Genomic DNA, 72,089 nt, shown 5'->3' on the forward strand with positions numbered 1-72,089 from the left:
TGAATTCCCGCAAAGCCAGGTGGGCATTCTTCTTCGCCCGTTTTAACTTCGAATTGCACTTCTGTCCTGCGAGGAATGTTAAGGCAGATGTCCTGTCTCGATTTTGTAGTATTATCTAAAACAGTAATGCTATTCATATTTACATGCCTTAGCACTACAGAGTGCAACTTTATTTTTTTGTTATGTACAATTATGTACAAAGATGGCTATTCTTAGTTTGCACCTGTTCAAACCAGTTTTCTGATTTGGAAGTGCCAGTCAGTCTTTTCTTATTTGTATATTTGCTCTCTGATCGAGCACTCAGCCACAATCACTGTAAGGTAACATCACACATTGGGTAGCGCCATGATCACCGTAATGTAAAATCACACATTGGATAGCGCCATGATCACCGTAAGGTAACATCACACATTGGGTAGATCCTCGATCACCGTAAGATAAAATCACACATCGGCTAGCGCCACGATCACCGTAAGGTAACATCACACATTGGCTAGCGCCACGATCACCGTAAGGTAACATCACACATTGGCTAGCGTCACTATCACCGTAAGGTAACATCATACATTGGGTAGCACCATGATCACCGTAAGATAACATCACACATCGGCTAGCGCCACGATCACCGTAAGGTAACATCACACATCGGCTAGCGCCACGATCACCGTAAGGTAACATCACACATTGGCTAGCGTCACTATCACCGTAAGGTAACATCATACATTGGGTAGCACCATGATCACCGTAATATAAAATCACACATTGGATAGCACCATGATCACTGTAAGGTAACATCACACATTGGGTAGAGCCTTGATCACCGTAAGATAACATCACACATTGGCTAGCGCCACAATCACCGTAAAGTAACATCACACATTGGCTAGCGCCACAATCACCATAAAGTAACATCACACATTGGCTAGCGCCACAATCACCGTAAAGTAACATCACACATTGGCTAGCGCCACAATCACCGTAAAGTAACATCACACATTGGCTAGCGCCACAATCACCGTAAAGTAACATCACACATTGGCTAGCGCCATGATCACCTAATGTAACATCACTAGTGATGAGCGAGTCTACTCGTTGCTCGGGTTTTCCCCGAGCACGCTCGGGTGGTCTCCGAGTATTTGTTAATGCTTGGAGATTTAGTTTTTGTCCACCAGCTGCATGATTTATGGCTGCTAGCCAGCCTGAGTACATGTGGGGGTTGCCTGGTTGCTAGGAAATCCCACATGTATTCAAGCAGTCTGGTAACCATAAATCATGCAGCTGAGGCAACAAATACTAAATCTCTGAGCACTAACAAATACTCGGAGACCACCCGAGCGTGCTCGGGAAAACTCGAGCAACGAGTATACTCGCTCATCACTATACATCACACATCGGCTAGCGCCCTGATCACAGTAAGGTAACATCACACAATGGCTAGCGCCACGATCACCGTAAGGTAGCATCACACATTGGGTAGAGCTGTAAGGAGGAAGAGCGAGCGGCGGGTGCCTGCATTATACCTGGTCCACAACTGCTGAGGTTACGTCCCATGTTGCCCGGGAGAAAGTATAGGGGACGGGACAGGCCCCGTTACTCAGAGAGAGGGGGTATGGCTAAGCCAGGCAGTGAGGAGAAAGTGTGCGAAGTAGAAGGCAGTTTCCTGCCATCAGGGAGAGTGCAGCAGTGTGTGCAGCACACTCTGCACCCAGCGCAGCAGAGCCAAGACGTGCCACGATCAGGCTTATCTGAACGCTCCAGCGGGACAGTGACCGAGAAAAGTGCCGGGCGCCCGGATAAACGTCGGGCAGCGCTGGTACGGAGATGTATGGGCCAGTCACAGGACACTGAGGTGAGGTTCACTGTGCTGACTCAGCATCAGCTCACTCTTGATACAGGGACACCTGCAGCTTCGCTCACTTTGGCTGCACAGGTTTATAGACTAGGGGTTCAGCGGGTAAAACCGGAGACCGCCCGCTGCCACCAGAAGCCGGACCGTTGACAGAGGACCCCATCTCAGGACTCTACACCGGCCGTTGCTGGTACTACAACCCCCATCAGACTGTACATCAAGGAGGACCAGCGGGAGTCACGATAAGTGCTGTTTAACCCTCAGACTGTCACATTAAAGGGAACCTGTCACCTGAATTTGGCGGGACCGGTTTTCGGTCATATGGGCGGAGTTTTCGGGGTTTGATTCACCCATCCCTTACCCGCTGGCTGCATGCTGGCTGCAATATTGAAGTTCATTCTCTGTCCTCCGTAGTACATGCCTGCACAAGGCAACGTGTACTACGGAGGACAGAGAATGAACTTCAATCCAATATTGCAGCCAGCGGGTAAGGGAAGGGCGAATCAAACACCCGAAAACTCCACCCATATGACCGAAAACCGGTCCCGCCAAATTCAGGTGACAGGTTCCCTTTAATCCTTGTTCTCCCTTTTGTTCTTGTTTACCGATTACTAACTCCCTATGAGGAGATTCCTTTTATCTTTACTGCTTAACCCCTTTACCCCCAAGGGTGGTTTGCACGTTAATGACCAGGCCAATTTTTACAATTCTGACCACTGTCCCTTTATGAGGTTATAACTCCGAAACGCTTCAACGGATCCTGGTGATTCTGACATTGTTTTCTCGTGACATATTGTACTTCATGATAGTGGTAAAATTTCTTTGATAGTACCTGCGTTTATTTGTGAAAAAAACGGAAATTTGGCGAAAATTTTGAAAATTTCGCAATTTTCAAACTTTGAATTTTTATGCAATTAAATCACAGAGATATGTCACACAAAATACTTAATAAGTAACATTTCCCACATGTCTCCTTTACATCAGCATAATTTTGGAACCAATTTTTTTTTTTTGTTAGGGAGTTATAAGGGTTAAAAGTTGACCAGCAATTTCTCATTTTTACAACACCATTTTTTTTTAGGGACCACGTCTCATTTGAAGTCATTTTGAGGGGTCTATATGATAGAAAATGCCCAAGTGTGACACCATTCTAAAAACTGCACCCCTCAAGGTGCTCAAAACCACATTCAAGAAGTTTATTAACCCTTCAGGTGTTTAATAGGAATTTTTGGAATGTTTAAATAAAAATGAACATTTAACTTTTTTACACAAAAAATTTACTTCAGCTCCAATTTGTTTTATTTTACCAAGGGTAACAGGAGAAATTGGACCCAAAAAGTTGTTGTCCAATTTGTCCTGAGTACGCTGATACCCCATATGTGGCAGTAAACCACTGTTTGGGCGCATGGGAGAGCTCGGAAGGGAAGGAGCGCTATTTGACTTTTCAATGCAAAATTGACAGGAATTGAGATGGGACGCCATGTTGCGTTTGGAGAGGCACTGATGTGCCTAAACATTGAAACCCCCCACAAGTGACACCATTTTGGAAAGTAGACCCCCTAAGGAACTTATCTGGATGTGTGGTGAGCACTTTGACCCACCAAGTGCTTCACAGAAGTTTATAATGCAGAACCATAAAAATAAAAAATCATATTTTTTCACAAAAATTATATTTTTATCCCCAATTTTTTATTTTTCCAAGGGTAAGAGAAGAAATTGGACCTCAAAAGTTGTTGTCCAATTTGTCCTGAGTACGCTGATACCCCATATGTGGCAGTAAACCACTGTTTGGGCGCATGGGAGAGCTCGGAAGGGAAGGAGCGCAGTTTGACTTTTCAATGCAAAATTGACAGAAATTGAGATGGGACGCCATGTTGCGTTTGGAGAGCCACTGATGTGCCTAAACATTGAAACCCCCCACAAGTGACACCATTTTGGAAAGTAGACCCCCTAAGGAACTTATCTAGAGGTGTGGTGAGCACTTTGACCCACCAAGTGCTTCACAGAAGTTTATAATGCAGAACCGTAAAAATAAAAAATCATATTTTTTCACAAAAATTATATTTTTGCCCCCAATTTTTTATTTTTCCAAGGGTAAGAGAAGAAATTGGACCTCAAAAGTTGTTGTCCAATTTGTCCCGAGTACGCTGATACCCCATATGTGGCAGTAAACCACTGTTTGGGCGCATGGGAGAGCTCGGAAGGGAAGGAGCGCCGTTTGACTTTTCAATGCAAAATTGACAGGAATTGAGATGGGACGCCATGTTGCGTTTGGAGAGCCACTGATGTGCCTAAACATTGAAACCCCCCACAAGTGACACCATTTTGGAAAGTAGACCCCCTAAGGAACTTATCTGGATGTGTGGTGAGCACTTTGACCCACCAAGGGCTTCACAGAAGTTTATAATGCAGAGCCATAAAAATAAAACAAAATTTTTTTCCCACAAAAATTATTTTTTAGCCCCCAGTTTTGTATTTTCCCTAGGGTAACAGGAGAAATTGGACCCCAAAAGTTGTTGTCCAATTTGTCCTGAGTACGCTGATACCCCATATGTGGGGGGGAACCACCGTTTGGGCGCATGGGAGGGTTCGGAAGGGAAGGAGCGCCATTTGGAATGCAGACTTAGATGGAATGGTCTGCAGGCGTCACATTGCGTTTGCAGAGCCCCTAATGTACCTAAACAGTAGAAACCCCCCACAAGTGACACCATTTTGGAAAGTAGACCCCCTAAGGAACTCATCTTGATGTGTTGTGAGAGCTTTGAACCCCCAAGTATTTCACTACAGTTTATAACGCAGAGCCATGCAAATAAAAAATATTTTTTTTTCCACAAAAATTATATTTTAGCCCCCAGTTTTGTATTTTTCCAAGGTTAGCAGGAGAAATTGGACCCTAAATGTTGTTGTCCAATTTGTCCTGAGTACGCTGATACCCGATATGTGGGGGGGAACCACCGTTTGGGCGCATGGGAGGGCTCGGAAGGGAAGGAGCATCATTTGGAATGCAGACTTAGATGGATTGGTCTGCAGGCGTCACATTGCGTTTGCAGAGCCCCTAATGTACCTAAACAGTAGAAACCCCCCACAAGTGACCCCATATTGGAAACTAGACCCCTCAATGAACTTATCTAGATGTGTTGTGAGAACTTTGAACCCCCAAGTGTTTCACTACAGTTTATAACGCAGAGCCGTGAAAATAAAAAATCTTTTTGTTTTCCCACAAAAATTATTTTTTAGCCCCCAGTTTTGTATTTTCCCAAGGGTAACAGGAGAAATTGGTCCACAAAAGTTGTTGTCCAATTTGTCCTGAGTACGCTGATACCCCATATGTTGGGGTAAACCCCTGTTTGGGCACACAGGAGAGCTCGGAAGGGAAGGAGCACTGTTTTACTTTTTCAACGCAGAATTGGCTGGAATTGAGATCGGACGCCATGTCGTGTTTGGAGAGCCCCTGATGTGCCGAAACAGTGGAAACCCCCCAATTATAACTGAAAACCTAATCTAAACACACCCCTAACCCTAATTCCAACGGTAACCCTAACCACACCTCTAACCCTGACACACCCCTAACCCTAATCCCAACCCTATTCCCAACTGTAAATGTAATCTAAACCCTAACCCTAACTTTAGCCCCAACCCTAACTGTAGCCCCAACCCTAACCCTAGCCCTAACCCTAGCCCTAACCCTAGCCCTAACCCTAGCCCTAACCCTAACCCTAACCCTAGCCCTAGCCCTAACCCTAGCCCTAACCCTAGCCCTAGCCCTAACCCTAGCCCTAACCCTAGCCCTAATGGGAAAATGGAAATAAATACATTTTTTTTTATTTTTCCCTAACTAAGGGGGTGATGAAGGGGGGTTTGATTTACTTTTATAGCGAGTTTTTTAGCGGATTTTTATGATTGGCAGCCGTCACACACTGAAAGACCCTTTTTATTGCAAAAAATATTTTTTGCAATACCACATTTTGAGAGCTATAATTTTTCCATATTTTGGTCCACAGAGTCATGTGAGGTCTTGTTTTTTGCGGGACGAGTTGACGTTTTTATTGAAAACATTTTTGGGCACGTGACTTTTTTTATCGCTTTTTATTCCGATTTTTGTGAGGAAGAATGACCAAAAGCCAGCTATTCATGAATTTCTATTGGGGGAGGCGTTTATACCGTTCCGCGTTTGGTAAAATTGATAAATCAGTTTTATTCTTCGGGTCAGTACGATTACAGCGATACCTCATTTATATCATTTTTTTATGGTTTGGTGCTTTTATACGATAAAAACTATTTTACAGAAAAAATAATTATTTTTGCATCGCTTTATTCTCAGGACTATAACTTTTTTATTTTTTTGCTGATGATGCTGTATTGCGGCTCTTTTTTTGCGGGACAATATGACGCTTTCAGCGGTACCATGGTTATTTATATCTGTCCTTTTGATCGCGTGTTATTCCACTTTTTGTTCGGCGGTATGATAATAAAGCGTTGTTTTTTGCCTCGTTTTTTTTTTTTTTTTTTCTTACGGTGTTTACTGAAGGGGTTAACTAGTGGGACAGTTTTATAGGTCGGGTCGTTACGGACGCGGCGATACTAAATATGTGTACTTTTATTGGTTTTTTTTTTTTATTTAGATGAAGAAATGTATTTATGGGAATAATATTTTTTTTTTTTTTCATTATTTTGGAATATTTTTTTTTATTTTTTTTTACACATTTGGAAAATTTTTTTTTAACTTTTTTACTTTGTCCCAGGGGGGGACATCACAGATCAGTGATCTGACAGTTTGCACAGCACTCTCTCAGATCACTGATCTGACATGCAGCGCTGCAGCCTTCACAGTGCCTGCTCTAAGCAGGCTCTGTGAAGCCACCTCCCTCCCTGCAGGACCCGGATCCGCGGCCATCTTGGATCCGGGGCTCGAGCAGGGAGGGAGGTGAGGAGACCCTCGCAGCAACGCGATCACATCGCGTTGCTGCGGGGGGCTCAGGGAAGCCCGCAGGGAGCCCCCTCCCTGCGCGGTGCTTCCCTGCACCGCCGGCACATCGCGATCATCTTTGATCGCGGTGTGCCAGGGGTTAATGTGCCGGGGGCGGTCCGTGACCGCTCCTGGCACATAGTGCCGGATGTCAGCTGCGATAAGCAGCTGACACCCGGCCGCGATCGGCCGCGCTCCCCCCGTGAGCGCGGCCGATCGGCTATGACGTACTATCCCGTCCAGGGTCAGATAAGCCCAGGGCACCTCGACGGGATAGTACGTCTAAGGTCACAGAGGGGTTAAATAATATTGTTATACCGCTTTGATCTGCGATCCCGATCCCTGCGTACTGCATCTCAGCACCTGCTTACAGAGCCATGGTCACCATTAGATTACACCACACATTGGCTAGCGCCGTGATCACCGTAAGGTAACATCACACATTGGCTAGCACCACAATCACCGTAAGGTAACATCACACATTGGCTAGCACCACAATCACCGTAAGGTAACATCACACATTGGCTAGCACCACAATCACCGTAAGGTAACATCACACGTTGGCTAGCACCACAATCACCGTAAGGTAACATTACACGTTGGCTAGCACCACGATCACCGTAAGGTAACATCACACGTTGGCTAGCACCACGATCACCGTAAGGTAACATCACAAATTGGCTAGCACCACAATCACCGTAAGGTAACATCACACGTTGGCTAGCACCACGATCACCGTAAGGTAACATCACACATTGGCTAGCACCACAATCACCGTAAGGTAACATCACACGTTGGCTAGCGCCACAATCACCGTAAGGTAACATCACACGTTGGCTAGCACCACAATCACCGTAAGGTAACATCACACATTGGCTAGCACCGCGATCACCGTAAGGTGACATCACACGTTGGCTAGCACCGCGATCACCGTAAGGTGACATCACACGTTGGCTAGCACCACAATCACCGTAAGGTAACGTGACACCCCCCTCAAGAGACAGACCCCATTGGTCCGGGGTACCCGGCCCAATCTGTCCCCTCCGGGTCCTGGTTCGACGGGCAACCCGAGTCCTTTTATCGGCTTACCCCCTCCAGGAGTACCGCTGAACTCTGTGTCTGTTGCTGCGTCCGACCCTAGTGAAGCTGATATCACCTCACGTTTTTCCGGTTGCTGTATTATATGTAATGAATACAGCCACGGATCCGGTATCCGTCTTTGCGCCTGTTCTGGGTAGTGATTAATGCTACCCGGTTCTCACAATGTCCTTTTTCTCTATCCCTCTTCTCCTCAGGCCGGTGATTTAGGCCTGGTAACAGTCACAGGGCTGTTAGAGATTCAACTGTATGACCTCTCACTATCAGCTCCTTAGCCCAACTGCCATTTCTTCTCTCAGACCAGAATGGATCAAGGGGAGTCTCTGGAGCTCCCCCTTCTGGCCGGAGGTGGTAGTGCAGTCTTGCTACTTTAGTATTTGTATTTACTGTCAGTAACTATTTTTGTGGCAAATACCCCTAGGGGTGCCACATTCCCCCTTAGTTAAGAACAGTACTCCGGGACTGTGGGACAATAACATTTTGAAATAACAATTAATATGTACAGAGTCTTAAAAAGGAAAAGTTACAAAAACCACTCAAGGAAACAAAAATAGAGTTCTGTAAAAAGTCACTTCAAATAGCGTCCATTAATACAGTTCTATCCTTGAAGGTATTAGGAAAGGCACTGTACTTAGTGTCCAGGAATTTAGTACCATTTTTCCAACGGAGTTATCAATATAAAGTCTAAAGAAAGTTCAAAAAGAGCAAAAAGCAAAGTTCAAAAAGCAGTCTTTCCGGAGCTTTGATTTAGTGCCTCCGGGCTGATAAAAAGTTCCAGAATATGCAAGAAGTTCATACAGACAAGTCTCTGTAGGCACTGGGCTTAAACGTTGCAGACTGATAACAATGACTATACTACATTTTCTGTTTAACTATATACGGCATAACATATATACAATTCACATTATGAGCTTTATAGTTGGTAATCTGCATACCTGGCCGGTAATTGACCCTGGGTACTACGCTGTGATCTACGTAATAGCGGTGTCTCTTCATGTGGTGTACTACTGTCTACTGCGGATGTAGTATCTGCCCGCTCTGCTAAAGATAATTCCACGACTATGGAGTTGGCAAGTCCACCGTGAATGGGATTACTCTGACCAGGAATCTGTTCTTCCTGGCCTGGAACCTCCTGTAGTACAGGGTCAGCCTCTTCCTGTCTTGGGACTTCTGGTATTGGGTTTGGTGTTGGGTAAAAGGCCACCATGGGAACCACTACTGCACCATGGTATGTTAGTAGGGTTTTGGGAAAGTCTCCTATACAGGTGTGATACACTTCCTCTTCTTTTTCCTTTACTGGTTGAACCTGTATGGGTTGAATAACTTCTGGTTCTGGCTGGACAACGTCTGGCTCTTTCAATGCTTCCGGACATAATTTAAGATTGTCTCTTGACACTAGTACAGATGTTAAGCCTCCGTTTTTGCTAATGAGACACATTTTAGGATTATCCACTCTTGTTGGTAAAACTGTGTAGGGTACGGCTTCCCACTGATTGTCCAGTTTATTGGTTCGACGATTTCTCTTGAGCACTTGGTCACCTGGTCTTAATGGGGTCGCTAGAGCATTCTGGTTGAAAGTTCGCTCTTGTCTTTCTCTAGTTTGCTGAAGGCTTCTTTCCACACTCTCTTGCACTTGGCGATACTGCTTTTGCCGTATGATATCCCAATTGGAGTCTTGGACTTCTGCGTCTGGTTTCAGAATTCCCATTTCTAGATCGATTGGTAATTGGCCGGGTCTTGCACGCATAAGGTAAGCTGGGGTGCAATTGGTGGAACTCACCGGGACATGATTATACAGATCCACCAAGTCAGGCAATTTCTCTGGCCATTGATTCCTTTCTGCCTCAGGTAAAGTCTTTAGTAGTTCTATTACAATATGGTTCATCTTCTCGCATAAGCCGTTTGTTTGTGGATGATAGGCCGTCGTCCGGATCTTTTTGCAACCATACATATTACAGAATTCTCTGAAGATCTCTGATTCAAAGGCTGTACCTTGGTCGGTGAGAACCTGTTCCGGATATCCATGGGGTCTACAAAAGTACGTTTGGAACGCTTTGGCTGCTGTTTTTGCTGTCAGATCTTTTACGGGTACTACTACCAAGAAGCGTGAATAATGGTCCACGATGGTCAAGGCATAGACATAGCCAGACCGGCTTGGTGTCAACTTCACGTGGTCCATGGCTACAAGTTCAAGTGGTTGTTTGGTGATCATGGGCTGCAGTGGTGCTCTTTGGTTCTTTTGATAATTTCTTCTGAGGTTGCACGGGCCACAATTTCTGCACCACTGTTCGATTGATTTTCTCATCCCGACCCAATAAAATCTTTCTCTTAGAAGTACTTCTAACTTTTTCCAACCGAAGTGACCAGCACCATTATGGTAAGCTTCGAGGACCATCTTGACATCTTGTTTAGGCACGATAATCTGCCAAACCTATTCATGTGTTTTCGGATTGGTGTACCTTCTACAGAGCTTCCCTTGATACAAGAACATTTTGCCTCTCTCTTTCCAGAGTTGATGCGTCTCTTCTGGGGCATCCTCATCGGGATATGCACTTTGCTCAGTTAACAGTTCCTTCACCAACTTCACAGCCGGATTGCTGTCTTGGGTGTCAGCCCATCTATGGTGTGCTAACGGATTTAAATTCACCTCTTGTTGTTTCTGATAGGTACTTGACTGATGATGTTTTGCCTTGGGATGATGGAAGGCTGGTAGTTCAATTTCTTCAAGCTCCCCCATTTCTTCTTCTACATCTCTCAAGTGTGGCATCCGGGATAGGGCATCGGCATTTCCATTCTTGCGACCTGCTCGATACTTGATTATGAAGTTGTAATTAGATAACCGGGCTATCCATCGCTGTTCTAACGCACCTAATTTGGCTGTGTCCAGGTGGGTCAACGGATTGTTGTCAGTATAGACAATAAATTCTGCAGCGGCCAGATAGTGTTTGAAACGCTCCGTCACAGCCCAAACTACTGCCAGTAGTTCCAATTTGAAGGAGCTATAATTTTCTGAATTTCTTTCAGTAGGCCGGAGCTTTCTACTTGCAAAGGCGATGACTTTCTCCCGACCTTCTTGCTTTTGTGACAGCACCGCTCCTAGTCCCACATTACTGGCATCGGTGTAGAGGATGAAAGGTTGATGGTAATCTGGGTATGCCAGAACCTCTTCTCCGGTTAGTGCCTTCTTTAGTTGTTCAAAGGAGTCTTCCCTTTCGTCGTTCCACTGAAAAGGAGGGTTTCGGTTTGAAGGTTTCTTCGTCTGCCCTACCAAGGTGTCTTGCAAGGGTGCTGCCAACTTGGTAAATCCTTTTATAAATCTGCGATAGTAACCCACCAATCCCAGGAATTGTCTCACTTCTTTTGCGCTGGTAGGTCTTGGCCAATCCCTTATGGCGCTTATTTTCTCGGGATCTGGTGCTACTCCCTCCGAACTCACGATGTGTCCCAGGTACTGTACCTTTGGCTTGAGAAGGTGACATTTGGATGGCTTGACTTTCATGCCATACCTGGATAAGGCTTCGAACACTTCTGCTAGGTCTATTAAGTGTTGTTCGTAAGTCTTTGAGTAGACGATCACATCATCTAGGTACAGGAGGACGGTCTCGAAGTTCTTGTGTCCGAGGCAGCATTCCATCAGCCGCTGGAAGGTACCGGATGCGTTGCAGAGTCCGAACGGCATGCGATTAAATTCACATAGACCCATTGGTGTGGTGAATGCCGTCTTTTCCTTATCTCGCTCAGCCACAGGGACTTGCCAATACCCGCTTGTTAAGTCTAAGGTGGAAAAATAATTAGCAGATTTCAAAGCAGTTAAGGACTCTTCTATCCTAGGCAAGGGGTAGGCGTCTTTATGGGTGATGTTATTAATCTTCCGGTAGTCTACGCACATTCTCATGGTTCCGTCCTTTTTTTTGACAATCACTAGAGGGGCCGCCCAGGGGCTACAGCTGTCTCTTATTACCCCGGCCTGTTTCATCTCCCTCAGCATATCTTTTGCACATTGATAGTGAGCGGGCGGTATGGGTCTATATCTTTCTTTTATTGGGGGATGGTCACTGGTGGGGATTGTGTGTTCTACCCCTTCTATCCGTCCGAAGTCCAATGGGTGTTTACTGAAGACTTGTTCATATTCTGTCACTAGCCTATACACCCCTTGTTTTTGATGGGTAGGTGTTGAATTTATGCCCACGTGTAGCTGTTGGCACCAATCCTCCATTTCTCCATCTGAGCCATTGCCTTCCACCTGACAGGTTGGTTCTAAGGGCTCAATGGTTGTGATGGCATTGTTGTCAACAGTATATAGCTTTGCCATTGTAGCATACCTTGGCAAAGTGACCTCTTCCTCTCCACAGTTCAAAAGTCGTACCGGCACTCGTCCCCGGTGTACCTCGACTATCCCTCGTGCTGTGAGTATAGTGGGCCTGCTGTCGGTGTGTACACTGGTTCTATTAAGGCTTTATAATCTCGTCCCTTAGTACCAATGGCTGCTCTACACCATACCAGCATTTCTGTTTTTGGCAAATTGCTGAAACTGCCCAATCCTGCCAGCAGAGAGTTCTCCGGAGGGAAATAAAAGTATTGATGTTAAGGCTACAGGTAGAAGTTGCAGGTGGAGAAATCGGCAGTGTGAGGGTAAGTGATCCTGTTCGTGACGCCAATTGTGACGCCCAAGAGACCGGGGTACCCAGCACCGGACCAATGGGGTCTGTCTCTTGAGGGGGGTGTCACGGGTGGCTTGACCCGGTGCTGTGGCCTCAGGCAATGCACAGTGTAAGGGGTATCGTGAGGGAACAGGCACTTACTTGATCAGCAGCAGGTTCTCCCAGCGGTGATGATCCCAATCCTGGATAGATGGCTATTGTCCAAATGAAAGGCTGAGGCACTGAAACGTTTAACCAGTTTACTTTAACAAAAAAAGGATTTACAACCAGTCCTGTCACCGGAGTCTGTATGGGAACTCTGAGTTACTTTGACCCTGCCGGAGTCTTCGCCTCTTATTGTACGCAATATCTGTGTGGCCCTGCTGCTGTATGTGAACTGGCTGCCGGCCCAATCTGTCCCCTCCGGGTCCTGGTTCGACGGGCAACCCGAGTCCTTTTATCGGCTTACCCCCTCCGGGAGTACCGCTGAACTCTGTGTCTGTTGCTGCGTCCGACCCTAGTGAAGCTGATATCACCTCACGTTTTTCCGGTTGCTGTATTATATGTAATGAATACAGCCACGGATCCGGTATCCGTCTTTGCGCCTGTTCTGGGTAGTGATTAATGCTACCCGGTTCTCACAATGTCCTTTTTCTCTATCCCTCTTCTCCTCAGGCCGGTGATTTAGGCCTGGTAACAGTCACAGGGCTGTTAGAGATTCAACTGTATGACCTCTCACTATCAGCTCCTTAGCCCAACTGCCATTTCTTCTCTCAGACCAGAATGGATCAAGGGGAGTCTCTGGAGCTCCCCCTTCTGACCGGAGGTGGTAGTGCAGTCTTGCTACTTTAGTATTTGTATTTACTGTCAGTAACTATTTTTGTGGCAAATACCCCTAGGGGTGCCACAGTAACATCACACGTTGGCTAGCACCGCGATCACCGTAAGGTGACATCACACGTTGGCTAGCACCACGATCACCGTAAGGTAACATCACACGTTGGCTAGCACCGCGATCACCGTAAGGTGACATCACACGTTGGCTAGCACCACGATCACCGTAAGGTGACATCACACGTTGGCTAGCACCACAATCACCGTAAGGTAACATCACACGTTGGCTAGCACCGCGATCACCGTAAGGTGACATCACACGTTGGCTAGCACCGCGATCACCGTAAGGTGACATCACACGTTGGCTAGCACCACAATCACCGTAAGGTGACATCACACGTTGGCTAGCACCACAATCACCGTAAGGTAACATCACACGTTGGCTAGCACCGCGATCACCGTAAGGTGACATCACACGTTGGCTAGCACCACAATCACCGTAAGGTAACATCACACGTTGGCTAGCACCACGATCACCGTTAGATTATATCACACGTTGGCTAGCACCACGATCACCGTAAGGTAACATCACACGTTGGCTAGCACCACGATCACCGTAAGGTAACATCACACGTTGGCTAGCACCACGATCACCGTTAGATTATATCACAGATTGGCTAGCAAAACGATGATGCTGACCACAGGATTAAGTGAATGTAAATTATGGCAGAATTTCTGTTCTCTTCATATTTTTCCTGATAAAGGGCTTAGAAACGATAATAAATAATATCGTCCTTCAGAGGACAAATACGATCTCCCCACGATATCCAGCAATGCTCGCGAAAAAGAAAAGGATGGTGCTTGGAACCCTACAAAGAAAAAAAAACAGAGCTGGGCTTACAAGGGGTTAAGTGCCTATACCTGCGCACACACGGCCGCGGCTCTCTCAGCCTGCTGCCAATTAGCATTTATTAGCATAAATTATGCAGATTTACACCACACTCGGAAACGTCCCCATCACTTGCCCCAGAGCTTATTTCTAGCCATGGCTACGTCGCGGCCTCGGATACTCCCACATCCCTGCAGTATCCGTAGCAACTGCATCAACGTGCGTATGACGCACACAACGGCGGCGTCTCCGAGGAAGCTCCGCCCCTTCCCCTTCAAAGGAAAATCGAAGCGTGAGGAGGGAGCTTAGTCACCAGGCGCCTCCCGCTCATTCCAGTGACGTCACGACTTTATGAGACGCTCATTGGTCCAGCTAAGGCGCAGGGAGGAGCCCATTGGTCAGGTTGGAGCGAGGTTATGACGTAGGACGTATCGCGATATCTGCCGGCGCTGTTCTTTCCTTTACTCCTCCTTTGACAGCGAGATCTTTCGAGATCTTCATTCATCTCCCTTGGTGGAGCGTAGTGCGGCTGTCTCCGCATCCCCCGTGCTGTGCGCTGCCAGGGTGTCGGGCTGCAGTCATGTCGGTGGTCGGCATCGATCTGGGCTTCCAGAGCTGCTACGTAGCGGTGGCCCGAGCTGGAGGAATCGAGACGGTGGCGAATGAGTACAGCGACCGCAGCACTCCGTGAGTATAGCCGGCGCCGCCATGCTGCTCCCAGCCGCACATGTCCGCTCCTCTCCCGCCGTGTGCGCATGTCCTGCTGCCCGGTACAGGGCGTCTGCTGCGGGGCTTCATTGTGTGACATAGGGACCGCCCCCGAGGAACCGCTAGCGACCAATCACAGTGAGGACGTGTCTGATCATCGGAGGCCTGCATTCACTCTGCACATTGTCCTGGTCCTCTGGGCTTCATGCAGAGACCCTCAATGGACAGCGATTAGGTTCAAATCAACAAATAAAGCAAGAAAAAATCCCCTCCCCCCAATAAAGAGGAAAAACCCTCCTTTACGTTTGCTGCTAATAATCGCACTTACTGCCCAATAAACACTGTGAAAATACAAAGCCCCCAAGATAGATCAATTGTTTCGTTTTCTTCTCTTTTTTTTTTGAGTGGCGTTCCTCAAAGCTCCAACGTATCCTACAGCAAACCAGCCGTCACCGGTGCGTCCGCGGAGAGAGGCTCAGGATGGCTCTTGTGGGGTTTTTCTAGAGACATGTAGTTGCTGGGATTCAGCTGGCTTCTTTTTTTTTTCTGCAAATGTTCCCTCAGTTGGTGGAACCCATTGTCCAGAGAGGGTTTTTAGACTTGGAGGAGGGTTGTGGGGACTGAGGAGGCCACTACTGTGTGACGGGGTGCCATCCAATGGCAGATCACCATGGGACGCGGAGCGGTGGGCATCCTGTGCCTACTGACCAATACTGGAGTGTGGGGCAGGGGTTGGATTCCCACAGTAAAGCTATGTTGACACATTGACATATATATTATAGCGCCATTTATTCCATGGCGCTTTACATGTGAGGAGGGGTATACATAATAAAAACAAGTTCAACAATCTCAAACAATACAAGTCATAACTGGTACAGGAGGAGAGAGGACCCTGACCGTGAAGGTATATATATATATAACTATGGAGTGCTGCTATATATAAGTTTAAAGTGAAAAGTGAATGGCTTGATAAAGGCTCAGATGGAGCTGAAACGTCGCCCGGCTATGTGGGTCGATTAAACCTTCTACATTTTTCACTTAAACTATGGAGTGCTGCCTCTTTTTTGAGTGTCTGTAAACTTGCTGCAATCGCTGGACTGGTTGCTTGAGGCCCTGCACCTGAAGAGAAGTTATATATATATATATATATATATATTTTTTTTTTTTCTGCCAAGAAAGCATTTTTTCCTGCAGCAAATATGCATCGTGTGAACATAGTTCATATATACTCCTCCAGTTTCAGTGACTTGCTGCGTATTGGTAGGCACCAGTCTTAAAGGGAACCTGTCCCCAAGTTTTCCCAATATAGAGTCCAGTCCAGCCACCAGTTAGCTGTCTGTTTGTCCCCAATCCCCTCTGCTTTATTATGCCCACGTACAGTCCGGTCCGATGGGCGACTCTGGTCTTGTTTTGGCACCTCCTTTTTTTTCAATCGCGGTCCTCCTGACACCTCCTACCTCATCCATATAGTCTCCCCCTATCATGCGCTGGCGCATTTCTTCCCAGCGGCGTGCTAGTGCAGGAGCCTTGTGATCGGACATCACTGACCACATAAAGTTACAGGCGTCCGGTCCATGGCAGACGTGTGCTGCACAGCCAACACAATGATAGGGTGCCGTATATCGGATGTAATAGCACTGCCGCCAGGACCAGACAGACAGCCATGGCGGAAAGTGTGGGCACCCTTAACATTGTTCCAGAAAGTGAAGTATTTCTCCCAGAAAATGATTGCAATTCCACATAGTAACATAGTAACATAGTTAGTAAGGCCGAAAAAAGACATTTGTCCATCCAGTTCAGCCTATATTCCATCATAATAAATACCCAGATCTACGTCCTTCTACAGAACCTAATAATTGTATGATACAATATTGTTCTGCTCCAGGAAGACATCCAGGCCTCTCTTGAACCCCTCGACTGAGTTCGCCATCACCACCTCCTCAGGCAAGCAATTCCAGATTCTCACTGCCCTAACAGTAAAGAATCCTCTTCTATGTTGGTGGAAAAACCTTCTCTCCTCCAGACGCAAAGAATGCCCCCTTGTGCCCGTCACCTTCCTTGGTATAAACAGATCCTCAGCGAGATATTTGTATTGTCCCCTTATATACTTATACATGGTTATTAGATCGCCCCTCAGTCGTCTTTTTTCTAGACTAAATAATCCTAATTTCGCTAATCTATCTGGGTATTGTAGTTCTCCCATCCCCTTTATTAATTTTGTTGCCCTCCTTTGTACTCTCTCTAGTTCCATTATATCCTTCCTGAGCACCGGTGCCCAAAACTGGACACAGTACTCCATGTGCGGTCTAACTAGAGATTTGTACAGAGGCAGTATAATGCTCTCATCATGTGTATCCAGACCTCTTTTAATGCACCCCATGATCCTGTTTGCCTTGGCAGCTGCTGCCTGGCACTGGCTGCTCCAGGTAAGTTTATCATTAACTAGGATCCCCAAGTCCTTCTCCCTGTCAGATCTACCCAGTGGTTTCCCATTCAGTGTGTAATGGTGATATTGATTCCTTCTTCCCATGTGTATAACCTTACATTTATCATTGTTAAACCTCATCTGCCACCTTTCAGCCCAAGTTTCCAACTTATCCAGATCCATCTGTAGCAGAATACTATCTTCTCTTGTATTAACTGCTTTACATAGTTTTGTATCATCTGCAAATATCGATATTTTACTGTGTAAACCTTCTACCAGATCATTAATGAATATGTTGAAGAGAACAGGTCCCAATACTGACCCCTGCGGTACCCCACTGGTCACAGCGACCCAGTTAGAGACTATACCATTTATAACCACCCTCTGCTTTCTATCACTAAGCCAGTTACTAACCCATTTACACACATTTTCCCCCAGACCAAGCATTCTCATTTTGTGTACCAACCTCTTGTGCGGCACGGTATCAAACGCTTTGGAAAAATCGAGATATACCACGTCCAATGACTCACCGTGGTCCAGTCTATAGCTTACCTCTTCATAAAAACTGATTAGATTGGTTTGACATGTTTTGTTATACACGCGATTTCTCTTTTCCAAACTGCTCCAGGTCTCTCATTTAAAGGGACACTGTCACCTGAATTTGGAGGGAACAATCTTCAGCCATAGGGGCGGGGTTTTGGGGTTTTTGATTCACCCTTTCCTTACCCGCTGGCTGCAATATTGGATTGAAGTTCATGCTGTGTCCTCCGTAGTACACGCCTGCACAAGGCAATCTTGCCTTGCCCAGGTGTGTACTATGAAGGACAGAGAATGAACTTCAATCCAATATTGCAGCCAGCATGCTGCCAGCGGGTAAGGAAAGGGTGAATCAAAAACCCCAAAACCCCGCCCCTATGGCTGAAGATTGTTCCCTCCAAATTCAGGTGACAGTGTCCCTTTAAAGGCAGCCTTCTCCCAAGAGGAGTCACATACCATATTTTGCAGATTATAAGATGCACCCCAAATTTTGGGGAGGAAAATAAGAGAACGGTTTTAATAAAATAGTGGTGCTTGTATGGTAGCGTACCTGGGAGGAGGCTGTGGTGGGCAGGGTCGACTGCTGCAGAAGCTGGCGGTGGCAGGAGTGTGTTTTTGCTGGTAGGAAGGAGTGTTCAGTGGAGACAGGTGTGGGGCAATTCTGCAGGACCCATGGGCTTCGGGAAAAGGCCGTCCACTGCGTTAAAAGCCATGGAAAGTGTGGGGGCTTTGGTCTTTCACAAAATGTTGACCGAGACCCCGCACCGCTGAACACCCCTCTCCTACCAGCCTGGGTTCCAGAGCATCGCTCCATTCCTGCACCAGCTTCCCGCAGCAGCAACCCTGTGACCTCGCTCCACCGCAGCCGGTAAGCTACATTTGTATTATAAGACGTGCCCTGATTTTTTTTTTTTTTTTACCCTCCACAAATTTTGCGGAAAAAGTGCATCTTATAATAAAAAAAAAATGTGGTATATGATTCAATAGCAATTCTATATAGCTTTACTAAATATAGAACAGTGACGTAAGGTGCATTGCTTGCTGGGAAGTGAGGTAAAGGAAGTTCCAGCTCCTATAGTTCTGGCACAAAGTTATTGAAGAGAAACTGCCCAATCAAAAGTAGTTAATGGGAAGTTCTAGAACATGAGAATACAGACAGTTCCTGAACATATTAGATTAGTATGTCCACCAAAGCCAGATTTAATTTGTGAGTGATGACAGCAAGAGCAAGATTTTCTATAGTCTTTAGCAACTGACAGGGATGCTTTAAAAAAAAAAAAAAAAAAACCCCGAAGGAATAAATGCCTAATGCGTGGCGTCACAATCTACACTTTTACGTAACGGGGGCCTTTAGTCTCGCGAGACTTCAGCGCTATCTTCAATGAAGCATGGTGACCCGCTCCACTGCGCAGGCGCCAGATTCATAACACACTGCGGGGCGGGATCTGGGGCCTCGGCTACACGAAGGGGGCGTCACGACAGAGGGGGCGGTGCTCGGTGGGATGATGGACGGCTGCGAGGTGCTTGAGTCAGGGAGAAATCATACCCCCCTGACTCAATAGAGGTATGGTGCCAAATTTATAACCATGACGGCTGTGCCCTGAGCCCTCTGAACCTCCTACCTGTTGGGAGCCCCCTGCGCCCCATCTGACTAGTAGGTCCGGTATAGCATCAATGAACTGGACTACGGTTCTGCATATATGGTGGATACTATGTGCCATCGCAGTCAGGTGTGGGGACCCCTGACTGGTGTAGACATCTGAACACCTCCTAGAACTGTAGGATCGGTGGGAATACCAATCCCCTCAAATACTGTTAATGGCATTTAGGGGTTGTAGAGAGGAAGGGAATCCTCTGGGGTACTGGCCCATTGTCTTGGCAGTGGACCCCCTAACTATGCCCCCATGTCTGCCTTATTCCTCCTGTTTGCCCCAGCCAGAGGAAGTATTTTATACACTGCAATACCTAAGTATTATTGTGTATCATATGAAGGCTCAAGCTCATTTTCATTCATACCCCATAGGAGAATATTAAAGGGCCACTGTCGCCCCCTCCAGCCGTTATAAACTAAAAGAGCCACCTTGTGCAGCAGTGATGCCGCATTCTAACAAGGTGGCTCTTTTAGTTTTGTGTTCAGGTATTACTAAAATAAAGCGCTTTGAAACTTTGCAAAAATACTTCTTTGTCCACGGAGGTGGGTCCTCAATCCCCAGCTTGAACGGTACTCTGCCGTCACTCACATCTTCAGGGGCTTTCGGCGCCGCCCCCTCCGCGCTGTTTTCTCTTCAAATCCGGCGCCTGCGCTGTGTAAATCTTTGTGGGGCAGGCGCAGTAAGCCCTCTATAATCCCACCCAACCCTATTCTCAGACCCAAGTGAGTGTCCTCCAGTAAAGTCCAAGGAGATATCCATCCTATTCACGGGTGGAGTCCAGGAGGTTATCCAATATACTGTTGCATTGTAAATTTCCCATCCTGTACCCAACTCTCAATACACAAGGAAGCAAAAACATCAGTCGTGTGTACATGTTGTTCAGAAGAAAGACCCAACACACGTACAACCCCTAGCTTCAGAACAAGATGTGTCCCCTTCCTCTGGGTATATATCCTTCCCTGGCCGACACCCTAGTCTCTAGCTGTATCCTTGGCTTCCACAGAGAGCTTTGAACGAAGGGAAAGTACCACATTTGTAGATCATTTAATAAATGTAATGTAGCATAACATGCTGTTATAACCAAGTTTTACATAGTAAGGCCGAAAAAAGACATTTGTCCATCCAGTTCAGCCTATATTCCATCATAATAAATCCCCAGATCTACGTCCTTCAGTTTTGATTGCATTTGAAACTTTTTGTGTGTTAAGGTACCGTCACACTAGACGATATCGCTAGCGATCCGTGACGTTGCAGCGTCCTCGCTAGCGATATCGTCCAGTGTGACAGGCAGCAGCGATCAGGCCCCTGCTGTGCTGTCGCTGGTCGGGGAAGAAAGTCCAGAACTTTATTTGGTCGCTGGACTCCCCGCAGACATCGCTGAATCGGCGTGTGTGACACCGATTCAGCGATGTCTTCACTGGTAACCAGGGTAAACATCGGGTAACTAAGCGCAGGGCCACGCTTAGTAACCCGATGTTTACACTGGTTACCATCCTAAAAGTAAAAAAAACAAACACTACATACTTACCTACAGCCGTCTGTCCTCCAGCGCTGTGCTCTGCACTCCTCCTGTACTGGCTGTGAGCGTCGGTCAGCCGGAAAGCAGAGCGGTGACGTCACTGCTCTGCTTTCCGGCCGCTGTGCTCACACAGACAGTACAGGAGGAGTGCAGAGCACAGCGCTGGAGGACAGACAGCTGTAGGCAAGTATGTACTGTTTGTTTTTTTTACTTTTAGGATGGTAACCAGGGTAAACATCGGGTTACTAAGCGCGGCCCTGCGCTTAGTTACCCGATGTTTACCCTGGTTACCGGCATCGTTGGTCGCTGGAGAGCGGTCTGTGTGACAGCTCTCCAGCGACCAAACAGCGACGCTGCAGCGATCCGGATCGTTGTCGGTATCGCTGCAGGGTCGCTAAATGTGACGGTACCTTTATAGGAGTTTAAATAAGGCACTGGGGGCTGACATCTTGCTTTCACAGTAGCAGCATGACACTCCATGGTCATAGGAGATAACAGACCCTATCTATTATAATGGAGCTGTCACTGCTGTGAACCGGGCTGCACAATTCACAAAAGTGGGAGTGTTCTGCCGCCATATTCATGGAGCCCTCGGATCTGCTAGCAGAACCATTGCTGCTTCCAGCAGAACAGATCCTAGATTGACAGGAGTAAAATGCAGGAGAAAAGCCTGGGCAGAGTATCAGAGACTGCAAAGACATCAAGGAGGAACAGTGTACAATCAGCATTATCCCTGCAGGAACTGTGATAAATTCCTCAGTAAGATAAGGAGAGATGTAGTCTGGGTGAGAGAGACTGATGGGAGAGAGAAAGAGACAGTAACTGCTGGTGATGGCAGGTCACAGGGCAGTCACACACAAAATGGCGCTGCCCTGTGATGATACTCTTCACTCTGCCCCAGGGATACTAAACCACCCAAAAGGGGAGGGAAATGGTGATGTCAGCAGTCACTGCCCCAATTTTCCAGCTAACAGTAAAGAATGGGGTGTCTATCTCTTGAAATACAAGTTTTTCAACGGCAAGCAATCTATTAATTTTTAGGAATAAATTCTTGGATGGAAATCATTCTTTCAATGGAGGGCAATTGATTTCCTCACCAATCTTAGGCTGCCGTCACACTAGCAGTATTTGGTCAGTATTTTACATCGGTATTTGTAAGCCAAAACCAGGAGTGGAACAATTAGAGGAAAAGTATAATAGAAACATACGCACCACTAATGCATTTATCACCCACTCCTGGTTTTGGCTTACAAATACTGATGTAAAATACTGACCAAATACTGCTAGTGTGACGGCAGCCTTAGGATGGACAATTGGTGAGTCTCCTCAGCTGGCAGATCACTAACATAATAGAAAATTGTGTATTTCCAAGGTCATAAAGTATCAAATCCCATTAAAAAATCCTTAATCTCAATTATTTTATTTTAGATATGTTTGTTCTGTTTTTCTATTTTAAAGCCTATCGATCCATTCTAAATAATCATACAACCCTAATGTACCCTAGGTAGCACTGTTCTTCTGTGTCTACCTTACTGCAGAGGTCGTCACCCTGTATGATACGACAAATGGCGCCCCCTACTCAATGGCTGTCCCTTTTGAATCCCTATATGACCCTAATTATGGGTTTTAAAAGATCAAGGGATATCAGGAATAATCAATATATATTTAGATCACCATGTGACAAGAGTAGGTAAAGTGTAAATTCCTCCTATTCCAATAATCAACAGAAACATATATTGTAAGCACAGTACAAAAATGAGCACCTCAAAGATTGGAGTGCATTTATATCATAGATTTACCTTACCATTACACCTCAATCACACATACTGATGATAAACAATCTAGCTAGTATATGGTTACTTGTCCTCTGTAGGGTATCCCAGCAAATAACTAAGGATCAAAGCAGCAGGCTGTTGACATGTCCTATACTGGCTGTCCGAGCAAATCAAAGTGTCAGTGCTTTGTATATGATACAAGGTAACAAGCAGATACTTTTCTAAAATGTCTCAAGGATCGAAATAGCATGTAGTTGCACTCAAATGCATTGGCAAAGCTGACCAAAATTTGTGGGATTTGAAGCAACACCTCAGTATTGGGATGTCAGCCTTGTAGCCCATATTGTACAGTCACAGAGGAATATTATATCCTCTGAGTAATGTAGTATTGTTACAGGCCTTGCACTTCGCGCATAGAAGCCTTAGGGTATGTGTCCACAGGCCGTTTTACATCCGGACTAGCTGCGGATTGAACGCTGCGTGGAGCCGCAGCGTTCAGTCCGCAGCGTCCAGATGTTACAGCATAGTGGAGGGGATTTTATGAAATCCCATCTACACTATGCGTGGTAACACGCATCCGGCGGCCCTGCGATTCCGGACATGCGGCGCGTCTTTAGATCACAGCATGTCCGTTTACCTTGCGGCGATGCGCCTCCGCCACAAGGTAAATCACAGGGCCCTATGTGTGGGGTGTGATGATTCCGGATGTGTGCAATGAACACATCCGGCATCATCGCGTCTCCAGAAGGGGGTGGGGCTTTGGACGGAGCGAGTTTTCCGCTCCGTCCAAAGCGCCAGCCATCCTGAAGGTGGACACATACCCTTAGGGCCTATCTGGAGGACGCACCACCACCTCATTTGACAGCTCTGACTCTTATAGAGCCAGAGAGGGGTGGAGATGAAAAACGGGTAGGAAGGTGCACCTAGATGTTTGGTCACGCCCAGGGTGCACTGAGCGCCTGTCCTTGGTTTGAACAGTCATTGTTTGCTGACAGACTGCTTTAAAGGGAACCTGTCACCCCCAAAATCGAAAGTGAGCTAAGCCCACCACCATCAGGGGCTTATCTGCAGCATTCTGTAGATAAGCCCCCGATGTATCCTGAAAGATGAGTAAAAGAGGTTAGATTATACTCACCCAGAGGCGGTCCGGTCCGTTGGGCATCGCGGTCCGGGGCCTCCGGGAAAGGTCAGAGAGGCCCTGCACACTGCAGTACTTTTCTCTGCCCTCACCAGGGCAGACAAAGTACGCCGGAGCCGCAGCGTGAAGACAAGAAGAGGACGTCATCCTATGAAGATGGGAGGTCCCGAACCGGACCGCGACACCCTTCGGACCGGACCGCAGTGGGACCACCCCTGGGTGAGTATAATCTAACCTCTTCTCATCTTTCAGGTACATCGGGGGCTTATCTACAGCATTACAGAATGCTGTAGATAAGCCCCTGATGCCGGTGGGCTTAGCTCACCTTCGATTTTTGGGGGTGACGGGTTACCTTTTAAGCCCCTTTCACATAGGCAAGTCACTGTCTCCATACTGCATGTACAGTGTGGAAAAAAAGTATCTGATAGTCGGCTGATCTACCACATTTTCCCACCTACAAAGAATGGGGAGATCTGTAACTTTTATCGTAGAGACAAAATCTAAAAATAAAAAAACAGAACATCATTGTCTGATATTTACATAATTTGCATTTTATTACATCAAATAAGTATTTGATGCAATAGAAAAACAGAACTTAATATTTGGTACAGAAACCTTTGCAATTACAGAGGTCAGATGTTTTCAGTAGTGCTTGTGCAAGTTTGCACACACTGCAGCAGGGCTTTTAGCGCACTCCTTCATACAAATCTTCTCCAGATCTTTCATGTTTCATGGCTGTCTGTGGGCAACATTGAGTTTCAGCTCCCTCCAAAGATTTTCTATTGGGTTCAGGTCTGGAGAATGGCTAGGCCTCTCCAGGGCCTCGAAATGCTTCTTACTCTTTAGTTGCCCTGGCTGTTTGTTTTGGGTCATTGTCATGCTGGAAAACCCAGTCACGACCCATCTTCAATGCTCTTGCTGAGGGAAGGAGGTTATTGGCCAAAACCTCTCTATACATGACCCCACCCATCCTCACTTCAATACGATGCAGTCGTCCTGTCCCCTTTGCAGAAAAGCACTCCCAAAGTATGTTTTCCTCCACCATGCGTCATGGTTGGGATGGTGTTCTTGGGGTTGTACTCATCCTTCTTCCTCCGAACATGGCGATTGGAGTTGATACCAGTATGTTCTATTTTGGTCGTATCTGACCACACAACCTTCTCGTGTGCCTCCTCTGGATTATCTAGATGGTCATTGGCGAACTTCAAAAGGGCCCGTACATGTGCTGGCGTGAGCAGAGGGACCTTGCATGCCCTACAGGATTTTAATCCATGACTGTGTAGTGTGTTACTAAAGGTAATGTTTGAGACTATGGTCCCAGCTCTCTTCATGTCATTGACCAGGTCACTCCTGGGCTGATATCTGAACTTTCTCAGAATCCTCCTTACCACACGATGGCTCCTTTCTTCCATTTACACACAGTCTTCTCGGCACAGCGCTCCTGCGCAGGCTTACTTCTTTGCCTTGTCGAGGGCAGAGCAAAGTAGTGAAGTTTGCGTGCACCTGGGCTCTTTGATCTTTCTCGGCACCTGGGCAGTTCTGTACTTTGCTCTGCCCTTAAAGGGAACCTGTCACCCCCCAAATCGATGGTGAGGTAAGCTCACCGTCATCAGGGGCTTATCTACAGCATTCTGTAATGCTGTAAATAAGCCGCCGATGTTGCCTGAAAGAGGAGAAAAAGAGGTTAGATTATACTCACCCTGGGGCGGTCCTGCTCCGATGGGTGTCTCAGGTCCGGGAAAGCACCTCCCATCTTCATTCGATGACGTCCTATTCTGTTCTTCACGCTCCGGCGCAGACGTACTTTGTCTGCCCTGTTGAGGGCAGAGCAAAGTAGTGCAGTGCGCAGGCGCCGGAAAGGTCAGAGAGGTCCTGCGCACTGCACTACTTTGCTCTGCCCTCAACAGGGCAGACAAAGTACATCTGCGCCGGAGCCGCGGCGTGAAGACCAGAAGAGGACGTCATGGAATGAAGATAGGAGGCACCGGACCTGAGACACCCATTTGACTGGACCGCAGCGGGACCGCTCCTGGGTGAGCATAATCTAACCTCTTTTTCTCCTCTTTCAGGTTACATCGGGGGCTTATCTACAGCATTACAGAATGCTGTAGATAAGCCCCTGATGACGGTGAGCTTACCTCAGTATCGATTTTTGGGGGTGACAGGTTCCCTTTAACAGGGCAGAGAAGTAAGCCTGTGCTGGAGCGCGATGCCGAGGAGATGCGTCATCCATACAAAGCAAGCAAGAGGGCAGCATCGCAAGAAGATGGGAGGCGCCAGATTAGTGTGTGCGCGATGACGCGATTAGTGTGTGCCACCCTCTGCCTGAGCGTCAGTATGGAGGACGGGGAAGACACAGCGGCGCATGGCGGTGGATCGGAGGACAGGTGAATATAGCAAGTGCCGGGGGCCTGAGCGACGAGAGGTGAGTGTGTCATTTATTTGTTTATTTTTTTAATCGCAGCAACAGCTTATGGGGCAAATATCTCTATAGAGCATCTTATGGAGCCATGTGCAGCGTTATATGGGGCCAAATATCACTATGGAGCATTATATGGGGCAAATGTGTCTATGGAGCATCTTATGGGGCCATAATCAGCATTTGTGCAGCATTGTATGGGGCAAATGTGTCTATGGAACATCTTATGGGGTCGTAATCAACATTTGTGCAGCATTATATGGGGCATATTTTAATATGAAGCATCTTATGGGGCCCATCATAAACTGTATGGAGCATTATATGGGGCTTATTTTGTATGGAGTATTATATGGGGCCCATCATGAACTATATGGAGCATTATATGGGGCTCCGGATTCAATATGGATATTCAAAAACACTTAACCTTCTGATGTCTCAATTAATTTTACTTTTATTGGTATCTATTTTTACTTTTGACATTTACCGGTAGCTGCTGCATTTTCCACCCTAGGCTTATACTAGCATCATTAAGTTTTCCCAGTTTTTTTGTGGCAAAACTTGGTGTCTCGGGTTAGCTTATACTAGAGTATATACGGTATTTAAAAATCATACAATGTGATTTTTTTTTTTTTTATATATATATATATTTTTTTTGTTCGGTTTCCCACAGTTTCTGTACGTATGATAAATTACAGACCTCTCCATATTTTTTTGTAAGTGGGAAAACTTGCAAAATGTCAGTGTAACAAATACATGTTTTCCCCACTGTTTATACCTCACTTTTCTACGACTGGCGCTAGCCTTAATGAAAGGTTCTCTGGAGTGCAATGCACCAAATTCATTTCTGTGCACTTTTTTTTTTTTTTTTTTACTGGCCTGCACCATGGCTTAATAAACACCATCGCTTTTGCTGAATTTGACAGGTGACGGTGTAACAATGCTTTGTCCTACCATAGCTCTACCCATTATAGCAAGGGCTTCTTCAAATGCCAAGTTGCAAAATTGCTGTGCCTTTATAATATGTTCTACGCCAGAAACCTGTAAACCCTTTGCTGACTTGGCCACTTACCGTGTTCGTATTTCCTGCAGCAGGACCACAGGAGAAGGACTACATTAGACAGTGCTCATATAAAGCCATGCCTGGCCTGTGTAGTGCAGGACAGGTTATCCAGGGCGGGAGGCCATGTTTGTATGGCTAACAGAGGAGTACCTAACTGTGCTGACTGTACGCCCTAAGGCCTCATTCAGACACCCTTGTTTAAGCGCTTACGTGAAACAAATGGTACCAGTGTTTTGGATCAGTGCGTCATACATGAACACAAGCTGCAGAATATATGTAGGGGATTAGAAGGATGGGCATTTCCTACCTCGGTGTCTTTCTAATTCACCATGTGGCTGGAAGATTGCCACTCGACAAGTTAGGAATTGTTTCTCATTGTGTCATCTAATAAGCCTTTTATCCCTTAGATGTTCCATTCTGCAAGTTGCATCAACACATTCAGGAGAAGCCAGAGATGGGACAGGTCCGTGACTCACAATGATATGGCATATACCTGATAAATTGGGCAGATCTACCTTTACATCTCCAAGTCAAACCGCTAAATGATTGGAGTATTGAGAATATTTGATCTTGCATTCTGATACGACCTGTAACATTTGATTAGAGCTTGTAATTCTGATCACCACTGGTGGTCATCTAGGTCTTCCAGGTGACACGAATGCAGAGTTCCTTACAGTGTGTGGGAACCCAGCTCTGCTCCTGGCCATTTGGCCACACTTTCATCGATATAATTCTATGTACTGCCCAATGTTCCCAAATCTGTGGCAGAAGTTTTTGCCTTCTGAACATGACTCTTCACACTGGTGTCAAGGCTGCTCTAATATACAGACATTGTAGCTGACTTGTTGGGTTATCCCGTCCCTTCCGATCAGTGTTAGATTTTTGTTTCTTCTCTGCTCATTAGCCATTTATTAGATTATTTCTTGTGAGATCTGCTGTCAGCAAGCAGCAGATTTTCATGAGCATGGATTGGAGTTTGTTTTTTTTTTTTTTTTTTAATCTGACATTTACTTTTCATGCTAAGATGTAAAGGCTCTGAGAAATGCCTGTGGCCTGTGGGCAAGTGATTCATTCTACATGCCTGCCTCACCAGATGCACATGAGAAGCACAATTGGTACTGACTAAATGACCGGGCCTGTATAGAACTGTTAGAGATGAGCCAGCGTGCACAGATAAGGTGCTAACCGAGGGACTTCGGCGTGCTCAAAAAATTTGTTACAGTCCCCACGTGTGCATGTCTTCCAACCATTCGACAGCCGCAACACATGCAGGGATTGCCTAACAGTCAATTGATCAGTTTTGCAATGGCTTTGCTCCAGCCCATCTAAAATTGGAAGCATAGGTGAGCTTTTCACCAAAGATATGGCTCTCATTGAGCCATGCAAGGTTGGTTCAGTGGAGGACTTCTGGGTCTTGCATTGGCATGGATTTCCTAAGCTACAAAAGCTGAAAATTGTACATTCACACTGAAGGCATTAAAACTATGAATTAACACATGTGGAATTATATATTTAACAAAAAAGTGGGAAACAACTGAAATTCTTATATTCTAGGTTTTTCAAAGTAGCCACCTTTTGCTGTGATGACTGCTTTGCACACTCTTGGCATTCTCTTGATGAGTTTCAAGAGGTAGTCAGCGGGAATGGTCTTCCAACAATCTTGAAGTAGCTCCCAGAGATGCTTAACACTTGTTGGCCCTTTTGCCTTCACTCTGCAGTCCAGCTCACCCCAAAGCATCTCGATTGGGTTCAGGTCTGGTGACCGTGGAACCCCATCACTCTCCTTCTTGGTCAAATAGCCCTTACACCGCCTAGAGGTGTGTCATTGTCCTGTTGAAAAATAAATGATGGTCCAACTAAACGCAAACCGGATGCTGTGGTAGCCTTGCTGGTTTAGTATGCCTTCAATTTTGAATAAATCCCCAACAGTGTAACCAGCAAAGCACCCCCACACCATCACACCTCCTCCTCCATGCTTCACGGTGGGAACCCGGCATGTAGAGTACATCTGTTCACCTTTTCTGCGTCGCACAAAGACACGGTGGTTGGGACCAAAGATCTCAAATTTGGACTCATCAGACCAAAGCACAGACTTCCACTGGTCTAATGCCCATTCCTTGTGTTCTTTAGCCCAAACAAGTCTCTTCTGCTTGTTCCCTGTCCTTGGCAGTGGTTTCCTAGCAGCTATTTTACCATGAAGGCCTGCTGCACAAAGTCTCCTCTTAAGTTGTTGTAGAGATGTGTCTGCTGCTAGAACTCTTTTTGGCATTGACCTGGTCTCTAATCTGAGCTGCTGTTAACCTGCGATTTCTGAGGACTTCTGCACAGCACAACTGATGGTCCCAACCCCATTTATAAGGTAAGAAATCCCACTTATTAAACCTGATGGGGCACACCTGTGAAGTGAAAACCATTCCCGGTGACTACGTCTTGAAGCTCATCAAGAGAATGCCAAGAGTGTGCAAAGCAATCATCAAAGCAAAAGGTGGCTACTTTGAAGAACCTAGAATGTAAGACATATTTTCAGTTGTTTCACACTTTTTTGTTAAGTATGTAATTCCATATGTGTTAATTCATAGTTTTGATGCCTTCAGTGTAAATGTACAATTTTCATAGTCATGAAAATACAGAAAAATCTTTAAAAGAGGTGTGTCCAAACTTTTGGTCTGTACTGTACATGTGCCAGGATTGTGGCTTAACTTGTACCACAGCACTGTTTTTCACGCTTGAACCATTTTCATGCTTGACTGACAGTTTGGACCAGTTGCATCACTGCTGTTTATGTAAGACCACCTTGCCTCTACAGCATTGGGGCTTGTTGGATCAGTGGTTAAGTTCTGACTTCAGCAATCTGAAGCTTCAGATAATTAGGCCGGCGTCACACTACCGTGTTTTACGGATGTAAGAGAGGTGCTGAAAATACTGATTGCATACGGTACAATGCTTCTCTATGCCCCAGCTCCTATCAGCCGTATTATACTGATCCGTATTATACGGTCTTCTACGGCCGTAGCAAATCGCAGCATGCTGCGTTTGTCACCGTATTGCGCAAAAAATACGCCAATGAAAGGCTATGGGGGCGAGAAAAATATGGATTACACACGGACCAGCAGTGTGACTTGCGAGAAATACGCAGCGGTGTTGGAGAGAAAAGCCGGCAATTCAGTGCGGTGTACAGTAAAATCACACTGACAGCTTACAATAGAATAGGTAGAATAAATGTGTGTGTGTGTATATGTATGTATATATATATATATATGTATATATGTATATATGTATATATGTATATATGTATATATGTATATATGTATATATGTATATATGTATATATATATATATATTTTATATATTATTCTCATTGAGACATATATATTTCATCCAGCGCGAGATGGCAAAAGCCGGCAATTGAATTACCGGCTTATAAGCTATCTCCTTAAACCCGACATGATATGAGACATGGTTTACATACAGTAAACCATCTCATATCCCCATTTTTTTTTTTGCATATTCCACACTACTAATGTTAGTAGTGTGTATGTGCAAAATTTGGGCTGTCTAGCTATTAAATTAAAGGGTTAAATGGCGGAAGAATTGGCGTGGGCTCCCGCGCAATTTTCTCCGCCAGAGTAGTAAAGCCAGTGACTGAGGGCAGATATTAATACCCTGGAGAGGGTCCATGGTTATTGGGGGGCCCCCCTGGCTAAATACATATGCCCCCAAGCCACCCCAGAAAAGGCACATCTGGAAGATGCGCCTATTCTGGCACTTGGCCACTCTTCCCATTCCCGTTTAGCGGGGTGGGATATGGGGTAATGAAGGGTTAATGTCACCTTGCTATTGTAAGGTGACATTAAGCCAGATGATTAATAGAGAGGCGTCAATAATGACACTTATCCATTATTAATCCAATAGCATGAAATGGTTAAAAAAAAACATACACACAATATTGCAAAGTATTTTAATGAAATAAACACAGATTGTTGTAATATTTTATTCCACTCTCAATCCACCTGAAGACCCTCGACCTGTAACAAATTAAAAATAATAAACCAACAATATCTCATACCTTCCGTCGATATGTCCCACGATGTAAATCCATCTGAAGGGGTTAAATTATTTTACAGGCAGGAGCTCTGCTAATGCAGCTGTGCCTGTAAAACCCCGGGGAATGAATGGAAAGTAGGTCAATGACCTGTAATTACCTTCATTCGCGGTGATGCGCCCTCTGCTGGATGTCCTCATATGATCTTGAGGCTGGGAAAATATTCTGAAAAGTTCCCACAGTACTGTATAGTGTATGTATACAGTACATGTTTTTGTTTTTTTTGAGCACATGGATCCATTGTATATCCGTATGTCGGTTTTGCAAGCCTGCTAGAAAATCTTGCAGTACGGATTACATACGGAGGATGCCATGCGCAAAATACGCTGACACACCCTGCCTACGGAGGAGATACGGACCACTATTTTGGGGACTTTTCTGCGTATTATGGCCGTAAATTACAGACCGTATTTTTATACGCGGAGTGTGACGCCGGCCTTAGACTGCAAGGTCCTGTCCTGATCTTTATTACAGTTCACCAGAGGAAGTGGAGTAGACTGGTATATAGTAAATGTGTATTGTATTCTGTGGGTGGTGTCACACTGGTTACATAGATTTCAGAAATGGTGCTGCTAGCTGGGTTATTTCTGAAAAGAACTGCATGATGTATGAAGCGGTCTGGTAATATTCCCATTGTATCATCTGTGACATTCCTTGGATGTTGTGTGACGGTCTGTTCATCGTCAATTGCATAGCAACACTATATATTTGATCTGTTTGTCCTCATAAAATTATCACAATCTCAAGTTGCCTTAGATGCACTATTTTGTTACCCTGCTGGTTTTAGAAATGCTTTCTGCAATATTAAGATGAGACCCAGAGGAACCTAATATTACAGTTTCCATAATGTATTATTACAATTACTGCTGAGTTACATAACCCTGAATGAGCTACAGAATTCCCAAGCAGATACTCCATTATCTGTCCATACAACCACAGTAAGCTGTACACTCCATATAAGTGGCGATTATGGTAAGAGTGGGCAGAAAGAAGGCTTTAATTACGCACACAAATTGTAAGGATCAGTTTGAGTTTGCCAAAGGACATGGAATACTCCCCATATTTATGCAGGAAGGTGCTGTGGTCAAATGAGACCAAAATTTAATTTTTTGGCCAACTAGGTAAACTGGTGCCAAACCAACGCTGCTTATCACCCCAAGAACACCATCCCCACAGTGAAGCATGGTGGTAGCAGCATCAGGCTGTGTGGATGTTTTTCATCAACAGGGAATTGGAAAATGGCCCAAGTTGAGTTGAGTGGAAGACGAATGGCGCAAAATACAGGGATATTCTTGAGCAAAACCTGTTTGTCAGTGATTTCAGACTGGGACAGAGGTTTACCTTCCAAGAATAGAATGACAAAAAGCATACTGCTATTGTGACACTCGAGTGGCTTAAGGGGAAACGTGTAAATATTTTGGAGTGGCCTGTTCACAGAACATCAGTTGTTTTATACAGGATAATGTGGCGTGGTATGTTTTACTGTGGAGCTGGAGCATCAGCTATTTGATCAGTCGCATATAATATGAAATGTCCTGTGGCCAGGTGCTAGATCTCTCCAGTGCTGGTCACTCAGCTGGTGTTCAGGGAGTTACTGTAGTAGCTTGAACTTTCATATAGACCGGGTCACGCTGGAGAACATGAACTGCTTGAAAGATCAAGCTGCTGCTCGAAGTCTCACTCCAGTACGGAATCCTACATTGGTTGGGCTTATAGATGAGTCGTCCTGTCACTTCCCTTCTCCACTTTACAGATAGAAGCGTCCCGAGCTGCAAAACTTGCTGAATCACAATGCTTTTATACAAGTGTCTCTCATCTGTCCCACTCCCTGGTTGCTTCCAAGGTGTATTAGCCCAACTTTAAAGAACGGAGCAAATAACAACAATTTCACGATTTTGGCCAAAACCAGAATCTGGCTAAGGAGATTTGTAACTACTTGTAACCAGTTTTCAGAGATCTGCAAAGTTTTCATTTTGCCCTTTGGCGGCATACAAGTGTTAAAATTTGTCCTAAATTTTTTTTCTGTATTTTTTTGTTTTTGTTTTTTTTTGAGGAGGTGGGGGTTACCCAAGATGCATAATTTTGAAAGAGCTCATCTCTGAGATATTTCATTTGTATGCTATCTTTGTTTATTGAAGTCACGGACTGAGTGACCCTCGTTATGTGACTCCACAAATCTGCTCTGTAGAAGCTGCTAAAAACTGATGACTAGGCTAAGGGTTCTTTCACACTGCGCTCAGGCACCAGTGGCTCCATTGGGGATGGCGCCAACGTGGCCAAAGACTATAATGGTGGCGGCAAATCGTACATGTGCTCTGTCGTGCTTCATTTTCGGGAGTGAATGTCTGTGACCACCTGCAGTAGGTGTATACGTACAAAAATGACGCACGACATGACACACATTCGCTCTGTCACCACCATTAGTGTATCTTGGAGGCCTATAAGCATATTCCAAATCTTGTTGTTGGCCTCCTAAATTGGTGAGGATCTCATGTATTGATGGTACTTTTATTATCTGCAGGTCCTGTATTTCATTTGGTCCTAAAAACCGATCTATTGGAGCAGCTGCAAAAAGCCAAGTAAGTAATTTTGGGATCCTGTAAGTAACGCACATATGCTACATGGTGGCGTTCAGTGCTCCTCTCTGCCTCCCTTCACATCACACTGGATAATGAGGGCCGTTTCTCCAGGAAATGTAATTATACTACATTGCTTCTCCTTTGTGGCTTCATTTAGTAAAATCTGCCGACTAAGTGCAATAGTTGCCAAATGATCGCCTGCACGCGCTTCCTTCTGCCGGCGGCTTGGGAGAAAAGTCGCTGAGTAACTTTTTCCTCCTTCCTGCAGGTCATTTCCAATGCAAAGAATACACTGCAAGGCTTCAAGAGGTTTCATGGCCGGGCCTACACTGATCCCTTTGTGCAGGCGGAGAAGCCTGGTCTAGCCTATGATGTTGTGGAGCTGCCAACGGGCTCAGCTGGCATAAGGGTGAGCGAAGGAAAGCGTACATTAACACGTACTGAGCTAGAGAAATGGGAACGGTTCTCCAGATCCTGGTCCTATGTGTTCTCTCCCAAATAAAGAGCAATTTGGTGTCATTAGTCCCAGAAATGGTCATACTTTGCATACTGGATCACTGACAGGAATGATATTGTACATGGACTTCATCACTTCCACATTCTTCACTTAAGGTCCGAACTTCTGCTCCCAGCCATCAATATTTCGGTTACCCGTGGCAGGGTGCTGACTGAATAGAAAGCATAGGCTTGTAACCCCATAGAATCTGTACCCCACCCTGTGTCCATCTGCACCTTTTGAGTGGGATGGGGACCCAGACCCCCCAGTGGTGTACTTGTAGATAAAGGTTTAGTTGTCCTTTTAAGTCTTAATCCAGGGGTGTAATCTTCATCTCCATCCATGGTGTGAAAATGTGACTAACCGGCTAATTTTTCGGTGCCGTGTCTTCTAGGTCATGTATTTGGAAGAAGAGAAGAACTTCACCACGGAGCAGGTGGCTGGGATGCTGCTGACCAAACTTAAAGAAACTGCAGAGAGCGCCTTAAAGAAACCGGTCGTTGACTGTGTTGTTGCTGTAAGTAATTCCCTGCATTACCAAACGTTTCAGGATCTTTGTGTATCGGGGAAGAATAATATAACTTAATCATGGGAAGGCGATTGTAGCCATCTGTGTAGTCGCGCCCCACAACAGCCCTGTCCTACCCTCGCTACACTCATTTCGACAGAGCTGACGAATACTGCTGTTAAGATGCTAAAAGTCCATTTAGGTGCAGCTTCAAATTTCTTATAAAATGTTCTACATTTTCAAAGCTTTTATGTCAGAATTCTGTCATTTATGCTTTGATATATTGGGTCCCATATATGTTAAATCTTGATTTACTGTCAAGTTTATTTATTTTTCCCTATAATAGTTTGTGGTTGGTCAGGTAGCTCTGTCTGTCTTGTTGATCATTTATGTTCTCAGCGTTTGGACGTTGCAGGTATGGATTGTGACCATCTTGCCTGTCTGGTAAAGCTCAGAATGTAAATCTAACCAGACAAGTCATGAGGTGTAGGAGTAGATGTTAACAATTGTGACTGCAGTTCTCCACCTTAACCCAAGCTGTGACTCTGGGTCAATACAACAGGAGTAGAATGGTTAATAAAGCTTGTTTGTTGGTTCAGGTTCCATGCTTCTTCACTGATGCAGAGAGGAGGTCAGTAATGGATGCCACGCAGATCGCAGGGCTCAACTGTCTACGATTAATTAATGAGACTACTGCAGGTAATAAGCATAAAAAAAAAAATCACTATCTCCGATATCTGTAATGATATACTGTATATTTCATTGTTTGGGGTTTTTTTTTTTTCGGTTTTAGTTGCTCTTGCCTATGGAATTTATAAGCAAGATCTGCCTGCCCCAGAGGAGAAGCCAAGGATTGTAGTGTTTGTGGACATGGGGCACTCTGCGTATCAAGTGTCTGTCTCTGCTTTTAACAAAGGGAAACTCAAAGTAAGCTCCATCCCTCTACATGTGCCTCTTATATATCATTTATTTTATTATTACATCCTACCATGGTCAGTTAGCTTTGTGTCTCTTGTTTTCCTGTAAAAGCCATGTAGCCATTAAATAGCTGTAGCATATCTGCCGTTAAAAAAAAAAAAAAAAAAATATATATATATATATATCTATATCTCCAAAAATGAGGCAGCACTCCATAGCAAATGTCAAAAAACGTGCAGGGTTTAATTTACCCACATATTGTGGCAACGTTTCAGCTCGCAATGAGCTTTTCTCAAGCTGAAACGTTGCCACAATATGTGGGTAAATTAAACCCTGCACGTTTTTTGACATTTGCTATGGAGTGCTGCCTCATTTTTGGATAATTATAAATGTGGATGATCGCTGGACAGATCGTCTTGGGGCTGTGCACCTGAAGATAAGTATTTCTGTGCTGTTCCTTTTTTCTTTTTTGACTATATATATATATATATATATATATATATATATATATATATATATATATATATATATATATATATATATATATATATATATATATATATATATATATATACATATGTACATATGTACATATGTACACGTATCCTTGTGGTAAGCCTGAACGCGCAGAACAAATGTACCTTGAAGTCTGCAGAAGGACTCCTTGAGTTTGGTGCTGAGACACAGATTTCAGGAATGTGTCACTCAATTGGCTGTGTGCTGCTGTTTCCATACAATGATGTTTTTTTTTTTATCATCTGGAGATTATATTTCTGCCAGGACTAGAGCTCACATGAGCCCTGGTCCCACCGCCGCCTCCTGTGATAAACAGCTCACTGTCAATAGAAAATGTACACACAACTGTGGTGTGGGCAGGGCAAGCTTTCTGAGCTCTGCTACATCTAAAATCTGTGTCACAACTGCTGCACCCAGTAAACTGCATAATGTCATTAGAATCGGGGTCTCTTTTCCTACATTATGCTGCTCTTAGACGACGCAGCAACAACCTGTGACTGATTCCCTTTTGTATTGTCGAAGTAATATTTTTGTTCTACGCGTTATAGTTTACTTGCCGCTTGATTGTAATTTGTGGTACACCAGGAGACATTGCTAAGGTTAAGAGGCAAAGATCAAGCCATTTAGTTCTGATTTTGATGGGTTATATATTATTCAAAGTGGAGGCAGAAACTTTGTTTAATTAAAGAAGGATAGCCATAATAAATTTCTGTTTTCCTGTTCCTTAGGTTCTAGCCACTGCCTTTGATCCAGTTGTGGGTGGAAGGAAATTTGATGATGTTTTGGTTAATTATTTCTGTGAAGAGTTTGGCAAGAAATACAAGCTGGATATAAAGTCTAAGATAAGGCCTTTACTGCGGCTCGCCCAGGAGTGTGAGAAACTCAAAAAGCTGATGAGTGCGAATGCTTCCGAGCTGCCGCTGAATATTGAATGTTTTATGAATGATATTGATGTCTCTGGATCCATGAACAGGTAATGATGTGCACTTTAGTTGATTTTAAGTCCCTCTTTTGCAGAGTATTGTTAAGCTAGGGATAGAAATGACGTATTATTCTTAAGCTCCAGTGAAAATAACTGACCATCTCGTCTCCTATGGTGGTCATACAAGTAACATCTAGGTGCCCGTACACTTGGTACAAATAGCTCTCGTGTCATCAACACAAGAAGGCTCATCTGGGCATCTTATTTATTTTCTTTCAAATATATAATGGTTCGAGAAAATCCAACTTGCTCTACCGGTCACTTTCCTTGTCTTTGGCTATAATAATCCCCTAACATGCTGGATTGGTAACCAATACCGGTGGTAACAGCTTGTTCTGCAGACCCTTTCCTTTTAGTTTATGGCTCCATTGTACTATTTCGGAGTCTGTTGTAATTTGCTCTCATACTGCAACACTTTTTCACCTTCTATTTAAGGGGTCACTTTGAAGAAATGTGTGATAGTCTTTTATCTCGAGTTGAGGCTCCACTCCGCAGCGTCCTAGAACAAGCCAGTAAGTAACCTGGATCCCTAACGCTATAGAACAAAATTAGTTTTATTTGAAATTAATTAAATTAAAGAGGCGTAGACCTTGACGCCAGTGCTGATTGGGCGCCGGGCATCACGTGTCATTCCACCGCATCACAGCCTCTGGGCGAGCAAGTGCCAATACTGCGGGAACGGCACCATCACGGAAGAAGAGTTTATCGGGGATGAACGTTTAGTTTAAGAAGGGGTTATCCTAGTAGTTGAAGACCCCTTAAAAGGTTTCATGCTCCATTGCTTGTTAATGCAATAAAGGTTTTCTCTGTCATTTTTGGGAATTGATGCAATCTTAAAACTTGCGTCCCTATTTTCCTGGTCAGCATGTGTGAGGCTATGCAGAAATATGTAACACATGGGTGTTTTTTTTATTATTGGGAAAATTGTTTGTAGTCTGGAAATCCTCTATTTATGCACGTCTCCTGCTTTGCAAGTGCCTGATCTTAAAGATCTGACACATCTTGTCATTGGAGAATCCATCAGTCCATTGCTCGCTTTAAAGAGGATCTGATACTTTATACTATGAAAAGCCATGTCCGAATGGCTGTATAACGCTTATTATGAAAGTTTAACATATCTGCACATTTTTAGCTTGGTTGGCATCTCCTCCCTGTTGCTGAGATCCCTCACATTAAGTATAAGCTGCAGGTTGGATGGGTGAAAACTGACTGCACTTGGTCTCATGAGATCCCTCACTTACTATGTGGGCACATTAAATGATCATTAAAACTTCAGGATTCTATAACCTTTCTGACCTTGAGTACACCGGCTTCATTGGGAAAATTTCTTAATTATGCAGATCATGTTTTGAAATTTGAGAACAGATCCACTTCTAGGTTTTTACACAGCTGGAGGGAAGCATGAATCGCTTATTTTAAGTGAGTATAGTGTTGAAACAGCAGGGGCCCACAGCTACTAGTTTCTCAGATAATGCATTTTGTTGCCTGTTTCGTCACAGGAGGGAGTGTTTCTTTCATGTCTCTGCCATGTCTTTAGCCTTTTGAGCTCCTCATAAATCAAGTCAGTGACATAGGAGATCCGGCAGTCCCTGGGCTTATGTCATTGGTTTGAGTTATGATGAACTCAACTGACTGGTGACTCGACAGAAACACTTACTCCTGTGATAAAACAGACAAGGCAAGTAAATATATTTCCTTACACAAACACAGATGTGAGCTCCTTCTGTTTCATCTGTATATTCACTTATGGTAAGTAGATTTTTCTCCCAGGACACTTTGAAGTAGCCATGGTCACAAATCTGAGTGGACTCTTAATTTTCCGTAACACTGAATTTCAGTGGATTTTTCCTGCAGTTTTCAAAGGGGGGAAAAAGCAACTGACGTCTGACGCTCATCTGAGGAGCTGATTATTTCTGCTTCTCATGTAGTCAGTCAACATTGAATGTGGTATCCTGACCTTTTATACTAATCAGTATCTTTATAAGTCACATTTTTTTGGGTGATTATACTGTATAGTAAATCCCAAAACAAGTGGTACTTTGTGAATAAAATATCATTTATTGTACAAAAATTAAAACAATATATAATATACAATAAACACGATTAGTAACAAAAAGTGCAGAATCCACTAAAAAGAGGGACATATCTGCCATAGGACAACCATCTAATGTAAATGACACCCCGGTGTAATTAGATGCTGGAGGAGCTAAATGCCACATAAAAGACCTAATGGATCTTAGTAGAAACCATAGCCCATATTAGCCATATAATTTACTTATGTCAGAATTGGACTATCCTATACTGTGGCTCTTGCGGCATATGGGAATATGAGCAGAAGACCTTAATAACCAAAGTAATAGATGTGACAATAAAGCTCCATGAAATAAAGCAGTAAAACATTACCAGAAGTGTTTGATGTGGTGGTACTCGGCGTCCCTCTGCCCCAATGCGCGTTTCACTGACCGCTTCTTCAGGAGGCGTGATCAGTATCTTTGCATCCTGCCTTTCCATAGACCTTTGTAGAGATTGCATTTTTTGTTTTCCTTGTCTTGTGCAGAACTGAAGAAAGAAGACATTTATGCTGTTGAAATAGTTGGTGGTGCCACCCGAATCCCAGCCGTCAAGGAGCGAATAAATCGATTCTTCGGTAAAGAAGTCAGCACTACACTGAACGCTGACGAGGCGGTAGCCCGAGGCTGTGCTTTACAGGTGAGTGACCTGCCGCCGAATACATCACCTTCGAATAGTTCTGTCTCGGCTTGTCTGACTTGGTGTCAAATCACCTTGGAATAAGTCATGAAGCATACGGTATGTAAGTATTATTAGGTATAAACTATCTGTTGTAGCCATCTGAGATTAGTATGAGCATTTTTTTTTCTCCCACCCATCCAGTATTATTCTAAAAAATATATATATTTTTTTTACTTTGTAGTGCGCTATTCTGTCTCCAGCGTTTAAAGTTAGAGAGTTTTCCATCACTGATCTGGTACCATACCCAATATCCCTGAAGTGGAATTCTCCAGCTGAGGAAGGATTAAGGTAAGCTCCGAGAGATGATTTGTTGGCACGCTGTTCCACTTCTTCTTAAGCTAAAATGATTTGGGCTTTTGAATACATCTAATCCATAAATGATTTTGGTAAGTCTTGGTAATAATGTGTAATTGACTTTGTTTTTTTTTTTTTCAGCGACTGTGAGGTGTTCCCAAAGAACCATGCTGCTCCCTTCTCCAAAGTGCTAACGTTCTACAGGAAGGAACCTTTTAGTTTGGATGCTTACTACAGCGCGCCCAAAGAGCTTCCATATCCTGACCCTTCTTTAGGCAAGTTTTGCTAGTTATGTCTTTAGTACTTGTAATGTGTAGTTGACTTATGAGACTGATATGCTATGCTAACTTCTGCATTTTTTTTCATATAATTTGTAAAAAAAAAACGTTAATCACAAATGATTCCTATAAAGTTTCCTGGACCCCACTTTCTAAAACTCTTGAAAGAACACCCTAAGATCTACAAGTAGAAAGTTTCACTGGTTACCAGAGCATGTAGACTCTCACTTTATAACTACACCTCATAGCAATAGCCCTTGGTCAGGCTTTGGATGTCTGTAGAAACCAGCCTAAAACTCTTTTGGGGACCTACAAATTTGCCGTGCTTTATGTATCCTTTACTGCGGAATTCAGATTTTCATCTCTTCTAATCTGTGCCATCCAAGTTTAGTATGAAAGTAGGGAAGTTCTGAAAAAAAATACAATTCATAGGGGCAATGTTCATAAACTGAGCTTGCACGTAAAGCCAGGGAGTACATAGCATTCACTTCTACGTATTGTAAGTCCCTGCAGGTGTCTATTACATCGGTCACTTAACGCCATGTCTGGTCACACAGCAGAGTGCTGGTAATGCCAGTGTGTGAGGCCACTGAAGTTATCCTTCCCCCTCCATCTCATTTCTGGAAGTCATTACTAACAGGACTTCTCTCCTCTTTAATTTGCCTGAAAGTCTTTCCTTTTTCATGGGATTTTCTGTCTCTTTCCCTGTGGGCCACCGTTGCCCAAGCGGCTCCTGCAAGCAACTGCACACCATACCGGGGCCTTTCACTATACTAGCTTGTGTCTTTGACGTTCTACCGGCTTTCTTGATCCATTCGATGATGGGCATTAGAGATGAGCGAATTTGATTGGGTCCCTGCTTATTTGGCAAGCTATAGCGCTTACCGAATAAGCTGCAGAGGGAACCCGGATACCTGGATCGTTCCGGCTGCTCAGCATGGAGAGCCCAACACACAGGCTCTCCATCCATGCCGAACAGCTGATCAGCCAGCGCTTGCCATGTTTCCGGGTTACACATGTATCTGTTACACATGTATCTGGGCACCAATAGTGAGTTGGTGCAGTGTGGGAGTTCAGGAACCAGGAACCCTGATTCAATATGAATACTGAAGAAGCGATTATAGGGGTGACAGCGTTAACCCTGTTCTCAGCAGAAAATATATATAATATATTTTAATTGGTTAGCTGATGCAACTTGGGAGCGCAGTGATAAAATAGCAATTGAAGGCATCAGGAGCTATAGAACGAGCGGTACAATGTATTAGTCGTGGGAGGAATTGATGATGTATTCGGAATCTTTGTGGGGGAATCTGCTTGCCCCACTGTGGCATAAAATTAAAGCTGTTGTAGGGGCAAGTAGTAATAGTGTGACAGAACGAAATCACCATAACCATGAATACTGATCAACTCTAGTCTAGGGCTGGGTTGGTCAGGGTTTGAATTGATGTCACTGTGCAATAAAAAGGACGATATTCTTGAATTTTTACATTGACAATATCTATATGTGCATCCTGAATAGGAAGGTATAGACTGGGATCACGTCCAGTGGATTAATATGCACTAGTTAGAATGGTCTCAGACTGCACATACTCTAGTGTTAATAAAGTACCCCCTTAAAATATTGCAATGATCACGTGTAGGCTATTAGTTTTAATATTGGGGGGACAAAAGCGCGGTCAAAAGTAATATATCGCACTTCCTTTCAAACAATGCAGACGCCTACACTGCAAATTTCCCTTTAGTTTCCCTGCATTACCCTTTCTGGTGTCCTCCTGGATGGTGACTTTTCGGGGAGGATATTTGCCTCCAATCAGGGTTCTCTTCCCCACTGCAAGATGATAGGATCGGTGCCCGTCTTTTCTTCCTTCCCTCAAGATGGCAGTCGGCACGCCCTACAGTCTAGGCTATGCGCTGGGTAATCCGTAAGGTAATGTCTGATTACTCGCCCTATGGGACCACCTCATCCCATTCTTCTAGAACATTGAGAAAAGCAGGAATGTTTGTCAATCGGAACGTGATTGCAGCGATGCATATGGCTTTTTGGTGGTAATGGGATTGCTTGCTTGAGCAGGCAACAGCAAAATCCTAACTTTGTGCTCATTGTACACTATTAGGATTTGGCAACCTGTTGTCACACAGTGTTTTCAGAAATAAAGCTGAAGCCTGGAAAACTCCTTTTTAAATGGGTTATCTGAGTAGAGCAGTGGTCGAGCAGCCTCACTCGTCTCACTCATTGCCTGTTAGACTGCAGGAGATGGTTATAGACTGATTAGAATGGTGCGCCTACTCAACCACGGCTTTTGCATTTTGAATCTTTTATCACCCATCCTTTGAATAGGTGATGGCTTGGTAAGTTGGGACATCCCATTTAAGAATGATTCAGATTACCTGTGTGTGAACCTTGCTTATCAAAGACTCTAATTTTAACTGTTCGGCTTTAACAGGTCAGTTTCATGTGCAGAAAGTGGTTCCTCAGGTTGATGGATCCAGTTCCAAGGTTAAGGTTAAAGTACGCGTTAATGTCCATGGTATATTTAGCGTTTCAAGTGCATCTCTTGTCGAAGTCCACAAAACGGACGATTCAGAGGAACCTATGGATACAGACCAAGCTGCAAAAGATGAGGAGGTACTACTGTTATGCAGTTTTCTACAATTAGAACAGTCTGTTGAACTTTTCCGTTACTAATGCTTAACACATCTGTTGATAGAAAATGCAGGTTGACCAAGAGGAGCAAAAGCAAGAAGAGAATCAGTCGTCGCAGACTGAAAACAAGCCTAGTTCTGAAGAAATGGAGGTGATTAATAAATTTTGAGATTACTCAATATAGTTATACCTGGGACACAAGTATTTGGTGTTGGTTGGTACCTTAGACCTAGTACTATGTTGCAATCTATCTCTATTTTAAACGATTTGTCCTATACTTGCCTTTTAAAAGTCACCTCTTGTTTCCCAATTGAGGTCTTCTGTGGATCCCACCACTTTTGTGTTGTTTTGTCATTGATGCCGTGCTTCACTTTTGCATATTACACACCGGTTCGGATGAGATTGGACAGTGCAGTAGAATTTTTGATAGATTGCCACACAAAGTTAAAATTCGCCTTAAACTACTGGATCACTCATCTGTCGTCCTTTCATTGTTCGGTATCTTCTGCTTCCAGACTTGTACACGAGAAGTTCAGAACTGATTATTAAAAGAATTTGATGGTTTAGGGAATCTTTCTCTTGCAACATGATAGTGTATCTTGGAAAGTCTTTAACTAATGAAGTCCATAACTATGAAATACTATAATTCAAGGGTGAAAACACACTGTTGTATGCTAAAAGCTTCTGTTTTGCTTTTTCTTAGACAACTCAAACTTCACCTAAGGAGAAAAAGAATGATCAGCCTCCTCAAGCCAAAAAACCCAAAGTGAAGACCAGCACCATTGACCTGCCCATCGAGCACTATCCTCCATGGCAGATAGGAAGGGACTCCCTAAACCTATTTATTGAGAATGAGGTTTGTGTTTCGTATACTCATCTAACAATGATTTGGAGACCTAACGTGCCTGGAGGATTTGAGTCACCTCAACATACCTGGGGACTCGTTTCTGCCTCTTGGTTATCCTCTCTGCCATCCTTTCTCGGGCCATGGATTGAAGAGGCTGTGAGCACATATCTGTATATATTGCTAGTGAGACTCCATAAACGTAGGGACCAGCATGTGTTGGTCATGGTCTGCACCTTATGGTGCTCATGCCGAACATTTAGCAGATATCAAGAAATCTTCATCATGGAGACAAGTGCTGCTAATAAATGGGTCTAAAGAAAAATCCCTTTTTAGTCTCAAATGTTTGATGGATAGTGGCTTGTTTTGGGGAGGGGGGAAGGGGTTGCGCCAGGATATTGATTTTCCTTGCCAAACTTGTGAAGTGGTTCCATATTTCGATCTGACAAGTAGTTATTTTGGCTTCTGCACAGGGGAAAGTCTTAGCCCTCAATTTCCATGCCTCCATTTGTAATATATGCTCTATTGGGGATTTATTTAGGATGGGTTATAAATGCATGTGATCGCTGAGGGTCAGATTCTAGCCCCATAGTCGCTTTTGTGAACGGAGCATTGTGCACAACAATGACCTGTGCTCTGGTCTGTTCTACGGGATGCATGTATGGTGGCTGATCTCCTAGACTGTAAATGGTGGTGGTCACCCATACACACTAACGTTGTCTAGAGGAAGAATTCGGGAACTTTTCTATTGCAGCACTGTAGCAATGTAAGCATGGGCAGGGACCTATGGGGGCTAAATGTTGCTTTCTCTTCCTTAGGGAAAAATGATCATGCAGGATAAATTGGAGAAAGAACGAAATGATGCAAAGAATGCGGTAGAGGAATATGTCTACGAGATGAGGGACAAACTGTGCAGCGTTTATGAGAAGTTTGTCAATGAAGATGTAAGTGCCTTCAGTTATAACTCTGTGCTGGCGATCCACCGTCTCAGGAAATAATCCAACAATTTGCCTTTTATTTATCGAGACTTAAGGCTTATTTCTTGTAGCCATACAAAGTATCAAAGCAGTTTGCAATTGCTATATGCATGTTCAAAATGCTGTACGGTGTTTTTTATTTTTTCCCTGACCTTGGGCCTCTTTCACACTTCCGTCTTTCTTTTTCCGTCACAATGCGTCGTTTTGTGAAAAAAAGGATCCAGCAAATGTTTCTGCTGGATCCGTTTTTTTTCCTCATAGACTTGTATTAGCGATGGATTGTGACGGCCTTCCATTTCATCCGTAGTGCACTGGATCCGTCGTAAAATTGCTTTCTGGCGGAAACAACGCACAGAGGAATGGTTTTTTTCTGTACATCAGAAAATCGCTCAGCGACGGATCCTGCGCTGTCCGTCGTTGGCTATAATGGAAGCCTATGGACCCAGGATCCGTCGCTGACTGTCAAAAGCAGGAATCCTGTGACGGATGCCGTCTTTTGAAGCTGAGCATGCGCGGAAGAATTTCCAGTCAGGGAAATTCTCTCTCGCTCGCTCTTTTTACTATTAATGCTGCCTATGCCGCATCAATAGTAAAAAGATATAATGTTAAAAATAATTAAAAAAACTTTATATTCTCACCTTCCGGCGTCCCTCGCAGAGTTCCCGATGCTTGCATTGCTCCCGTTCCCAGTAATGCCTTGCGAGACAATGAGCTTTGATGTAGCGGTCTCGCATGATGCTACGTCATCGGGTCATTCCCGCAAGGCATTACTGGGAACGGGAGCATCGGGATCGCTGCGAGGGATGCCGGAAGGTGAGAATATCAAGTTTTTTTTTTTTTATTTTTAACATTATATCATTAGTAAAAAGTTGGTCACACTTGTCAAACACGATGATTGACAAGTGTGACCCCTGTCAATCAGTTTTCCAAGCGAAGCTACATATCGGTTGGAAAACACTACGGATCCGTCAAAAAAACAGATCCAGTGTATCAGTTTTTTTTACAATCTTCACAGGATCCGTCTTTTCAACATTTTGACGGATTGTGACTGATTGTAAAAAACGGAAGTGTGAAAGAGGCCTAAGGGCAAGTGGCAGTAGAAAACATACGTTTTACATGTCTGTTGTAATACCTACATGAAGAACTGTCTTGGTTTTTTTTTTTGTTTTGTTTTTTAAAGGCGTGCTAACATTCTCCACGCGCAGCCTGATAGTTCGTAATACACCTTTGCAAACCATTAATGTCCCAGATGTGCTTGGTGGGAGATCAATCTGGAGAGTCTGCAGGCCATGGTATCATGTTTAGGCCACACAAGCTGCTCACAGTAGCACAATGCAGTCTGGGGTTATGTTGTCCTGGGACGATTTAAAGAAATGCCCATACCAATGGTTTCACCACCAAATTCAATGTAAAGCCAAGCTATTATTGTACTTGGAAAGAAAGCTAGAGGGGTTTTGTTACTGTACATTATGCCACCCCACCCCCTAATCTTGGAAGTTGGGTTAATGTGACTCTCCTCTTGAAGACCTGGCATTGCCTATGTGGTCTTCAAACCAATCTCTGGTTATCATTGCATCAAAGACAAAAGCTGCACTCATGGCTGAAGAGGTTAGACCTCCTTTGTGGTCTTGCTCTGCACAATGATAGCCTTTGACTCAATATCGCATTATGAATACATGGTATAGTTGACCCTTTCAATGTTTTTTTTTATTTTTGGCAATGCAGCCAATATTAGTTTTCTAGACTGAAGCCTACTGTTCCTCAAACTTCTCCAGCTTTGAGATGTCTGCGGATTATAACCCTAGCTTTCAATGGGAACCTCTAGTGTTAGTGCGTTTTAGTTTACGATAGACCAACCTGGCGTCTCTGGATCTGTCACTCTGATCGTTCTTAATGACCTATCTGTACACTTCCTTTTGTATCACTGTCATTTTCCCTTACTATTTTAAGGATCGGAATAGTTTCATTCTGAAGCTGGAAGACACGGAGAACTGGTTGTATGAAGATGGCGAAGATCAGTCAAAACAAGTGTACATAGACAAAATAACAGATCTAAAGGTAATACTAAACTATATTGTACCACATTTGCTTTCATGTTCATTATAAGGAAAGTCACAACTTAAATGCTGAAGCCTGAAATATTAGTGTTGGTGTAAATCTCGTCATTCAGAATAAGCCTCTTGCCATCACTTGGAAATGAGCAGTGTCAATTTCTTCCTGTTACTTCTAGAATCTAGGCCAGCCTATCCAGACACGTTACCAGGAGTTTGAGGACAGACCAAAAGCCTTTGAAGAGCTTGGAAAGCAAATTCAACTTTACCTGAAAGTTATTAATGCTTATAAAAATAAGGTATGTGATCCGCTCTTAAAGTTAGACGTTGCTTAGAAATGAATGATGGTAAAATTCAGTACACTTTTATTTTCACAACTTGTTAGTCATGCAGAAACAGATACTACATGTAGACAGGCTTATAAAAAAAATCACAGGGATTATTGTATTAATGTATTGCTGACCTAATCGATCTCCAGTTGGTGACCAAGTGATCAAAGGCACATGACTTAACCATCTTTGGGTCCTATTACAGACAGAACAGAGTGGGGGGAGGCTCCTGCTGCAGCAAGTTATTTCACCGCCAGATGCAGGACAGTGATAAAAAGGGAGAGTGGACCACATAGCTGAGCTCCTGAGACACACAAGTTTTCTAAATTTAATGTGGAAACCAAATGGGTTCAATGGTCAAGGGAAATGGAGGAGGAATTGCTGTAATTTTATTTTTATTTTGTTCTTGGTGGATTTCCACACCGGTAATGTGCAGCAAGTCTTAGACATGTGAACTTGGTCTTAATGATCTTCTGCGTTGTGAGCAGGATACCATCAAAATTGTAGGGGAAATCATAGATTCACAAAATTCCCAGGTCCCTGTCATTGATGTAATAGCATGATTTTCTGTTTCTGGCTGCAGGAAGAAGCATATGACCATTTAGATGCTGCTGACATGGAGAAGGTTGAGAAGACCACAAATGAAGCCATGGAGTGGATGAATAACAAGATGAACCTGCAGATAAAGCAGAACCTTACTATAGATCCAGTGGTGAAAACAATGGAGATACAAGCAAAAACTAAAGTGAGGGTTTTTTTTTTTAAATGAATGTTTGCCTATCGAAGATGCATGATGTTCAGCGTTTCTAATGTATGACATTGGGATATGCCTAGCCTGTATATTATCAAGTATTAGTAGATTAGACATCACGTGCGTAATGGGTGATGCACAGGTTTATTCTTAACCCTTTCACGACATGCGCCGTACGATTACTGCGCATGCCATGTCACCCCCTTTGATGTGGGCTCCGGCGGTGAGCCCACATCAAAGTCGCGACATGTCAGCTGTTTTGTACAGCTGACATGTGCGCGCAATAGCGGCGGGTGAAATCGCTATTCACCCGCCGCTATTAACCTGTTAAATGCCGCTGTCAAGCGCAGACAGCGGTATTTAACCGGCGCTTCCGGCCGGGCGGCCGGAAATGATGTCATTGCCGACCCCCGTCACATGATCGGGGGTCGGCGATGCATCAGGATGGTAACCATAGAGGTCCTTGAGACCTCTATGGTCACTGATGCCGGCCTGCTGTGAGCGCCCCCCTGTGGTCGGCGCTCACAGCACACCTGCATTTTAGCTACATAGCAGCGATCTGATGATCGCTGCTATGTAGCAGAGCCGATCAGGCTATGCCAGCTTCTAGCCTCCCATGGAGGCTATTGAAGCATGGCACAAGTTAAAAAAAAAAAAAAAGTTTTTAAAAATATGAAAAAAATATAAAAGTTTAAATCACCCCCCTTTCGCCCCATCCTAAATAAAGCCATTAAAAAAAAAAAAAAAAACTACTTATTTGGTATCGCCACGTTCAGAATCGCCCGATCTATCAATAAAAAAAAAAAGCATGAACCTGATCGCTAAACAGCGTAGCGAGAAAAAAAATCCTAAACGCCAGAATTACGTTTTTTTTGGTCGCCGCGACATTGCATTAAAATGCAATAACGGGCGATCAAAAGAATGTATCTGCACCGAAATGGTATCATTAAAAACATCAGCTCGGCACGCAAAAAATAAGCCCTCACACAACCCCAGATCACAAAAAATGGAGACGCTTCGGGTATCGGAAAATGGCACTTTTTGGTAAAAAAAAAAAATTTAGAATTTTTTTTTTTACCACTTGGATAAAAAATAACCTAGACATGTTAAGTGTCTATGAACTCGTAATGACCTAGAGAATCACAATGGCAGGTTAGTTTTAGCATTTAATGAACCTAGCAAAAAAGCCAAACAAAAAACAAGTGTGGGATTGCACTTTTTTTGCAATTTCACCGCACTTGGAATTTTTTTCCCGTTTTCTAGTAAAAGACATGGTAAAACCAATGGTGTCGTTCAAAAGTACAACTCGTAACGCTAAAAATATGCCCTCACATGACCATATTGACGGAAAAATAAAAAAGTTATGGCTCTGGGAAGGAGGGAAGTGAAAAACGAAAATGCAAAAACGAAAAAGGGCCGCGACTTGAAGGGGTTAAAACCAGAGCTTCTCAATTATCTGAGACCTCACCAGACTGATCAAGATGATATGCAGGCCTCACTATCTGTAGTGGAATCTGGAATGCTGTAGATAAGCCCGCGATGTATCCTGAAAGATGAGAAAGAGGTTATATTATACTCACCCAGGGGCGGTCCTGCTGCGGTGGGTGTCGTGGTCCGGGCCGTGGCCTCCTATCTTCTTACGATCACGTCCTCTTCTTGTCTTCACGCTGCTGCTCCGGCGCAGACATACTTTGTCTGCCCTGTTGAGGGCAGAGCAAAGTACTGCAGTGCGCAGGGAAAGGTCAGAGAAGAGTCGCAGCGTGAAGATAGGAGGCCCCGGACCGCGACGCACATCGGACTGGACCGCCCCTGGGTGAGTATAATCTAACCTCTTTTTCTCATCTTTTAGGATACATCGGGGGCTTATCTACAGCATTCCAGAATGCTGTAGATAAGCCCCTGATGCCGGTGGCCTTAGCTCAACTTCCTTTTTGGGGGTGATAGGTTCCCTTTAAAACAAAAAAAGTTGGTGTTTTTGTTTTGTTCTTTTGCATCCTGAGTTTAGTAGATCACTAAAATAGGAATAAAATTAGTTATGGATGTTGCTCCACTTTAGATTTCTGCAGCCATAGAACGGACTGTGCAGCATATGATCTCTTCCATAAAAACCTGCCTGGACTACAGAGGTCCATCTTACAGTTTGAGAAGTACTGCTGTAAACCATTGAGTGAATAGATTCTTAACCTTTTCATGAATATGGTGCAGGTTAAAGGCTTCAGACTGTTTTTAAGTTTACACCTATTGGCTGGATTCCTGTCATAGCCAATTGAGTGGGTCAGATAGTGTCTTATACATATGATTTAAGGTGGTTAAAGATGTGGTCATATGAAGCCAAATTCTGGCTTAGTATATCTGCCATATTGTATTTCCATCTCTCCAGACAAATTCAAACCTATTGGTTCCCGTGGGCTAGAGACCAAATTCAGAGGGATCACATCCAGAGTCCACTGTCTTTGGATATTATCAACTGAAGTGTTAACTTTTTACTGTGCAAATGCTGCAAAGCAAAAACACGAACATGGTCCACTATCGTAAAGCACCTGCTTAATGGTAGGGTTACTGGGTAGTGATGAGCGAATTTACTCGTTACTCGAGATTTCCCGAGCACGCTTTAGTTTTCAGCGCCGCAGCTGAATGATTTAAATCTGTTAGCCAGCATAATTACATGTGGAGATTCCCCAGCAACCAGGCAACCCCCACATGTATTTATGCTGGCTAACAGATGTAAATCATTCAGCTGCGGCGCTAAAACCGGTTTTTACGTACCGGTAATAGGATTTTACGGAGCCACGACAGCACCCCTACGAGAGAGGGGATCCGCCCACCTTCCGGACAGGAACCTACAGGATTTAAAGGGGCGGTCCCCCTCACCACTCCAGTTTGTGTTTCAGAGTATAAGGGACACCGCCATTGAGTTAGTACATAAACATATATACTTAAACATTACTAAATACCATCACCTTCTAAAGAGTGATTTTTTTTTTTAACAAGCACACTTTCCCCCCCGTAGTTATTCACTGGTTTCTGCACCCTTTGGGGAATGTGCGGGTGCTGTCGTGGCTCCGTAAAATCCTATTACCGGTACGTAAAAACCGGTTTTCCTATCGCCACGACAGCACCCCTACGAGAGATTTTCAAAGATCAATCACCTGGGAGGGACTACAGCACTAAGTACTGTACGGCCAAAAACTAAATTGGCCTCTGAAGATAAATCAAGGTGATAATGTCTATAAAAGGTGGAAGGAGATGACCACGTTGCCGCCTTACATATTACGTCTATGGAGACGTCCGCTCTTTCCGCCCAGGATGAGGCCATGGCTCGAGTGGAGTGGGCCCTGATGCCATCTGGTGGTGTCTGGCCTTTAGCAGTATAAGCAAGATATATGGCATCTCTTATCCATCTGGCGATAGACGCTTTAGTTACACTCGCCCCTTTCCTTGGATTCTGAAAGGAAACAAACAGAGCCCTACTCTGCCTCCATGGTTCTGTTTTGTGTAGGTACTCTAATAGAGTTCTTCTGGCATCTAACATGTGATATTTCTGCTCGTAAGCTGAATTCGGATTGTCACAGAAAGATGGTAAAATTATTTCCTGACTTCTATGAAATTTGGAAGCTACTTTTGGTAGGTATGCTGGATCAGGTTTTAACACTACCCTGTCCTGAAAGACCATTAAATAAGGAGGGTCTATCGACAAAGCTTGTAAGTCACTCACTCTCCTAGCAGAGGTCAGGGCTACTAGGAAGGCTGTTTTTAAAGTTAAATTTTTTATGGAGACAGAATCTAATGGCTCAAAGGGGGATTCTGTTAAGGCGTCTAAAACCAAATTTAGATCCCATGGTGGTAATCTAGGAATATATACTGGGTTACTACGTTCAGTGGCCCTGATAAATCGGGAAACCCATCTATTTCCCGCCACATCACTGTTATATAATGCTCCCAAAGCTGATACTTGGACTCTAAGGGTATTTACCGCCAAGCCCAATTCTCGGCCTTTCTGTAAAAACTCCAGAATAGCCGGAATTGGAACCTTGCCTGAAGAGGGATTTTGGTAGAAGGCAAGGAACTTTTTCCAAGTTTTAGCATAGATTTTAGTGGTGACTTCTTTCCGGCTATTTAAAAGGGTAGATATGAGAGCCTCTGAAAACCCTCTTCTCCTCAATAACTCGAGAACCATGCCCTCCTGGGCCAAAAGGGGGCAATCAGGATCACTCTCGCCCTGTCCTCCCTGATCTTCCTGAGGACTATCGGGATCAGACACATTGGAGGGAACGCGTAAGCCAGAGGAAAATTCCAGTGTATTTGAAGGGAGTCTATTATACAGGGCTTGTCCGCCATCCGAAGAGAAGCGAACTTCCTGGTCTGCCTGTTCTCTCTCGTTGCGAATAGATCGATAACTGGCAATCCCCACAGGTCCACTATCTGTCTGAACACCCGTCGATCTAGAACCCATTCTCCCTGACGTAGAGAATGACGGCTGAGGTAATCTGCCTCTGTGTTGAGCTCTCCCCGAATGTGCACAGCTGATAGCCGAAGCCCACTTTCGCTCTCTATTTCGAGTATGTCTGTGGCGGTGTTCATTAGGGATCTTGACCTTGTACCCCCTTGATGGTTGAGATACGCCACTACTGTTGTGTTGTCTGTCTGGACTCTTACATGTGACTCCTGCAGAGATGGAAGCAACCTGAGTAAGGCCTTCTTCACTGCCGTGAGCTCTTTCCAGTTTGAGGACTCTTGAGCCTCTAAGAGAGACCATTGCCCTTGAGTCCAGACATCTCCTATGTGAGCTCCCCAACCTATTGGACTGGCATCGGTTGTGACCGTGTTGTCTGGTACTACACTCCAGCGTACTCCTTTCCCTAAATGTCTTCTGTTTAACCACCATCTCAGACTGTGTAGAGTGGTGGTGGACAGCCTGAGTCTTCCGCCTAATTGGCCTTGAAGACTTCTCTCTGTAGCCAAGACTTGGGCCTGTAACACTCGAGTGTGGAATTGAGCCCACTGGACGGCTGGTATGCAGGACGTTAGAGATCCCAGAAGGGACATAGCGTCTCTTAAAGTCAGATCTGGCTTCCTTGTTACCGTACTGACTTTGTGCACAATCCTCTGCTTTTTCTCCTCCGGAAGGAAACATTGTTGCACTTCCGAATCCAGCAGAATACCTAGGAAAGTCTGAGTTGTTGATGGCTCGAGTCTTGACTTCTCCATATTGACTATCCAACCCAAGTCCTGTAAGGAAGATATTACATGATTTAGGCGAGTACTACACTGGCAAAAGGAATTTCCTACTACCAGGAAGTCATCCAAGTAGGGTATAATTAACGTATCCTGTTCTCTGACATAGGCCATTACTTCTGCCATGACTTTAGTAAACACCCTCGGTGCCATAGATAGACCAAAGAGCAAACTGAAAGTTTCTGACCTGGTCGTTTAAGCGCACCGCCATTCTGAGGAATTGTTGATGATCCTGGTGAATGGGCAGATGGTAATACGCATCTTTTAAATCCAGGACTGTCATATAACATCTGGGAAAGAGAAGTTTAGTTGCCGTTTTAATAGATTCCATCTTAAAGGCATGATACTCTAGATGTTTGTTTAATCTCCGTAAGTTTATGATGGTTCTAAAGGATCCATCTGGCTTGGAGATTAAAAATAAAGGGGAATAGAACCCTTTCCCCTGTTGATGTTTTGGAACCTCCACTATGACTTTCTTCCGTCTTAACATTTGGACCTCTTTTTCAAGGGCCTTTTGTTGGTCTAAGGAATCAGGGGCAGTCAAGATATAAAATTCAGAAGGTCTTTCCCGGAACTCTAATTTTAACCCTGAATTGATTATACCCAGAACCCAATTGCTCGAAGTTATTTTGGCCCACTGAGCATAAAAGAATTTTAACCTGCCCCCTACTGGAAGATCTCTATTAACGATAGTTTCTTCTTCTTCTTGAGGAAGATGACGAAGCATTAAAGTCCGAACCTTTCTTTTTTGGGTCTGATGGTTCCCAGTCTCGGTTGTGGTAAGGTCTTCGGTATTGGAAGCGTCTCCTGAAGGTATTCCTAAAGGTAGGATTGAAAGCTTTAGGAAAACCTTTCTTCCTATCCTCAGCCTTAGCTAGGATATCATCCAATACCGGGCCAAACAGGTACTCACCCCTACACGGTATTGTACACAGTTTAGCTTTCGCCTGGGCATCCCCTTTCCAGGTCTTAAGCCATATGGCTCGGCGAGCAGCGTTTGAGAGACCTGCTGATCTTGCCGCCAATTTTAAAGAATCCACTGACGCGTCCGCTAAATACGCCACCCCTTCACGTATTTGCGAAAGTGAGTTCAACATCTTGTCTCTGGGCACCTTGGACTTCAGCTGTTCTTCCAGTTGGGATATCCACACCATGACGGATCTAGCCGTACACGTGCTAGAGATAGCAGGTTTGAACGCCCCTGCAGTTGATTCCCATACTTTCCTCAAAAACATGTCCGCCTTCCTATCTGATGGATCTTTCAGAAGGCCCACGTCCTCCAGCGGCAAGGTACCGGCTTTAGACGTAGAAGCCACCGCTGCATCCACTTTTGGGACTTTCATCCACTCTGCCAGCTCATTATCTTCAAAGGGATACCTTCTTTTAGCTGACTGAAGGAAACCTTTATCCTGCTTATCCCATTCTCTCTTTTTATAAGAGTCTTAACCGTATCCACCACCGGGAACGCCTTACGACTCCTCTGGCACAAGCCCGCAAACATTATGTCCTGTGCGGACCTTGGTTCCTTGCTCTCTGCAACACCCATGGTAGCTCGGACTCCTTTAACATGTCCATGTTGTCCACCGAGAAACAAGGCCTTCCCTCTTCATCTGAGGAGGATGGAGATGAGGAGCGGGAACATTCCCCTTCTTGCAGGGACAGACTAGATCCTGGCGATATGTCCCTGCCCGACCTTTCCTGGCGGCTGCCTCTAAGGGAATAGCTAATTTCTTCCCTGATGACCGCTCTAAGGTCTGATGACCGAAGGGGAGCTTCCTCTTCTAAGGTCTGAGATATGCAAGCCTGACACAGCCTTTTGGTATAACTGTCAGGCATTGGAGTCATGCATAGAGCACACTGCTTGTGCTTAGATTTTGTGGTCTTTTTTTCCCTAAAACAAAGCACAAATAACAACCATATCAGCACAAGGTGTCTGATTTAACACTCACCATAAGGCTGATCCTGTGAATACCGGTTCTGGAGGAGTAGGATCCAAATGTGACGCTGGGGCGCTCGCACGCTGCTGCCCCCGTACCACGCTGCTGCTGCTTCTCCTTGAGCGGCCGCTATCGCTCTTACTGCGCTGTTCCGTTCCCTCTCCATGAGGGTGCTCGGCGTCCCCTACTGAGGACATGGTTGCGCGCCTCCTACCCTAGGCGTCGCTCTTTTACAGCGCTGCAGCGCTCCTCCCCCGGCTTACCCCGGAAGCGTACCAACTACTTCCGGGTTCACCAGCGCCGGTGTGGACACTGCACACCGCGCTCAACTGCGGACCAGGACGGCACTGCCCGACTCCTGGGACGCGCTCCTCATGGCCAGACGAGGGGGGGTCTGCACGCAGGACACCCCCGACGCTGCTTCCGAGCCCCCGATTCTGCCGTTCCTAAAAGATACCGCATGGAGGCCCAGGTAAGACTGCTGTCTGCAGGCTCCCGCTGTCCGGACAGGAACCCAAACTGGAGTGGTGAGGGGGACCGCCCCTTTAAATCCTGTAGGTTCCTGTCCGGAAGGTGGGCGGATCCCCTCTCTCGTAGGGGTGCTGTCGTGGCGATAGGAAAAACTAAAACTCCGAGCACTAAAAAAAATACTCGGAGGACACCCGAGCGTGCTCGGGGAAATCTCGAGTAACGAGTATATTCGCTCATCGCTACTATCGGGGTTCCAGTATTGTGCATGCAATGGGGAAAAGGCAGAACAGGCCATAAGAAGCTACGCAACCCATAAATGAATGTGTGGATTGATAGTGTGACCAACGCTAATGGCAAGGATCGGCAGTGATGAACGGCGAGCGGGTGTGTTGGGAAAACAGGTTTTGCACCAGTTTATTTCAAATTTTCTCTCTCATCTATTTATTTTAGGAATTGCTAAGCACATGCAACCCAATTGTCTCCAAACCAAAACCCAAAGTGGAGCCTCCAAAAGAGGAGCAGCCAGCCGGAGAGCAGAACGGACCAGTAGACAGCAACGTAAATAGCAGCACGGGGCCGCAGGGTGCAGAACAAAATGCAGATTCAGCTTCTGATGCAGAAAAGAAACTTCCAGAAATGGACATTGAATAAATTCCATAATCAATTTCTATTATCAAACAGTATAACAAAGCTTTAAGTTGTTACCTTCATATGGCTTGGAACATTGATCAGAGAAAAAGTCATGACTGAAAATTTCTCATAGTTGATTAGTATATCCCTACGATTTCCTGCATATTTTTATTTTTTTTATTTTTTGTTAAATCTATTCCCTTTGACATTTTGTATTGGTTTGACAGTCCTTTTTCTGTTGTACGTTGCTTTAGAGTAAGTCCTTGTTACTACAGTTTTAGCGAAGGCTGTAACTTGCACATTTTCCGATAGGCTTGTGTCTGGAGTTACGCCGGGTCTGTAGCTTACCTTAAATAGTACTCAAGGTCTACCAATAAATTGAATAGCTCTGAATAGTATTTTATTACGATCGGAGCAACACTTCTGTATCATCTGCTTTTCGGTTTCTCAGAAGATGCTTTGGTTTGCATCGGTTTCTGTATGCTGCGTATCTTCCCCATTGACAGCTGGCAGTAATCTCAGCCTCTTGCATGGAAGCCTGGGTGCTTGTTGGGGCTAACAAGAAATGGGTGTCCTAAAACCCAGCACTAGCTGCAAACTTCTGATAGTAACGTTTCTGTGCATTGTCGTAAGAGCGGAAACTGGTTTGATCCACAAAGTATTCTATTTTTCCATACATCCATGTAAAGTCATAGCCTTGGTAAGTTCTGTCCACGATTCAACTCTGATGATCTCATAATGGTAACAACTTTCTTTACTAGAGCTTTCTATGCGGATGCGAATCCCATACGTAGCCAAGAATCCTCCTTTGCAGTACTGTTGCGCATTACGTCCCCATCTCTTCTTGTGTGCGGCAGAGTTGCTGTAGAATTGCAAATCATTTTGGTATTCACTTGAAGGGTACGTGCGGATTTCCTTGCACCCATGCAATGCAGCTTGTTTGTCAATCATCTTTCATGTTATTTTAAACATGGGACAATATTTCGTATTTGTTTTGTGGTATACATTTCTAGTAACCATTACAGTCCCAGGAGAAAACTGGATCCTGTACGAAGCACATGAGGGTTGTGTAGCGATGTTGTACTAGGGGATTGCCTCCAAATCACTTTAGTGCAACATTTAAGCATAATTTTTATGTTTGTTAAAGCTCATATCCCATAGGAGAAAAGACAACTTGTATTTTTTTTTTATTGTTAATGTTGTTATAACTAAATCTCTTTAACACCTGCAGTGAATCCTGTCTGGAGAAAGAAAAAAAAAAATAAACTTGCTGGGTTGCAGTTGTGGTGTTTTATTCATTGTAAGCTTTGTTACTTCACCATGATGAACGTCTTAAGATATTTTTATGCTTTGTTGTCACCCTACATGGCACACAGACAAGCATGCACCCCCACATTTCCAATCTCCCACTCCGTTCACATGTCTGTGTGGGATTCTCTTCCAGTTCCATTTTAGGAGCAGAGAAATGGAGTTACTGATGCAAACAAGTTATTAGGGCTTGCTAACACACTGCGGTTTTTCCCTACATGTACTTCACAGGTTAAAAAAAAAACGCTTTTCACAATATCAATGACAGGCTACTTATTTTTTACTCTGTCTCCTCATTGGGGGACACAGGACCATGGGTGTTATGCTGCTGTCCACTAAGAGGCAACACTATGCATAATCTGAAAAAGATTAACCGTGGCTCCTCCTTTGCAGTAAACACCTCTGGACGGCGTCAGCCTTCTCCAGTTTTTGCTTAGTGTCGCATAGGAGGCACACCTAAGATTTTTTTACTTCGTTTTTTTCCAACGGATTACAGATCAAGAAAAGTGGGTCTCGTGTGAGACTCCCGGCATGGCTTCTTCCTCGGCCCCCCTATTATGGGGTGCTCGGTTGCAGTCAAGAGGTGTGTTTTTTTTTTTTTTTTTTTTTTTTCCCCTTGTCGCTCCTCCCCCCACTCCCTCGCATGCGCGTTTGAAGTCGAGACCCCCCCCCCCCCATCCTTCCCCCCCAATTCCTTTTGGTTTCTGGGTTGAGGTTGAGGCAAGGATAAAGCCCCCTGAAGGTACACCAGCACCCTCCCTAATCCCCCTCTGGGGGCATTTGGTTGAGACTCCTCAGGTAGGGCCTGTACAGGCAGCATTTTGCAGCTCCCAGCATGAGCCAGCACACTGCGCCTGAATCCAGGGACCCCAGCCCAGCTGCGGGCTCCTGTCGGGGCCAGGGGGGGTGTGCAAGCAGGCATGGCACAATAGCGGCAGCACCAGCTCTATAATACCTCAGGGGAACCCCTTACAGCAGGGGTGTCAAACTGCATTCCTCGAGGGCTGCAAACAGGTCATGTTTTCAGGATTTCTTGCACTGCAATCACCTACACAAATAATGAGTTGGTGATTAAATTATCACCTGTGCAGTACAAGGAAATCCTGAAAACATGACCTGTTTGCAGCCCTCGAGGAATGCAGTTTGACACCCCTGCCTTAAAGGGCCCCCTTTCCGCTTATAGCCCCACCACTATCCTTTTAAATCTGGGGGGGTCCGGTTCAGATCCAACCCCCTTCCGGACTTCCGCGCCGGCCTGGAGCCTTTCTGGGCATCAGGCATCTAACTTAGGCCGTGGCTTCGGCCTAGCTGAAGCCGCCGCCTCCTCTCTGCCCCCCGGATGACAAATATGACACACTGCAGTGTCATAGAGGGGGCGGATCGAGACAGGGCGTTTTTACACAGTTTTGCTGCCTTTTTTCTCAGCTCTCTGCCCCCCTTCTCCCCTTTCCTCTTCTCGGCGGCCATTTCTACTGCAGGAAGGATTAACTCTGCATCTCCTGGTCAGCAAGACCAGGCCAGCCAGTCTCCGGGGGACACAGGACTGGATCTTCGGCGCTGGACCTAGGGGCAAACAGGTGGGATAAGATCACAGCTGGGTTGTTTTACTTGGCTGTGAATCCATAGTCCCTATAAGGCTCCCCTATAGGTTCCTCTGCATAGCTACCCCTGTAAGGTCCTCTGCATAGCCAGCCCTTCTGCACTCTGTGCACTATGCCGGGCTCAAGGTCCAAGAGAACCAGACAGGACTGCTATTATGCGCTCTCCCCAGTAGCAGCACGTACCCGCACTGCCAGAACTGCACTCGGACTACTGTGTCAGAGCCCCAAGAAGCCCCTGCCAATGCTTCGATGTCTAATGCCACGCATTCAAATGGGAATGGGTCACTCAGATGTCGTAGTCTATAGATAACCTAACCTCCACATTGCTTCAGTCTCTGCAGAGTCATGCCTCGGTTATGACCGTTACTCAGCAAAGGGAGAGCTTGACTCAGGGACAGGACGACCGTGGCACATCCACGTCTAGGTCAGGATGCAAGCGGACCCACAGGCCACGTTCATCTGCGTCATCCCATAGCACACGGTCATCCCCTTCTAGGGAGAGACTGTAGTTCCAGGTCATCTAGACCAGGGGTCCCCAACTCCAGTCCTCAAGGCCCACCAACATTTCATGTTTTCAGGATTTCCTTAGTCTTGCCCAGGTAATAATTGCATCACCTGTGCAATGCAAAGGAAATCCTGAAAACATGACCTGTTGGTGGGCCTTGAGGACTGGAGTTGGGGACCCCTGATCTAGACTATCTCCTCCCAGGGGCAGACAATGCAGATCTCCGCAATCCCCGACCAGAGAAGGCCTCCGCCCCAGCTCACCCAGCAGGGGACGCCTCAGTGATACACAGGATTCGGAAGGCATCTGTGACTCAGACAAGGAAACAGAGGGGTCCCTGATCCCAAGCCCTCCTAGCAATACAGTGCTAGTTGAGGACTTAATCTCTTCCATCCATTGGGTGCTGGACATTTCTGATCCGCCACCAGAGGCCCCAGAACACAAGATTTCCTTTGAAGGACCTCTGAAGCCGCCTAAAGTTTTCTCTAACCACCCAGAGTTTAAGGCGATCCTTAAAAACCAGCTCTCACAGCCTGAGAAAAAATTTGCTCATCGCAAATATCTGGAGGCGAGGTACCCCTTCCCGCAGAAGGATACCAAGGAATGGATAGACCCACCCGAAGTGGACCCCCCCCCAGTCTCTAGACGAGCAGCACAGACCCTCCTTTCACTGCCAGATAGCTTGACCCTCAGGGATGCAGCAGACTGGCAGGTAGAACACATGGCTTTTTCAATTTTCGAGGCTGCAGGGGCATCCCTGGCTCCTGCGTTCGCTTCAGTTTGGGCTGCCAAGGCCATTCTGGCCTGGGCCAAAAATTTACAAGCTGGCGTAGCAGATTACATGCTTCATGCAGCTCAGGATTCAGCAAGGGGTGTAGCGGGAATAGCATCAAACGCCATCACAATTCGGCATATCCTCGCTGCGGGAATGGAAAGCGGATGCAGCCTCAAAGAAGTCCCTCACGCACCTCCCCTACCTCAGTGGGCAACTTTTTGGTGAACAGTTGGACACGATGATATCCAACGCCACCTGGTCTGGTTAGTCAACTTACAAAAGTCATCACCAACCCCAAGTCAGTCTGACCTTCCTGGGAATGCTATTCAACACCAGGGGTCTAGTGCTCCTTCCCAAGAACAAGGCACTGGCTCTCCGCCTAGGAGTTCACACCCTTCTCCGCAAACCCCCTCGATCTCTCCGGTTTGCCATGAGAGTCCTCGGCAGGATGGGGGCAGCAATAGAAGCCGTCCCATTTGCCCAATTTCGCCTCCGGCCTCTCCAACTAGCCATCCTCAAGTCCTGGGACATAAAACCCTTTCTCTCTGGACAGGGAGTTCCGGCTTACGTCGTCAACCAAGAGGTCCCTGCACTGGTGGCTCAAGCCAACCTTGCTAGCAAAGGGGAAATCCTTTCTCACAGGTCAATGGAAGGTTCTGACCACAGGTGCGAGCCTGACGGGTTGGGGTGCAGTGCACCTACACCACAGGGCACAGGGCAAGTGGTCCCCAGTGGAAGCGACCATGCCCATCAACATCCTGGAAATTCATGCCATCCTCCTGGCATTGAGGGCTTTTCATCACTTACTGGCAGCCTCTCACATCAGAATACAGTCGGACAATGCCACGTCTGTGACATATGTGAATCACCAAGGGGGGACCCGCAGTACCCAGGCGATGTGAGAAGTGTCACATATCCTCCACTGGGCAGAGGACACAGAGTCGGTTCTCTCAGCGGTCCACATTCCAGGTGTGGACAACTGGGAAGCAGACTTCCTCAGCCAACAAGGAATAAACTCGGGAGAGTGGTCTCTCCATCTTGAAATTTTTCGCCAAATCTTCCATCACTGGGGGACCCCGGATGTGGACCTAATGGCATCCCACTTCAATGCCAAGGTCTCCAACTTCATGGCCAGAACACACGATCCGCGGTCGCTCGGAGCAGACGCTCTGGTTCAGGACTGGACCCAGTTCCAGCTTCTGTACATTTTTCCACCTCTCCCCCTGATATCCAGGGTGGTGAGGAAGATCAAGCAAGAGGGAGTTCCAACCATTCTAATCGTACCAGACTGGCCCAGACGTATATGGTACGCCGACCTCGTACAACTTACAGTAGACGCCCCCTGGCGTCTCCCCGACCACCCCGATCTTCTATCACAAGGCCCGTTCTACCACCAGAACTCAGGGGCTCTCAATTTGACGGCGTGGCCCTGGAGACCTGGGTTCTAACCAAGGCAGGGCTCTCACCGGGAGTCATTGGAACCATGATCAGGGCTCGGAAGCCAGCCTCTGCCAAGATTTATTACCATACCTGGAAAGCTTTCTTTACCTGGTGCGAATCTCATGGCCAGACCCCATTCCCTTATTTCCTACCCAAAGTACTTGGTTTTCTCCAATCGGGTCTGGAGGCCAGGCTGTCCCTGGGCCCGCTTAAGAGCCAGGTGTCAGCCCTCTCAGTGCTTTTTCAAAGGCGCATTGCTACCAAGCCGCAAATAAGGATGTTTCTTCAGGGGGTTTTCCAATTGGTTTCCCCCTACAGACGACCACTAGAAACGTGGGACCTCAACCTGGTCCTGACAGCATTGCAGGAACCACCCTTCGAACCCCTTAAGGAGGTCCCGCTCCGCCTTCTGTCCCAGAAGGTGGTTTTCCTGGTGGCAATCACCTCGCTATGCAGGTTGTCTGAACTGACAGCACTCTCCTGCAGATGGCCCTTCCTGGCTTTTCACCAGGACAAGGTAGTTCTCCGTACGGTCCCATCCTTCCTTCCGAAGGTTGTGTCCCACTTCCACCTCAATGAGGAAATTTCACTGCCATCCATTTGTCCGGTCCCGGTTCATAGAGTGGAGAAAGCTCTGCATACGCTTGACCTTGTCAGGACATTGCGTATATATGTGTCTAGGACTGCGTCCTTCCGGAGGTCTGATTCTCTTTTCATTCTTCCGGAAGGCGGCCGCAAGGGTCTGCCAGCTTCCAAAGCTACCCTTGCCAGGTGGATCAAATCCACCATACAAGAGGCCTACCGCCTTAAGAATTCTCCTCTTCCAGCCGGTATTACGGCACACTCTACACGGGCGGTAGGGGCCTCCTGGGCCATTCGGCACCAGGCTTCAGCACAAATGTGTAAGGCGGCCACTTGGACTAGCCTACACTTGTTTACTAAACACTACAGGGTTCATACCCAGTACTCAGTGGACGCGAGCCTGGGTAGATGTGTTCTGCAGGCAGCAGTGCCCCAAGTATAGGGGCCTGTCTGCACAATATTCGTCCATTGCTTCCCACCCAGGGACTGCTTTGGGACGTCCCAAGGTCCTGTGTCCCCCAATGAGGCGACAGAGTAAAGGAGTTTTTTGTGTACTCACCGTAAAATCTCTTTCTCTTACCCTCTAATTGGGGGACACAGCTCCCACCCTGTTGCCCTGTCCGGGCCGTTGTTACTGTTGAGTTCTCATATTGTTTTCTTGAGCTCATACATAGTTGCCTTCTTATAGGCATGGTTATGTTATTCATGTTACGTTCCTCCTAATTCTTTTGCACAAAATTGGAGAAGGCTGACGCCGTCCAGGGGTGTATACTGCAGAGGAGGAGCCACAGTTAATCTTTTTCAGATTATGCATAGTGTCGCCTCCTAGTGGACAGAAGCATAACACCCATGGTCCTTTGTCCCCCAATTAGAGGCTAAGAGAAAGAGATTTTATTGTGAGTACACAAAAATCTCCTTTTTTCCTTGGAAATTTGACCATCAAAGTGTGTTGTTTTTTTTTATGTTTTTTTTTAAATCTGCAGCTTATTTTTGCATTTTTCACACATTCAAATGAATGAAAAAAAAAAAAATAAGTAGAAATGCATAAAAAAAAGACAGGTAGTCAAGACATATGAGCCTGGGAAGGAGCTAGAGAGCATATCTAGACTTTCATCCTGAGAATCCTGGTAGTTTGACCACTTAGACAGTCATGACTTTCTATCAATGCAACATTACTTAATTACCTGTTATAGTGAGCCCTCAGATTACAATGGCCTTGAGTTACAATTCTACGAACCCGCAATGGTCTTTTCTAAACTACATTTTAAAGTATATAAACACACTGATGGGCTGTGTGATTGATTTCACTATCCAGACAATCACTGGGCATTACTCTGGGTAACGATATTCCTAAACTGCAAGCACTTGATTGTCTAGTAATGTCACTCTTCAGCTGTCTATGTGCACAGTCCTGCTATAAACCTGTTCGTGGATGTGCTGCATTTTTGAACACTCGTTGAGGGTGACTTTTATTTTCTGGTATGTTGTGTATATTGTACAGAACCTTTAAAGGAAACTTGTCAACAGGATTTATCACTATAAGGCCGGGATCACACATACGTGAGATACGGCCGAGTCTCGCAGGTGAAATCCCTCCTTTGGCGCCGGCACTTGGGAGCAGAGCGTGCAGCTTCATGTATTGCTGTGCGGCCGCACGCTCCGCTCCGGAGTGTCGGCGCCAGTGCTGGGTGTTCACCTGCGAGACTCGGCCGCATCTTGCATATGTGTGATCCCGGCCTAAAGAAAAGGAATGGCGCAATTACACTAATTGATACCTTTTGTTGAAAGAGTCCTATTTAATCAGGGGGGTGGGGGGGTTTAAACCACAGTTTAGATCTTGACTTGTTCATGCACCAACTCCGCTGCTATTTTATTGATGACCTGAAAACCAGGCGTGGAATCTCACACTACTCACCCAATGATTGAGGTGGTGGGACAAAATTTGAAAATGGAGGCAGGTCACTGAATTATCCACAAAAGACATCATCAGAAGAAAACTTAAAACCATGATTTAAAAAAAACAACAAAAAAAAAACTGATTGTATTCCTTCTATAGAGGTATCAATTTAATCAGTGTAAGGCTACGTTCACATTAGCGTTTCCCGACGCAGCGTCGGGAAACGCAGCGGCGACGCATGCGTCATGCGCCCCTATATTTAACATGGGGAACGCATGGACATGCGTTGTGCTGCGTTGTGCGACACATGCCGTTTTTTTGCCGCAAGCGTCGGGCAAAGAAAACGCAACAAGTTGCATTTTTTTTGCGTGCGTTTTGGTGCGTTTTTATTTGCGTTGTGCGTTGCGTCGCTGACGCAGCAGCGCACAACACAAATGTGAACGTAGCCTAATAGCGCCATTATATCCATACCTTTTAAAGTCCTGCTGACCGGTTCTCTTTAAGAAGCTTCTGTTGTCTACATGTGGGCTGGAAGCTAGAAATAATCTATATAAGATGGCTTGTGTGGTATGAAAGCATTTTCTTCTCTATTAGCTGTTTATTTCTCTTAATATACTTTTTCCATAGACCATTTGTTCTAAAACAAATTTTAATGGTATTCGAAAAATAAATGCTAATCGGAATAGTACACAGGAATTATTTGTGTAAACCAAGTGATTGCACAGTATGAAATTGAATAGCATGGCATCTAATCCAAATATACATCCTCTTTGAGAAAATATGGGTTAGATGGCCAAGCGATAATAAAAAAAATGTAATGGCATTCAAATTAAACTGTTAAAAACATAGGGATCACACAGTGGAATCATTGTGTGTACCAAGTAAGGAATATCTAACAGTGGTAATACATTTTTCTATCGGCCTGTTAACAAATGATCATAGCAATGTAATTATAGAGGACAAAAAAAGCAAACGCTTGGCAGATGAGGTTTAAGATTGATGAATGTAGAGTAATGCACCTAGGATGGAGTAATTGTATTGCTGCGTATACATTAAATGGGTCCATATTCCTGATTACATAGCAGGAGAAAAACCTTGGTATTCAGGTTACACATTAGCTAAGCAGCAGTACTTGATGTCAAGCAACAGCTACAAATCAAACCAGATTTTCCAATCACCCATGACAGTACCACAGAGAGACTAAAAGGGTGGAGTCCCTACCACACAATAGTTTGTTTCCTCTCCTTGAAATATACACTGCTCCAAAAATAAAGGGAACACTAAAATGCCATGTCCTAGATATCACTGAATGAAATATTCCAGTTGTTAATCATGATTCATTACATAGTGGAAAGTGTTGAGAACAATAAAACCTAAAAATTATCAATGTAAATCACAACTAGGTCTGAAGTTGGAATGATGCTCAAAATCAAAGTGATTAATGAAGTTACAGGCTGATCCAACTTCAGTGGAAATGCCTCAAGACAAGGAAATTATGCTCAGTAGTGTGCCTGTATGACCTACCTACAACGCCTGGGCATGCTCCTGATGAGGCGGTGGATAGTCTGAGGGATCTCCTCCCAGACCTGGACTAAAGCATCCCCCAACTCCTCGACAGTCTGTGGTGCAACGTAACGTTGGTGGATGGTGCGACTTGATGTCCCAGATGTGTTCAATCGGATTCAGGTCTGGGTAACGGGCGGACCAGTCCATAATTTCAATGCCTTCATCTTGCAGGAACTGCTGACACACTCCAGCCACATGAGGCCTGGCATTGTCCTGCATTAGGAGGAACCCAGGGCCGACCATACCAGCATATGGTCTAACAAGGGGTCTGAGGATTTCATCTCAGTACCTAATGGCAGTCAGGCTACCTCTGTCGAGCACATGGAGGGCTGTGAGGCCCTCCAAAGAAATGTCACCCCACACCATTACTGACTCACTGCCACAAACCGGTCATGCTGAAGGATGTTTCAGGCAGCAGATCTCTCTCCATGGCATCTCCAGACTCTGTCACGTCTGTCACATGTGCTCAGTGTGAACCTGCTTTCATCTGTGAAGAGCACAGGGCACCAGTGGCAAATTTGCCAATCCTGGTGTTCAGTGGCAAATGCCAAGCGTCCTGCACGGTGTTGGGCTGTGAGCACAACCTCCATCTGTGGACGTCGGGCAATCAGACCATCCTCATGGAGTCCGTTTCTAACCGTTTGTGCAGACACATGCACATTTGTGGCTTGCTGGAGGTCATTTTGCAGGGCTCTGGCAGTGCTCCTCCTGTTCCTCTTTGCACAAAGGCTGAGGTAGCGATCTTGCTACAGGGTTGTTGCTCTCCTACGGCCCCCTCCATGTCTCCTGGTGTACTGGCCTGTCTCCTGGTAGTGCCTCCAGCCTCAGGACACTACACTGACAGACACAGCAAACCTTCTTGCCATAGCTCACATTGATGTGCCATCCTGGATGAGTTGCACTACCTGAACCACTTGTGTGAGTTGTAGAGTCTGTCTCATGCTACCACGAGTGTGAAAGCACAACCAACATTCAAAAGTGACCAAAACACCAGCCAGAAAGCATTAGTACTGAGATGTGGTCTGTGGTTCCCACCTGCAGAACAACTCCTTTATTGAATGTGTCTTGATAATTGCCAATAATTCCATCTGTTGTCTATTGCATTTGCACAACAGCATGTGAACTAGTTTGTCAATCAGTGTTGCTTCCTAAGTAGACAGTTTGATTTCACAGAAGTTTGATTTACTTGGCGTTATATTCTGTTGTTTAAGTGTTCCCTTTATTTTTTTGAGCAGTGTACTTACCCTGGCCGGTTGCCTGGGTGGCAGTCTGGTACTAGTGTAGCCAGACCTTAGGGTCCTGGAGGCACCACAGCGGTTCCCTACTGGAAATATGCTGGTGAGCAGATGCTGGCCGACTGCATAATAAATATATGCATCTTCTGACAGTCTCGTCCTGGGTCTGCGCATGCAACATTAGGAGCGCCAGAAATGTTGATTCCAGTTCTGTGAGGCACCGAATCAGAGGATGATTGTTTGGATGATGGCCTCAGCAGACCCTCCTCCACAGCAGCAAATACAGCAGCCTTTGGCAGCAGCAGTGCTAGGATGGTGGACAAATCCACAGCCTCCAAAGGATTCTGAAGAAATGATTCCTCCTCCTAATCCAGTACATAAATGTCTATTGAGTTGTAAGTGACCTTCATGAATATTCACCTTGTAATGGGGTTTCTTAGGAAAAATTTAAGAAGTGTGTGGCAAAAAACAAGCAAAGCAATGTGAACTAAGCAAAGCAAGGTTACTAGTGAAGAGCGAGCACGCTTGTGTGCTAATACAGTAGAGTATCTTCGGTGTGTTAAAAACTATGTTCTACTTGCCGTGACTGTATGTCTCGTGGCTGTTCAACAGCCGCAACACATGCAGTGATTGCCTGTTTGTTAGGTAATCCCTGCATGTGTTGCTGAACAGCCGCAAGACATGCAGTCACGGCGACTCAAACATAGTATTTGAACTCACTGAAGATACTCTATTAGCACACGAGCATGCTTGTTTATCACTCGATCTAATGCGGCTCTCAGACCTCTATGGTTGAAATGCTGGCCAGGGGACATTCAGTCAAAGTCTAGACTGTGTTTCATTCCCTGTTATGGAGAATACCTGCTTGGCCCTATGTTGGATGACACTTTGGAGAAAGAAGGTGACATTAAAGAGAACCTGTCACCCCGAAAATCGCGGGTGAGGTAAGCCCACCGGCATCAGGGGCTTATCTACAGCATTCTGTAATGCTGTAGATAAGCCCCCGATGTTACCTGAAAGAGGAGAAAAAGACGTTAGATTATACTCACCCAGGGGGGGTCCCGCTGCTGGTCCGGTCGGATGGGTGTCTCTGGTCCGCTGCGGCGCCTCCCATCTTCATTCCAAGACGTCCTCTTCTGATCTTCAGCCACTGCAGTACTTTGCTCTGCCCTCAACAGGGCAGACAAAGTACGCCGGAGCCAGAGCCGTGGCTGAAGATCAGAAGAGGACGTCTTGGAATGAAGATGGGAGGCGCCGCAGCGGACCAGAGACACCCGTTTGACCGGACCAGCAGCGGGACCGCCCCTGGGTGAGTATAATCTAACGTCTTTTTCTCCTCTTTCAGGTAACATCGGGGGCTTATCTACAGCATTACAGAATGCTGTAGATAAGCCCCTGATGCCGGTGGGCTTACCTCACCCGCGATTCTCGGGGTGACAGGTTCCCTTTAACAAGGGGTTCCTAACTTAGCAATTCTTTCATGCGAGAGGTCCTTTTCAGAAAAGGCAATAGAGCTGGAAAATGCTCCCAAGTGGTGACCAGATAAAGAAAAGCAGATGTTTCATTTTAGGGAGCCCTTCCTCTGAGGACAACAGACACCACTTTCAGGACAATACTAAATCAGAAGAGGCTGAACAGATTCCTGAGATTCAGATCATTCAAAATGGAGTCTATAAGATTGGCCTTAAAACTATTTAACGATTGCTATAGGGTAGTCCTGGATTAAAATTATGCGTGCTGTCATGTTACAATTCACATGGAACACCAGAAATTCATGAGAGCTGTTCTCATTATAAAAGGAGAAATCAGACGCTTCCCGTTTCCGGCCTTTCCCTTCAGATAGTCAATGGCTCCTCAAGTCTTTCCAAAGATTGTAGCAGAGGTGACAGCTCATCTACAGGAGAAAGAGGTACTGGTGACACCTTACCTCGACAATTTTTTGATTGTGGGCAGATTAGTCGAGCACTGCAGAGCTCAGTCAAGGTAGCCCTGATCAACTGAGCTCTGAACATTGACAGAATTAGGTTGGCTACTCAATTTAAAAATATCAAGGATAGAACTAAAAGAGTGCAGGTCTTCCTTGGTGCTCTTCTGGACTCAGTGAATCAGACTTGCTATCTCTCAGAGGAGAATAAAAAAAAGATTCATGCCAAGTGAAGCAAATCTAAGGCAAAATCATTACGAACTCTAACATTTTGCATTCTGGCAGTGGCAAAAGAAAAATCTGGTTCCTCCAATCTGAAGGAACTCCCGGCCGTAATGCAGTTCCTAAGAAAGCTATATTCATCTGTAAAAGGTCCCCAGGTAAGGATCTTGTTGGACAACAAGGTAACTGTAGCTTAAGTAAACCATCAAAGGGAACCAGGTGCGGATCCCTAATGACAGTGGCAGACAAGAACTTTCGTATAGCGGAGGCTCATTGTGAAGAATATAGGAGGAATTTAATGGCAGCTTAGAATCCTCCTTCAGCATGTGCAGCTGTAACAAGACACCTGGCTCTGCAGATGGTCCAGCCACACCAGTTAGTATCCAAGTTGATACAGGATGACTGACTGTAGAGGCCAGGCTGTGTAACTGCTTTGTCCAGTCAGACAGAATTTCATAAAAAGATTTAAGGAGAATATGGACTTATCGTACAACCATAGCCACATATCAGTTTAGCTTTCGAGATCTCTGGATCAGGCCAAACGCATTGCAGGGTCTCAATCTGATCCGGCGCCCCAGGGTGGGGAGCTACACAGAATGGCTAGTAGAAGCCAGGTAGGTGTGTTTGGTCTCCAAGAGTAACAAGGGCCCGTCCGAATCTTATGGCTCAGCACTAGACAGGCCGAGTGCAAATACAGGTGAAGTGCAAAAGATATACGCAGATGAATCATGTCAATTACTGGTTTGATGTTCAACCATGTGTGATGGGCTGCCAGCTGATTCACGTTCCTCCCAGCATGTTATGCAACATGCCCCCTTAGAACTGAACAGCAAGTATGGGTTCCACAGCAGGTCATACTGTATGAGCTTGGATACTAGCTGGTGCGGCTGGACCACCGGCTGAGCGAGGTGTCCAATAACAGCTACACATGCTAAGGGAGGATTGTAAGCTGCCATTAAATCCTCTCGTTTTCTTCACATACACCTCTTATCCTTATCAGCACTTCACATAAAGGGGAATTGCAGAGCAGACTTCTTGAGCCGCCTCCAGATGAAACAATTGTAGTGGATAGTGAATCAGACAGTGTTTGTGGACTTATGGAGGCTTCAAGACATAGATCTGTTTGCAAACAAGTACAACAGGAAGGTAAGGAAGTTCAGTTCACTGGACCCAATAGAATACCCACAGGCGGTAGATACCTTCCTGCTCAAAAGTGATTTCGGATTGGCTTATGCCTTTCCACTCGTCATGTTGATCCCAGCAGTTCTGAGGAAGATCAAGGAAGATCAAGCAAGAGTAATCTTGATAGCACCATTTTGGCCCAATAGTCCTTGGTTCTCAAAGATGAAAATTATGTCAGTCACCGATCAACGGGTCTTATCAGAGATTCCAGTTCTACTGTTGCAAGGTCTAATTCTTCATCCTCAAGTGGCCAGCTTGCATTTGATGTACAGGTGCACAAATACACTAGGTGGTTAATATACAAATATATACAGCACAGACCAAAGTTTGGACACACCATCTCATTTAAAGGGACTCTGTCACCTGAATTAGGAGGGAACAATCTTCAGCCATAGGGGCAGGGTTTTCGGGTGTTTGATTCACCCTTTCCTTACCCGCTGGCTGCATGCTGGCTGCAATATTGGATTGAAGTTCATTCTCTGTCCTCCATAGTACACGCCTGCGCAAGGCAAGATTGCTCCCTCCAAATTCAGGTGACAGAGTCCCTTTAAAGATTTTTCTGTATTTTCATGACTATGAAAATTGTAAATTTACACTGAAGGCATTAAAACTCTGAATTAACACATGTGGAATTATATACTTAACAAAAAAGTGTGAAACAACTGAAAATATGTCTTATATTCTAGGTTCTTCAAAGTAGCCACCTTTTGCTTTGATGACTGCTTTGCACACTCTTGACATTCTCTTGATGAGCTTCAAGAGGTAGTCACTGGGAATGATTTTCCAACAATCTTGAAGGAGTTCCCAGAGATGCTTAGCACTTGTTGGCCCTTTTGCCTTCACTCTGCGGTCCAGCTCACCCCAAACCATCTCGATTGGGTTCAGGTCTGGTGACTGTGGAGGCCAGGTCATCTGGCGTAGCCCCCCATCACTCTCCTTCTTGGTCAAATAGCCCTTACACAGCCTGCAGGTGTGCTTGGGGCAATTGTCCTGTTGAAAAATAAATGATGGTCCAACTAAAAGCAAACCGGATGGAATAGCATGCCACTG

At 45.2% G+C, this 72,089-nt stretch overlaps 1 protein-coding gene across 1 annotated transcript; it reads left to right on the forward strand.

The window, feature by feature from the left end:
• Nucleotides 1-14,711: 14,711 nt before the first annotated feature.
• HSPA4 (heat shock protein family A (Hsp70) member 4) lies at nucleotides 14,712-58,082 on the forward strand. Its single transcript, XM_069764025.1, has 19 exons — nucleotides 14,712-14,963; nucleotides 34,133-34,190; nucleotides 34,459-34,599; nucleotides 35,081-35,203; nucleotides 35,794-35,893; nucleotides 35,988-36,121; nucleotides 37,357-37,601; nucleotides 38,046-38,122; nucleotides 40,168-40,319; nucleotides 40,543-40,649; nucleotides 40,797-40,930; nucleotides 43,378-43,559; nucleotides 43,642-43,728; nucleotides 44,281-44,433; nucleotides 45,240-45,365; nucleotides 47,349-47,456; nucleotides 47,629-47,748; nucleotides 48,362-48,523; nucleotides 56,623-58,082. The coding sequence occupies exons 1-19, from the start codon at nucleotides 14,857-14,859 to the stop codon at nucleotides 56,821-56,823; spliced, it is 2,517 nt and encodes an 838-aa protein (XP_069620126.1). The 5' UTR covers nucleotides 14,712-14,856; the 3' UTR covers nucleotides 56,824-58,082.
• Nucleotides 58,083-72,089: the final 14,007 nt, after the last annotated feature.

The sequence above is a fragment of the Ranitomeya imitator genome, chromosome 4, assembly GCF_032444005.1.
Source record: "Ranitomeya imitator isolate aRanImi1 chromosome 4, aRanImi1.pri, whole genome shotgun sequence".
NCBI classification, from domain to species: Eukaryota; Metazoa; Chordata; class Amphibia; order Anura; family Dendrobatidae; genus Ranitomeya; species Ranitomeya imitator.

What these genes read in the sequence shown, in the direction of transcription:
- HSPA4 (XM_069764025.1), top strand. Translation starts at nt 14,857, where the DNA reads ATGTCGGTGGTCGGCATCGATCTGGGCTTCCAGAGCTGCTACGTAGCG. An exon ending in GTCTCTGGATCCATGAACAG is followed by an intron (nt 37,602 to 38,045) that starts GTAATGATGTGC and finishes CTTCTATTTAAG; the next exon opens with GGGTCACTTTGAAGAAATGT. An exon ending in CAGCGTCCTAGAACAAGCCA is followed by an intron (nt 38,123 to 40,167) that starts GTAAGTAACCTG and finishes TGTCTTGTGCAG; the next exon opens with AACTGAAGAAAGAAGACATT.